At 44.7% G+C, this 72,089-nt stretch overlaps 1 protein-coding gene and 1 pseudogene across 3 annotated transcripts; both read right to left on the reverse strand.

Moving 5' to 3' along the window:
* Positions 1-9,866: 9,866 nt before the first annotated feature.
* On the reverse strand, positions 9,867-11,057 carry LOC311149138 (phosphatidylinositol 3-kinase catalytic subunit type 3-like; annotated as a pseudogene). Its single transcript has one exon. The product of its transcript is annotated as a phosphatidylinositol 3-kinase catalytic subunit type 3-like (transcript).
* Positions 11,058-22,444: 11,387 nt separating this feature from the next.
* On the reverse strand, positions 22,445-53,954 carry LOC311149285 (regulator of G-protein signaling 8-like). Of its 2 annotated transcripts, XM_084186412.1 has the most exons (6): positions 53,798-53,954; positions 34,211-34,302; positions 33,135-33,239; positions 32,832-32,893; positions 24,338-24,504; positions 22,454-23,438 (listed from the first exon to the last, which is right to left on the reverse strand). In XM_084186412.1, the coding sequence occupies exons 3-6, from the start codon at positions 33,233-33,235 to the stop codon at positions 23,244-23,246; spliced, it is 525 nt and encodes a 174-aa protein (XP_084042538.1). In that variant the 5' UTR covers positions 33,236-33,239; positions 34,211-34,302; positions 53,798-53,954; the 3' UTR covers positions 22,454-23,243. The 2 variants fall into 2 exon arrangements, with proteins under 2 accessions (XP_084042539.1, XP_084042538.1); XM_084186413.1 differs by lacking the exon at positions 34,211-34,302 and having other exon boundaries at positions 22,445-23,438; positions 53,798-53,915.
* Positions 53,955-72,089: the final 18,135 nt, after the last annotated feature.

Consider the following 72,089-nt stretch of genomic DNA (forward strand, 5'->3'; position numbering starts at 1 on the left):
CGAGCAACACTTCATCAAACCGAATTGACATTTCAGTTCAGGGCAGAATATATTAAAGGTTTCATCTGTGGTAGATTATTCTTCTCTCCTTGTGTGACACAATGAGAGGTAGCTGTTGAGGATGAACATCATACACTACCTCTCTCTACCTTCTCAACCACATTTGTACTCAGAAAGCACCTTACCTCACTTTACCTCACCTGGGTATCATCACTCTACCTTACGCAGCCTCTAGGTATCATCACTCTACCTTACGAAGCCTCTAGGTATCATCACTCTACCTTACGAAGCCTCTAGGTATCATCACTCTACCTTACGAAGCCTCTAGGTATCATCACTCTACCTTACGAAGCCTCTAGGTATCTCACTCTACCTTACGAAGCCTCTAGGTATCATCACTCTACCTTACGAAGCCTCTAGGTATCTCACTCTACCTTACGAAGCCTCTAGGTATCTCACTCTACCTTACGCAGCCTCTAGGTATCTCACTCTACCTTACGCAGCCTCTAGGTATCTCACTCTACCTTACGCAGCCTCTAGGTATCTCACTCTACCTTACGAAGCCTCTAGGTATCATCACGCTACCTTACGAAGCCTCTAGGTATCATCACTCTACCTTACGAAGCCTCTAGGTATCATCACTCTACCTTACGAAGCCTCTAGGTATCATCACTCTACCTTACGAAGCCTCTAGGTATCATCACTCTACCTTACGCAGCCTCTAGGTATCTCACTCTACCTTACGCAGCCTCTAGGTATCTCACTCTACCTTACGAAGCCTCTAGGTATCTCACTCTACCTTACGAAGCCTCTAGGTATCTCACTCTACCTTACGAAGCCTCTAGGTATCTCACTCTACCTTACGAAGCCTCTAGGTATCTCACTCTACCTTACGAAGCCTCTAGGTATCTCACTCTACCTTACGCAGCCTCTAGGTATCTCACTCTACCTTACGCAGCCTCTAGGAATCTCACTCTACCTTACGCAGCCTCTAGGTATCTCACTCTACCTTACGCAGCCCCCACGTATCATAATTCTACTTTACCTAGCCCCAATGTATTATCAGTCTACTAGCCCCTTAGTACTATGCATTCTCTCCAATGTAGCTCCTTGTATCTCATTCTATCCTAGCCTTCCCCAGATCTCTCACTAGGGTTTGGATTGCTGTTCCATTTGGATCCAGCTGGGAGGAATGCATTAGGTATTGGTATCAGAGGCTCAGAGATGATGGATTCAGCTGCTGCTTTGAAGATGCCCCGCTTTCCACTGCTCTCAGGAAACAGGAGAGCAGTCTAGGACAATGTTTTCTAAATGGGTGGCCATGACCAATTGTTGGGTCACTGCTAGTTCATTCTGGGTCACAGCTAAAGATGAGGCTGGTTCATCAATCGTGTGTTGGGTCATGATTTGGGTTAATGAAAAAAGTATAAAAGCCCCCCCCCCCCAAAAAAAAAAGGTTTTACACAAATGATGAGTGCTTTCATGAGTTATAATGTACTTGTTTTGGGGGGGGCTTTATTCAACAGAAAGTGTTTTCCTAAATTCAAAGTGGCTAGCAAAAGAGAAGAGTTTAGCTCCCTCTCCCTTGGAAAAAATATTCTCCTCTTTGAGACTTTGTACCTCCAAAGGTGCAATATCCTGTACTTCCACTACACAAACATCAATAATTGCATTAATGTAAACGAATAAGCATTGATGTAAACCAATCAGCATCGATCAGCAAGTGTACTTTCTGGTTACTTTCTATTGAGTGTCCTTTCTGTCATCGCACTGCTTTTTTCATAACTGTTATTCACCTCACCTGTCAACAGAAACAGTTCAGTGTTTCCATCTTAATTAACACAGATGTAATCAAATCCACAGGCATCATTTAATATAAGAGGCTGTCTCTATGTATCCTGAGAGGACATGGTTGCCATAGCAACTTGTGTGAAAAGCACAGTGGTGTGGTGAATGTTCAGCAGCAGCAAAGACCATAATGCCTGTGAAATCCGGTAAATTAGCAGTGTGTGTGCGTGCGTGTGTGTTTGTTTGTGTGTGTGTTCATGTGTGTGTTTGTGTGTGTGTGTCCTGGAAAACGGTTTGCTTCAGTTCAATGCCACCGGAAAGGCCCGCAATGATTCCCGGCAGCACTTTTTCAAGGCCTTCGAGAGGTGAGTCAACAGCACAGAAAAGGATGGGTTGGTTAACGTCATTGATGCAGAATGATGATAGGAAAACGTTTTCCCGGATAACTTTAATTGCAATTCTCAAAGTAATTGATGAACGCAGCCAACTGAAGGAATCCTTGAGACACTTGGGAAGTTGCACCCCTATGAATCCAGAGTTGTCGGAGTGTGTTCAGCTACATGTTGCTATAGAGATGCCGGATATGCTCTATGGCTCTGGGGTCCATATTGTTGGTTCAAAACCTCTGTTTCTGCAACGTCCATGAGTAGACAAAGATTATCTATGCAGGTTTAAAATGTGAACGTATGAAAGGCGTCATTGGAATGCGTTTGCTTCTTGTATGCGTCATGTCTCTGCGGCTCTAGTGTCAATAAAGTAACTATATTAATACAGTGCAATCACAACCCACTTTAATTCCAAACTATTTTTCAATCAAATGCCATGCGATGAGTATTGTGTGAAATTACACATTTTTTGTAATGACTAATCTTTTTGTACCAGAATATTCCCCTCCATCTGTGGTGGCAACATGGCTCAATGTGATGAGTTTGGGAGCCTCAGGTTCATCATCTGTCTGACAGTTTCCAGGGGAAAATGGGAAGAGCGGAAGGGAAGAGGTGGAGCAACAAACAGATGCTGCCTAGGCCTCGTTACACACTGTACCACTCCACAGGGACAGGAAATATAACCTCTCTATATTGGCTCACCATCAACTGAAGGCCCACTTCAATCAAACACATTTAGCTATGTACAGGAAGTGGTGTATGTAATATCACTAGGGTGACACACATGTAAGCTTACAGCATTCAGAAGAAGCTGTGTGTGCAAGGGATGAATGTCCATATGAATACAGCCTAGTAAAAACATTGCTACGGTAGGTTTTATTGCCATACAGGGCCCTGAGAACCATCCCAGACCTGCAATAAGCTGCATTCCCATCACACACACTCTGAAAAAGTAAATATTCCATATGTTGACGTCACGTGAACACTACAGACTTTAATATCGCAATCAATCAGAGATAGTGGCCACCAATGTCCCTCTTGTGTTTTGCTTGTCTCCGACAGGAATTGTTGCTATGTACTTTCCTTGTGTATGGCTGGTTCCTTTCATAGCATATTGACTGGGCTGAGACAGTAGCTCTGTGACTGCATGGTCCTGTAATGTGATGAGTGTTTTGTCTGTTTTATTGTCCTGTGATAAACTATTTCACAGCTCCTCGGCCTCAGAGGAGGGACTGAGTGTGACTAGGGTCCAGTTTATTGACCACTACCACCAGCACCAGTGTTGACCACATGCTGACCAGCGTTAGACTGGGTTTACCGACTGCCTATTGGCCATATGATCAATATAGACTGGTAACTGATTAACTCTAGCATGCAAAGATTTGGTGCTTATCTTTCACAACACAATGGGAAGCCTGGGAAATAACATGTTGATCACAGGTGTTTTACCTGACTCATACCTGTAAACATCACATGAAAATGACATCAATGTGCCATTTGAAGTGACTTAGGCAATAACAATCAATATGTAAAGAAACTATCTTTGGGATGAAAGCAGATGTTTTTCTGTTCTCTGGGACTCTTGTTTTTCTGTAAATGTGATGAGTGGGAAGCTAGCAATCATAACAGCAGCAGGCTCTGGGAAGGTGATTGTGTTTGCTATTAATTAGGAAGCTAAAGCGAGAGAGGAGAGAGAGAGAGAGCGGCACGTTTGTAAGATTTCTCATTATTGAAGTAGAACACGTTGCGGACAGTTTGCTTTGGAAAACTGTGCAACTGGAGTCTGACATTTGTTTGGCTTTACTGCAAATAAATACAGACAGTAGTTGGAATAACATTCAAAAAAGGATCACCCAAAAACATTATGTTGATAGCTTATTTTATGTAAGAAAGGAGTACCACTACTACTGCTATGTAATCATCACCATTCAGATTAAAATAATAATTTAGGTCATCATAACAATAACCATCACCATCATAATTACATAACCATCATCACCATCAATAATATCCAAGGTAGCACGGTGGGTGTGTTGTTTGTCTATTGACCTACATCAGCCCAAGTGCTGCCCGTGTGCTGCCGTGTGTCTACGGATGAGAACACTGGCCCACATTTCCCCTGGTCCTCTTCCCCGCAGTGACTCAACAACTCACAGATACTCAGCAGGCGAAAGTAAGTGGTGCAGTGGGCGAGACCACTGGGCACCTGGTCTACATATTCAAAGGGGGCAGATCCCTCGTGATTGGCTCCACAAACATATTTTTGTTACACCTGCACTTGTTTTGGGATATTACTTAACCCCCCCTTCTTCTTCTTCTTCTTCTTCTTCTTCTTCTTCTTCTTCTTCTTCTTCTTCTTCTTCTTCTTCTTCTTCTTCTCTATTTCTCTCTCGCTCTATTTCTCTCTCTATTTCTCTCATTAATTCTCTATCGCGCCCTCTCTCACCCTCTCTTGCCCTCTCACGCTCTCTCTCACTCTCTCTCTCGCTCGTCCTCTCTCCGGAGGGGTTATCTATTCATTGGTATGTTGTATATCTGTGTGCATCATGTCTGTGTCTGAGAAGATTCAGCTCGACTCCAGGTCATACATTTTTTATATTTTAAAATCTCAGAGGACATTACAATCAAGGTATGCACCACTATGAGCAAACCATTGGCAATGATTAGTTGCACAATTCACATTTCCACTTATATTTCAAATTTTACTAATGCAGGTTCGTAGGTTTTGTAAGTTCATACATTTTAATCATATCTTTTAAAATGTGTATATCATAAATAATTCAAATATACTCTATATTATATAATCTTCAGAACAATAATAATTAAAATGTTCATAATATGAAAATAAACTCACAGTATATGGGTAATTCTACAGAAGTGGTGTAAATCACTGTTTATGTCATGATACTGTATATTTAAGCAATAAGGCATGAGAACCAGGGAATAATCGTGTGATAGCTCCCGACTAAGGGCTGTTAGGCCCGAGGCGAAGCCAATAATTTCACGATAATTCCCAGGTTCAAGTGCCTTCTTGCTATTATAAAATTGTTGGCAACATATTAAAAAAAGATTAACAACACATTTTCATTAAAAAAGTTATTTTACTTAGACAATATAGACCGGGGGAAAGCCAGTTGTTAGCTTTGAGATTCTGAAGTTGCTAGCCAAACAGGCTGGTCGTTCATTATATCCATTCTATTTGCCATGGTTGCTATGCTCAGTCAGGGCAAACCCATTTTGTTGATTTCTGGTGTATCATCAAAATAAATTAATCACAGCACATTTTTGTTCCCAGTCAGCAGTTTTTACCTATTTAGGTACAATACCATTGGAAATTAATGTTGAAAGTTCAATTTATATTCCTAAATCTTAAATTGAAAATGATGCTGTCGCTGCTTCCTGTTGACAAGACATTTTGATAAATACCCCAATGTCAAAATACAGTTTTAAAGTGTCCAAATCAATAACCAATATGCAGAAACAGTTTGTGATATATTGAAAACCTAAAAATATTATGTACTATCTTGACATACATGTACAACAATAGTAATCATATTACTTTTATTTAAAACAAATACCTTATAAACTGCACACACCAGAAAGTGGCAATAATTCACTCATATTGATTTGGGGGAAAACCAGCTGGTTAAACTAAAAAAGCACATGGAAACTGGAGATATTTTTTACATCACTGGATAGAGGACAACTTGCAGAAGGTAGTAAGCTACATTTCAAAGTGATGGATTTTGATACGGGGGTCACCAAAACAGAAAAAGAAATGCAACACTGTATTCCTGCTCCTGCCAGCCCGGCCCGGCCTGTTACTGCTCCTCGCACCAAGCCAGTGGTGCGCGTCGCCAGTCCGGCACGGCCTGTTCCTGCTCCTCGCACCAAGCCAGTGGGGCGCGTCGCCAGCCCGGCCCGGCCTGTTCCTGCTCCTCGCACCAAGCCAGTGGTGCGCGTCACCAGCCCGGCCCGGCCTGTTCCTGCTCCTCGCACCAAGCCAGTGGTGCGCGTCACCAGTCCGGCCCGGCCTGTTCCTGCTCCTCGCACCAAGCCAGTGGTGCGCGTCGCCAGTCCGGCCTGTTCCTGCTCCTCGCACCAAGTCAGTGGTGCGCGTCGCCAGTCCGGCCCGGCCCGTTCCTCCCCCTCGCACCAAGCCAGTGGTGCGTGTTCCTAGTCCGGCCCGTGCCTGCTCCTCGCACCAGACCAGTGGTGCGTTTGTCCAGTCCGGCACGGCCCGTGCCCGTTCCACCGGTGCCTGGTCCGGCACCGGTCAGCTGCTCCACTCCGGAGCCAGAGCAGTCCGCTCCACTGGTGCCCAGTCCAGCTCCGGTCAGCGGCTCCAGTCCAGACCATGACGTCAGCCCCTCTCCAGGTTCGGGGTCTCCCACACCAGGGTCCAGACAGGGCCTGGCGTATCGTGGGAGGAAGGAGAGGGGAAGCAGCGCGCCGAGGTCCAGACCAGACCAGGGGCGCAACAGGGAGGCGGAGAGTGAGAGGTCGTCACGCCCCGAGCCGGATCCACCTCCGAGGCGGAATGCCCACCCGGCCCCTACCCTGTAATGTTTATGTTGTGCGGTCGGAGTCCGCACCTTTGGGGGGGGGGTACTGTCATGCCCTGACTCAGGGGACGCTTATATGTTGATTCAGGGTGTGTATATTCCTTGTTGTGCTTTTTCTATGTGTGGGATCTAGTATGTATATATCTATGTTGGCCGGTGTGGTTCCCAATCAGAGGCAGCTGTCGCTCGTTGTCTCTGATTGGGGGATCATACTTAGGCAGCCTATTGGCACTGTCTAGTTGTGGGATCTTGTTCCTGGTAAGGTTAGTTGTGTATTCTACCTTAGGACTTCACGTTTCGTTTCCTTTGTTGTTTTGTCGTGTGTTTATTAAGTTCAATAAACATGTACGCATATCACGCTGCGCCTTGGTCTGACCCGTCATTCAATGAACGTGACATATCTCTAGTTTAAGCTGACTGATTTTTATGGGGATTTTTGTATTATGCTAATTAGACTCGTCTGAAGTTGCTACAGCCGATCTGTAGCGTCCAAACAGTTTAGGCTATACGCTAATGTGAACCCTCCATTATTGGAAATATACAGAGTATATTGCAAAGTATTCAGACCCCTTGATTCTTTCCACATTTTGTGACGTTACAGCCTTATTCTAAATTGGATTCAATATTTATTTTTCTCTCAGCAATCTACACACAATACCCCATAATGACTAAGCGAAAACAGGTTTTTAGAAATGTTTGCTAATTTATTAAAAATAAAAAACTTAAATAGCTTATTTACATAAGTATTCAGACCCTTAGCTATGAGACTCGAAATTGAGCTCAGGTGCATCCTGTTTCCATTGATCATCCTTGAGATGTTTCTACATCTTGATTGGAGTCCACCTGTGGTAAATTCAATTGATTGGACATGATTTGGAAAGGCACACACCTTTCTATATAAGGTCCCACAGTTGACAGTGCATGTCAGATCAAAAACAAACCAATGAGGTCAAAGGAATTGTCTGCAGAGCTCCGAGACAGGATTGTGTCGAGGCACAGATCTGGGGAAGGGTACCAAAATATTTCCGCAGCATTGAAGGTCCACAAGAACACAGTGGCCTCCATCATTCTTAAATTGAAGAAGTTTGGAACCACAAAGACTCTTCCTAGAGCTGGCCGCCCGGCCAAACTGAGCATTTGGGGGAGAAGGGCCTTGGTCAGGGAGGTGACCAAGAACCCGATGGTAACTCTGTCAGAGCTCTAGAGTTCCTCTGTGGAGATGGGAGAACCTTCCAGAAGGACAGCCATCTGTGCAGCACTCCACCAATCAGGCCTTTATGATAGAGTGGCCAGACGGAAGCCGTTCCTCAGTAAAAGGCACATGACAGCACACTTGGAGTTTACTAAAAGGCACCTAAAGACTCTCATACCATTAGAAACAAGATTCTCTGGTCTGATGAAACCAAGATTGAACTCTTTGGTCTGAATGCCAAGCCTCATGTCTCGAGGAAATCCGGCACCATCCCTATGATGAAGCATGGTGGTGGCAGCATCATGCTGTGGGGATGTTTTTCAGTGGCAGGGACTGGGAGACTAGTCAAGATCGAGGAAAATATGAACGGAGCATAGTACAGAGAGATCCTTGATGAAAACCTGCTCCAGAGCGCTCAGGACCTCAGACTGGGGCGAAGGTTCACCTTCCAACAGGACAACGACACTAAGGAAGACGAGGATGTAATTGCTGCCAAAGCCGCTTCAACAAAGTACTTAGTAAAAGCTCTGAATACTTATGTAAATGTGATATTTCAGTTTTTTCTTTTTAATCAACCTATTTTTCCTATGTCATTATGGGGTATTGTGTGTTGATGAGGGAAAAAAACGATTTAATCAATTTTAGAATAAGGCTGTAACGTAACAAAATGTGGAAAATGTTAAGGGGTCTGAATACTTTCTGAATGCACTGTATAAGGAGATAATTTAGTGCCTAAAATAAGGGGTTGAATGCATGTATAAAATAAAATACAAAAATAGTTTCCTGATCTTTCTTACACTACATGGCCAAAATTAGATGGAACATTGCTGTGGGGACTTGCTTCCATTCAGCCACAAGAGCATTAGTGAGGTCGGCACCCATGTTGGGCGATTTGGCTTAGCTCACAGTCAGCGTTTCAATTCATCCCAAAGGTGTTCGATGGGGTTGAGGTCAAGGCCCTGTGCAGGCCAATCAAGTTGTTCCACACTGATTTCGACAAACCATTTTGGTATGGACCTGGCTTTGTGCATGGGGGCATTGTCATGTTGAAACAGGAAAGGGACTTCCCCAAACTGTTGCCACAAAGTTGGAAGCACAGAATCGTCTAGAATGTCATTGTATGCTGTAGCGTTAAGATTACCTTTCACTGGAACTAAGGGGCCTAGCCCGAACGATGAAAAACAGCCCCAGACCATTATTCCTCCACCACCAAACTTTACAATTGGCACTATGCATTGAGGCAGGTAGCGTTCTCCTGGCATCCGCCAAACCTAGATTTGTCCGTTGGACTGCCAGATGGTGAAGCGTGATTCATCACTCCAGAGAATGCGTATCCACTGCTCCAGAGTCCAATGGCGGCGAGCTTTTCACCACTCCAGCTGACGCTTGGCATTCCACATGGTGATCTTAGGCTTGTGTGCGGCTGCTCGGTCATGGAAACCCGTTTCATGAAGCTCCCGACAAACAGTTATTGTGCTGACATTGCTGCCAGAGGCAGTTTGTAAGTAGATAGTGAGTGTTGCAACCTAGAACAGACGATTTGTATGCTCTGTTATGTTTGGGACATATCCAATGCAACACATTACTGAATACCACTCTCCAGACTTTCAAGCATAAATGGTGGCTGCATCATGTTATAAAAAAAACTAAACATTTTTAGTCATTTAGCAGACACTCTTATCCAGAGCAACTTACAGTTAGTGAGTGCATATATATATATTTTTTTTCTTCATACTGCCCCCCCGTGGGAATCAAACCCACAACCCTGGCGTTGCAAGCACCATGCTCTACCAACTGAGCTACACGGGGCCCATCATGGATGGATCATCTCAATCTCTCACACTCAGAGAGGTGGGGGACCGGGTGTTACTATGGATACAACCCCTCCTGTCTGTCCATCCGTCGCGTCTCAGCCAGATGATAGTTCTGTCCTTCTCATCTGCGCCAGTACTGGGCAAACTTGTGTATCTGCTCCACCACGGCAGCAAGTTCCCACGCTCTCATCAATCAGACTCTGCATGTAATGCACCGCCTCCTCGTCTGACAAGTCCAATCAGAACTTGTCCTGCACCTTCGTAACAGTCTTGTCAGGCTCCAGGGCGATGTCGGGAATGTTGCCGTCCACCATGAGAGAGAACAGATTTAGGATGAGGTTAGAGTACCTCCTGAGGTGTAGGAAGGCAGTGTAACACTGTTTCCTGAACTCCTGGTACTGTTCACTCTGCATGCCACCCATCCCCTCCACCATCTCCTTACTCAACTTAATGGGCGGAGGCAGCGGCTTGGGGTCACGACCCAGGATGTAGCCAAAGTCTATGTGGAACAACTTTCCAGTCTTTGTGAGGAGCAGGTTGTCCAAGTGTCTGTCTCCCACACCCAGGATGTATGTGATGACACAGTAACCAGCACAGCTCTTGACGTAGGTGTCCATCACCTCAGGGCTGATGCCACGGGGCCCCTTTTCACTGGGGGCGTGTTTTCTGAAGAAACTCTGGATGTTTCTTTCAGTGGCCAGGACCTCAGCCACAGGCACTGACTGGACAAACTGCATGAACCCATGCTTGGTGCTTGTGGCCAGCACTTTGTAAGGTGTCAACTTCAGGTCCAGGTTCTCTTTCCTGAGCAACTTGTCCATGAGAGAGATGATCTGTAGGATGAGCTGGTCTTGTCTCAGGTCGTCTCCATGTTTAAAGATGACAGGGTACATCGCCCCATCCTCCGCCTTGAAGATCAGCTTGGCTGGCATCAGAGCGCTCTTGAATAGCGTGGCGGTGTCTGGTACGATGCCTCTGATTCTGACCGAGGGTTCCAGAGGTAGCGGAATGGGGTCAATCTCACAAAGCTTCACCTTCTTATTGTCCGCCAGCAGAGCCTGCAGTCACTCCGTCTTCTTCTTGCGGTTGCGCTCTCTCTCTGCACGGCCTTCATCAGCTGTACCAGTCTGTCCACAAACGTCTGCTGGGACGCCAGGAGAGACCGCATCACACTCACACTCTTATGACCCTTGAGCAGTGCTTGGCTAAACCTCCCGATGACGTTGAGGTACATCTTGTGGGTCTTCAGGTCTCTCTGCTGGGTGTCCTGGTCCTCACACTCCACTATTACATACCAGTACAGATAGTTATAAGCAAATTATACTGCGAAGTTGATGATCACATCAGTGTTACATCAGACCTTTGTTGATGGCTGCAGTTATGAAGCTTGTGAAATATGTAACTGAAATTGTTCAAGCAAAAAGTTCATGCAATACAATTGATTCTGAAGATGCTCTGTTGTTTTTTTGTTTTCTTTAATCAAATACTTTCTAATATTGTGTCTTCTTATTTTACCGTTGCATGCTTTAGGTTATTTTTAGCAATTGGTGGTGTCAGGTATTGTCTACTAATGTGGCCAGCTATTGGGCAGTAACAAGTCCTTTATAAACCTTTTAAAAGTATATATAGTGCACACTTTCGATTACGGGCTTAATAGTTTATTAATAATTAGTCAATGGTTTATCTACATTAATCATCAACTGAGGTATTAGTAAGTGCACATACTCACATTTACCAATTCACTCATTAACAATGAATAGATATTTTATTTAAACTATCATTTTTTACTGAGACCAAGGTCTCTTTTTACACATGAGCCCTGATGTCTACTCCCGCTCCCCCGCTCCCTATGAAGGGTTCATGGCTCTGTTCAGAGGAGTCTTCGATCATCCACCGGAGGGCAGAAAGGGGGGTGAGCGCCTACTCCAACTACGGCAGGATGGCCAGACCGTTGAGGAGTACGTGCTCACCTTCCGAACACTGGCAGCATCCAGCGGATGGAATGAGCTGGCGCTCCGCACTCTATTCAGAAGAGGACAGCGCGAAGAGGTCCAGACAGAATTGGCATGCCGTGATAACACCCTCTCCTTTGATGCACTCATCGTGATGGCAATCTGTCTGGACAACGCACTTTGGGAGCATCGGCACCCCCATCGCCTCACTCCCTCCTTCGTTGACCATTCTGTATCAGAGCCTGAACCCATGGAGGGAGGGGCCACACGCCTCCCTGTGGATGAGCGACGCCATCGGAGACAGCTGGGGCTCTGTCCCTATTGTGGTCAAGAGGGGCACCAGCTTCAACGGTGTCCGGTGCGTTCCAACCCAGGGTCCACGAGAGCAGAGGGACGGCCCCGTGATCATCCGTCTCCTGGGATAAGCATAGGTATTTAATTTTAGTGTCGATTTCACTAGCTGGCTGTCCCTCGTACTGTTTCTACAGCTCTAGTCGATTCCGGTGCCGCAGGGAATGTTATTGACCAGGCCCTTGCCTCTTCTCTGAACATCACCTCAAACCCGCTTTCCTCTCCGTTTCCGGTTTAAGCGCTAGATAATTGACCACTGGGATCTGGTACTATCACACACATCACAACACCACTTACCCTCACTGTGGAGTCCATACATCAAGAAAGCCTTCCTTTCTTCATCATCAGTGCACCCGTACACAAGATCATCCTCAGCCTCCCATGGCTCCAACACCATAACCCCACCATCTCATGGTCGAGGATGACAATCACGGACTGGGCACCCGAATGCCAGAGGACCTGCTTTCCCTTTCCCTGTGGTTCCACATCAGTTGAGAGTCCTGTGGTTGCCTTTCAGCCCAACATCCCGGAAGTATACCAAGACCTGCGGGAGGTTTTTCCCTCCTCATCGCCCCTCCTCATCGCCCCTGGGACTGTGCCATCGACCTGCTTGCAGGCTCTGCGCCCCCACGCAGCCGCATCTACCCTCTGTCAGTGGCTGAAACCAAGGCTATGGAGAAGTACATCCATGAGGCACTCCAATAAGGTTTCATCCACACATCCACCTCACCTGCGTCGACAGGCTTCTTCTTTGTGGCAAAGAAGGATGGAGGGTTACACCCGTGCATTGATTACAGAGGTCTGAATGCCATCACCACTAAATACCATTGCCGGCAGCAATCGAACAGCTTCGCGGGCCCGGTTCTTTACCAAATTGGACCTGCGGAGTGCCTACAATCTTATCCTCATCCGGGAGGGGGTTGAATGGAAGTCAGCTTTCAGCACGGTGTCTGGTCACTACGAGTACTTGGTGATGTCTTATGGTTTAGCCAATGCTCCATCAGTTTCCAGGCATTCGTTAACAAAGTGTTCGGGGACATGCTCGGATGGCAGGTGGTCGTGTATATCGACGACATCCTGGTCTACTCGGCTACCTTGGATGATCACGTCACTCAATGTCCGAGTAGTCCTGGAACGCCTCCTGGCTAACCACCTATATGTCAAAGCGGAGAAGTGCCAATTCCATCAGGAAGCTGTCTCCTTTCTGGGTTACCAGATCAGCCCGCAAGGAGTGATGATCGACGGTAAGAAGGTAGATGCTGTCAGGTCATGACCAGTCCCAACTACCATAAAGGGGTTACAACGGTTTTTGTGATTTGCCAACTTCTACCGCTGTTTCATCAAAACTTTAGCTCTGTCGCCTCTCTTCTCACCTCTATACTCAAGGGTGGTCCCCGTAAGTTGGGGTGGAGTCCTGCAGACGATGAAGCCTTCCGCCTACTGAAGGGACGTTTCACCTCTGCCCCGTTGCTCCCACACCCAAATCCTATGCTACCCTTCATGGTGGAGGTGGACGCTTCAGAAGTGGGCGTGGGAGCTGTCCTGTCCCAACAACAAGGTAATCCACAAAAATGTTATCCATGTGCATATTACTCAAATAACTGTCTCCTGCAGAGAGAAACTATGACGTCGGCGATCAGGAACTCCTGGCGGTGAATTAGAGGAGTGGAGACACTGGCTGGATGGTGCCAAGGACCCATTTCTCATCCTCACTGACCATCGGAACCTGGAGTACATATGGAAAGCGAGGCAGCTAAACCTGCGGAAAGTAAGGTGGGCCCTTTTTCCACTAGATTTGACTTCACTTTGACATATCGCCCAGGTTCAAAGAACACCAAAGCCGATGCCCTGTCCCATCTCTATGATTTGGGAGAGGTTCCTGCCATGAGTGTACCCATAATTCCGCCCTCTCGAGTCATAGCCCGGCCCTGGAGAGGGAACACGCACCCACTACCTGTCTTCCTGAGCGCATCTACGTTCCCACAGGTATAAGGGATCGGCTGATGACCTGGGCGCACACAGCTGTCGTCACTGGACATCCAGGTATCACCCGCACTATTCAATCTATCTCTGAAAAGTACTGGTGGCCCACATGTGCACATGACGTCACTCGCTACGTCAACTCCTATTCCATATGTGCCCAAACTAAATCTCCCTGGCACGTTCCAGCAGGGAAACTCCTTCCCCTTCCCGTGCCTCCTGGTTTCATCTGTCCATTGATTTTGTCACTGATCTCCCCTCCTCTGATGGTTTCACCACCATTTTGGCGGTTGTGGACGGATTCTCTAATTCCTGCCATTTTATCCCTCTCTCTGGTCTCCCTACCGCTCTCCAGGTCGCTGAGGCACTGTTCCAGCAGGTCAGCCGGCACTATGGCCTTCCGGAGGACATCGTCTCTGACCGTGGCCCCAAATTCACATCACGGGTATGGAAAGCCTTCATGGAGAAGATGGGGTTCACGGTCAGCCTCACTTCCAGGTACCGGCCTCAGTCTAACGGGCAGGTGGAGAGGATGAATCAGGAGCTGGGGAGGTTCCTGAGGAGTCACTGCCTGGACCGGAAGGGGGAGTGGGCCCGATTCCTTCCCTGGGCAGAGTTCGCCCAAAATTCATTGCGTCACTCCTCCACCGGGCTGACTCCCTTCCAGTGTGTTCTGGGTTATCAGCCAGCCCTGGCTCCATGGACCCCAAGCCAGACCAAAGCTCCTGAGGTGGATGAGGGGTTCAGGCGCGCCATCCGCCGCCAGAAGTAGGCGGATCGCCACCGCAGTGAGGCTCCTGTGTTCCATCCTGGTGATCGTGTCTGGCTCTCCACCAGGAACCTCCCACTCCGCCTGCCCTGTAAGAAGCTGAGCACCTGGTTTGTGGGGCCGTTCAAGATTCTCCAGAGGGTCAACGAGGTAACATATAGATTACAGCTCACCACTAACTACCGGATCTCACCCTCTTTTTATGTTTCCCTCCTCAGGCCGGTGGTTCCTGGTCCCCTGGCTGAAGACGTCCCCCACAACACCCATCCGCCTCCACTGGACGTTGAGGGAAGCCCAGCCTATGCCCTTCCAGACTCCCGACGTCATGGGGGTCGGCTCCAGTACCTGGTGGACTGGGAGGGGTAGGGTCCAGAGGAGCGGTGACATTCTATCTAGACCCCAACATCCTCCGAGATTTCCACTGGGGGGGGGGTAAGTGTCACGTCTACTCCCTCTCCGGCGCTCGACGTTGCCGGTTTACTATCCACCGGTCCTGGCAACCCATCATTACGCACACCTGCACCCCATCATGAGGCACACCTGAACTCCAACACTACCCTGATTACTCCCCCTTTATCTAACACTTCCTACCATCACTCGTCAGGCAGTATTGGTTCTGTGTTCATGTCCAGACGCTTCTCTTGTTTTGTTTCGCTCTATGTTCTTTATTATTATTAAACTCACCACCTGCACCTGCTTCCTGACTCCGAGCGTCATCGTTACACCTGAATTACAGAAATTACAGAAAATTCACACATCAAAATGAAAAATGCAAGCAGAAAGAAAAAACACAGTCATAAAAAACAAACACAATCAGTAATATGGTCTTCAATCAGCTCTCTGAATTGCGCTAGAGGCACCAAAACATCAAATTTAAGAACATTTAGAAGATTGTTCCATAAATAAGGTGCAAGAAAATTTAAAGCTGATTTACCTAACTCAGTAGAGACCAAAGGAATTTCCAGAGTTAGCCATCCCTGAGACTGGGTGTGGTAACTCATACGTCTAAAGTTTATTAATGATGTTAGGTACGTTGGGAGTTTTTGTAAAATGGCTCTATAAACAAAAACATAGCAACATACATGACATCAAAGAGGGCCAACCAACTTTTTGGTAAAGAATGCAGTGATGAATACTAAAATTGTCACCCATAATAAAGTGCAGTGCACTATGATAAACTGCATCTAACGGCTTTAACCTCTTAAGGATCGGACGCTTTTTTAAAATTTTCGCCTAAAATGACATACCCAAATCTAACTGCCTGTAGCTCAGGACCTGTGGCAAGGATATTTATATTCTTGATCCCATTTGAAAGGAAATAGTTTGAAGTTTGTGGAAATGTGAAATTAATGTAGGAGAATATAACACATGAGATCTGGTAAAAGATAATACAAAAAAAACATGCATTTTCTATTTATGTTTTTGTTCCATCATCTTTGAAATGCAAGAGAAAGGCCACAATATAATATTGCAGTTTAGGCCCAATTTAGATGTTGGCCACTAGATGGCAGCAGTGTGTGTGCAAAGTTTCAGATTGATCCAGTGAAGCATTGCAATACTGGACTATTTTGTATCAAGTCTGCCCAAATGTGCCGAATTGGTCAATTCGGATCATTGGCTTATACACTAACTTTCACACATCTAGATGGCCGGGCGGGGTGGGTGTTGAGCCAGAGACAGCAAGGGTTCAAACTGTAGAACCCAGTTCCTACATTTGAATATAAAAATTGATTTTATCAAACAAACTATGCTGCATTTTATCTCTGGGACCCTCAGGATGACAAATCAGAGCAAGATTCCTGAATGTAAGTACATTATTTACCTTCAGAGGTGAATGTATCAAACCAGTTGCGTGCTTTTTGTTGTTGTGCACTCTCCTCAAACAATAGCATGGTATTCTTTCACTGTAATAGCTACTGTAAATTGGACAGTGCAGTTAGATTATCAAGAATTTAAGCTTTCTGCCCATATGAGACATATCTATGTCCTGGACAGTCATGCTAATCACATTAGCGCACGTTAGTTCAACTGTCCCGTATACGGGACACCGATCCCGTAGAGGTTAATGAAGTGGCAGCTGCGTTCGTATAGATGTATCCCATGACATACATAAATTCATATTTAAATATGTATATAAATGGTGAGTCAAACCATTAATCAACCATTATCAAATACCTTCTAAATAATCTTGTTGACAATTAATCCTTTATAACTGGTTTATAGGTACATTAGCAGTATATTATAAATTATTTACAAATGTTGAACATACCATGATCACCAAACACCTTATAATGATCTAATAAATCATTAATATACAATTTAAAATAGTGTTTATAAATGATTACATGACTATTTAGAGATTGCTTGTTGACATTTATAAATGTAAAAATAATGATTTATAAATGGTAAGAAAACTCTTTATAAACTGTTTATAAATTGTTTATTAAGGGACCTTAATATAAAGTGTTGACCTGAGATGTACATCTGTCCAAATGAAAGCTAGCCAGCCATATGCTAGCTATGGGGGTTCATTAAAGTCCAAAATAAGTCTAAATTGTCCAAACGTAAATGGTCACAACCAAAACAATTGAAACCATATAGATAGAAAGAAGTCTCATTATTTGTATCTGTGTCTTTGACATCACGGGTAGCACTTTGAGGCTATCTCCATTTTAAAGTTGCATGCACCATGCTCTACCAACTGAGCTACAGAGGACCACCATGTGGGTAATGGACAAGTGCAGACTTTAAGAAAAAGTGATGAGTATTGAGATCCATAGCTAGCACGGAGCTCCAACCTTTCAATTGCCTAAACATTAACGTCTACAATGTGCTGTGCAGTTATGTACTGTACTATACTACACTCTACTGTGCTCTGCTGTACTCTACTCTTCTATACTGTACTGTACTCTACTCAAGTTTACTCTACTCAAGTTTCTTACAATTGAAGAGAGGGCCCATGGAGTCTTGACCTACAGTCGTGGTCAAACGTTTTGAGAATGACACAAATACTAATTTTCACAAAGTCTGCTGCCTCAGTTTTGATGATGGCAATTTTCATATACTCCAGAATGTCATGAAGAGAAATCAGATGAATTGCAATTAGTTGCAAAGTCCCTCTTTGCCATGAAAATGAACTTAATCCCCCCAAAACATTTCCACTGCATTTCAGCCCTGCCACAAAAGGACCAGCTGCCATCATGTCAGTGATTCTCTCGTTAACACAGGTGAGAGGGTTGACGAGGATAAGGCTGGAGATCACTCTGTCATGCTGATTGAGTTAGAATAACAGACTGGAAGCTTAAAAAGGAGGGTGGTGCTTGAAATCATTGTTCTTCCTCTGTTAACCATGGTTACCTGCAAGGAAACACGTGCCACCATCATTGCTTTGCACAAAAAGGGCTTCACAGGCAAGGATATTGCTGCTAGTAACATTGCACCTAACTCAACCATTTATCGGATCATCAAGAACTTCAAGGAGTGAGGTTCAATTGTTGTGAAGAAGGCATCAGGGTGCCCAAGAAAGTCCAGCAAGCGCCAGGACCATCTCCTAAAGTTGATTCAGCTGCGGGATCAGGGCACCACCAGTGCAGAGCTTGCTCAGGAATGGCAGCAGACAGGTGTGAGTGCATCTGCATGCACAGTGAGGCGAAGACTTTTGGAGGATGGCCTGGTGTCAAGAAGGGCAGCAAAGAAGCCACGTCTCTCCAGGAAAAACATCAGGGACAGACTGATATACTGCAAAAGGTACAGGGATTGGACTGCTGAGGACTGGGATAAAGTCATTCTCTCTGATGAATCCCCTTTCCGATTGTTTGGGGCATCCGGAAAACACCTTGTCCGGAGAAGACAAGGTGAGCGCTACCATCAGTCCTGTGTCATGCCAACAGTAAAGCATCCTGAGACCATTCATGTGTGGGGTTGCTTCTCAGCCAAGGGAGTGGGCTCACTCACAAGAACACAGCCATGAATAAAGAATGGTACCAGCACATCCTCCGAGAGCAACTTCTCCCGACCATCCAAGAACAGTTTGTTGACGACCAATGCCTTTTCCAGCATGATGGAGCACCTTGCCATAAGGCAAAAATGATAACTAAGTGGCTCTGGGAACAAAACATCGGCATTTTGGGTCCATGGCCAGGAAACTCCCCAGAACCTAATCCTATTGAGAACTTGTGGTCAATCCTCAAGAGGTAGGAGGACAAACAAAAACCCACACATTCTGACCCACACAACTCCAAGCATTGATTATGCAAGAATGGGCTGCCATCATTCAGGATGTGGCCCAGAAGTTAATTAACAGCATGCCAGGGCGGATTGCAGAGGTCTTGAAAAAGAAGGGTCAACAATGCAAATATTGACTCTTTGCATAAACCTAATGTAATTGTCAATAAAAGCCTTTTACACTTATGTAATGCTTGTAATTATACTTCAGTATACCATAGTAACATCTGACAAAAATATCTCATAACACTGAAGCAGCGAACTTTGTGAAGACCAATATTTGTGTCATTCTCAAAACTTTTGACCACGACTGTAGTAGCCTTGAGATCACTCAAGACCATGCAAATTCGGTCTTTAACTGATCCAGGTCTCAACTCACTTGGTCTGGATCTTGGGACCAATGTCTTGGTTTATGCTTTGTCCTTGGCTCATGATCTCGAACCATACCTTAGTTTTTGGTTTACAAACCAAGGACAAACCAATTTGAATAAGACACTGCTCTCTGATCATTGGCTGATCGCTCCCAACCCATTGGATTCCTCTACCAGTTCACTACTTTAAAATGGTGGAAGCCCTCAACAGCTATGTCCAATACTACAAATGGTTACATCCATCTAGACTAGTCTTCTATATATTGCTATTTCTTAAAATATTTTGTAATTAATTGTGATAATAATATATGGCAATAACATGCACCCCATTAGATATAGTATCAATTAAGTAAGCAATTCAGTTCTGAATGTATACAGTGGGGAAAAAAGTATTTAGTCAGCCACCAATTGTGCAAGTTCTCCCACTTAAAAAGATGAGAGAGGCCTGTAATTTTCATCATAGGTACACGTCAACTATGACAAACAAAAAGAGAAAAAAAAATCCAGAAAATCACATTGTAGGATTTTTAATGAATTTATTTGCAAATTATGGTGGAAAATAAGTATTTGGTCAATAACAAAAGTTTCTCAATACTTTGTTATATACCCTTTGTTGGCAATGACACAGGTCAAACGTTTTCTGTAAGTCTTCACAAGGTTTTCACACACTGTTGCTGGTATTTTGGCCCATTCCTCCATGCAGATCTCCTCTATAGCAGTGATGTTTTGGGGCTGTCGCTGGGCAACACGGACTTTCAACTCCCTCCAAAGATTTTCTGTGGGGTTGAGATCTGGAGACTGGCTAGGCCACTCCAGGACCTTGAAATGCTTCTTACGAAGCCACTCCTTCGTTGCCCGGGCGGTGTGTTTGGGATCATTGTCATGCTGAAAGACCCAGCCACGTTTCATCTTCAATGCCCTTGCTGATGGAAGGAGGTTTTCACTCAAAATCTCACGATACATGGCCCCATTCATTCTTTCCTTTACACGGATCAGTCGTCCTGGTCCCTTTGCAGAAAAACAGCCCCAAAGCATGATGTTTCCACCCCCATGCTTCACAGTAGGTATGGTGTTCTTTGGATGCAACTCAGCATTCTTTGTCCTCCAAACAAGACGAGTTGAGTTTTTACCAAAAAGTTATATTTTGGTTTCATCTGACCATATGACATTCTCCCAATCCTCTTCTGGATCATCCAAATGCAATCTAGCAAATTTCAGAAGGGCCTGGACATGTACTGGCTTAAGCAGGGGGACACGTCTGGCACTGCAGGATTTGAGTCCCTGGCGGCGTAGTGTGTTACTGATGGTAGGCTTTGTTACTTTGGTCCCAGCTCTCTGCAGGTCATTCACTAGGTCCCCGCGTGTGGTTCTGGGATTTTTGCTCACCGTTCTTGTGATCATTTTGACCCCACGGGCTGAGATCTTGCGTGGAGCCCCAGATTGAGGGAGATTATCAGTGGTCTTGTATGTCTTCCATTTCCTAATAATTGCTCTCACAGTTGATTTATTCAAACCAAGCTGCTTACCTATTGCAGATTCAGTCTTCCCAGCCTGGTGCAGGTCTACAATGTTGTTTCTGGTGTCCTTTGACAGCTCTTTGGTCTTGGCCATAGTGGAGTTTGGAGTGTGACTGTTTGAGGTTGTGGACAGGTGTCTTTTATACTGATAACAAGTTCAAACAGGTGCCATTAATACAGGTAACGAGTGGAGGACAGAGGAGCCTCTTAAAGAAGAAGTTACAGGTCTGTGAGAGCCAGAAATCTTGCTTGTTTGTAGGTGACCAAATACTTATTTTCCACCATAATTTGCAAATAAATTCATAAAAAATCCTACAATGTGATTTTCTGGATTTTTTTTTCTAAATTTGTCAGTCATAGTTGACGTGTACCTATGATGAAAATTACAGGCCTCTCTCATCTTTTTAAGTGGGAGAACTTGCACAATTGGTGGCTGACTAAATACTTTTCCCCCCCACTGTATGCCAGGTCACAACCGAAACAATGAAGTCACTACCGAATAGCCTGTTATTTTTCCAAATAAACATAGGAAAAGTAAAAATGTTAACATCTAACAACATAATTAATTAGATGCACAAATAATTCAATCAATCAATACGTTTCAGATTCATACAATCAACATGTACAATTGTACAGAGAACAATATAAATGATATTTCTCTAAATTAAATTCAAAGGTTTTGCAAACCAGGTTAAAAATCACGTTTTTAATATTTTGGCAATTGTGCACACAAATAAAATTAATAAAATTAATATATAATAGAAGGTTAATCAAAATGATCAATACTGTGTATGGTTCTCCCTTTATTGCAACTTTCTCTATGTTTTGGTGGTGAGATATTTAGTGGGGTGGTATGGATTTCAGGTAAACATTTCGAATGTGCAATACAAACAAAGTGTATGAGTAGGAGATATGTCTATCTGTTCTAAGACGTGTGCTGAAAGTTTAGGAAAAATATGATACTGATTAGATTTTTTTCCAACCCACAATTTGCACCACTTATGTAGAATCGCCCACATATACTGTATATATCACATGAACTGCTGCAAAAATGTAATACAAAAGCCATATCTCAGACTGGCCAATAAAAGTGTAAGATTAAGATGGGCAAAAGAACTCAGACACTGGACTTTTTCTTTGCAACTCTGCCTAGGTTAGCATCCCAGAGTCGCCTCTTCACTGTTGACATTGAGACTGGTGTTTTGCGGGTACTAGTTAATGAAGCTGCCAGTTGAGGACCTGTGAGGCGTCTGTTTCTCAAATTAGACACTCTAATGTATTTGTCCTCTTGCTCAGTTGTGCACCGGGGCCTCCCACTCCTCTTTCTATTCTGGTTAGAGCCAGTTTGCGCTGTTCTGTGAAGGGAGTAGTACACAGCGTTGTATGAGATCTTCAGTTTCTTGATAATTTCTCACATGGAATAGCCTTAATTTCTCAGAACAAGAATAGACTGACAAGATTCAGAAGAAAGTTATTTGTTTCTGGCCATTTTGATCCTGTAATTGAACCCACAATTGCTGATGCTCCAGATACTCAAGTAGTCTCAAGAAGGACAGTTTTATTGGTTCTATAATCAGCACAAAAGTTTTCAGCTGTGCTAACATAATTGCAAAATGGTTTTCTAATGATCAATTAGCCTTTTAAAATGATAAACTTGGATTAGCAAACACAACATGCCATTGGAACACAGGACTGATGGTTGCTGATAATGGGCCTCTGTAAGCCTATGTAGATATTCCATAAAAAATCTGCCGTTTCCAGCTACAATAGCCATTTACAACATTAACAATCTACATTGTATTTCTGATCAATTTGATGTTATTTTAATGGACAAAAAAATTGCTTTTCTTTAGAAAATAAGGACATTTCTAAGTGACGCCAAACTTTTGAACGGTAGTGTATCGACACCAAAATGAACTATAGTGATAGGAGAAAAACATATCATCAACAACAACACATTTTCTAATAAGAGTACTAAAAGGATACACAGTACAAAGTCTTGTGGTATTTAGTTTTCTAAGTGTAAACTATATTGACACAGTTCTAAGAAGGATGATACAATATGTCTAAATACTAAGAATCGCTCTGTGAGAGGAGAATCCTAATTTGATAATGGTATGGATAACCCAAAAACGTTCACATGATTCAATATATCAATGGGAGACTTGAGTTATTGAGATGCGCATAGAAATCTCAAGTTAGAACTTGAGGAATAATGGTTCATTGGGTTCTAGCTACTGAAGACAAACACAACTCTTTGTGTGTGTGTGTGTGCATGTGCATGTGCGTGTTTGTGTGCGTATGTGTATCTGCGACGGCGCATGTCTGTGATCTTCAGACAGAGTTCCGTTGGCAGTGTGTGTACTGCGTGTTGAGTAAGTCCTGGTAGATCTTGGAGTGGAGAAAGCGTGGGTAAGAGTCTTTCTCCATGAGGCTGTGGACCCTGGCCTGTACCTCATTCAGACTGGAGGGGGTGGGCTCCGTAAGGCTCTGCTTCATCACCTCCCGCGTACGGAAGTCTATGTTTACCTACAGGGACCAAGGAAGGGAAAATAAATGTTAGATATCCAAATCTTCTTAGTGTGAATTTCCTGTGAAATACTTGTTTGTGGACAGCATCAACATTAGTATTAATCCATATAATAAAAGTATGCATACAGTAGTCATGTGTACCTATCAGTAATATTGGGAGGTTGTGGATAAAAAATGTAATCTGACACGTAGTAACCCCAGATTAAAAACAAACCTATAGCCTTTTGCATTGAAGGCCAGGCACCACAGACTGAAATGCCATTTTTACATATACAGTGCTTATCAATTTAGAAATGTTTTGGTATTTTGGTCCATTAATATTAATATTTTCATTAGTTTATCTTACTCATCAAAAAGTAATGAATTGTAACCACTTTTACAAATAATTTCAAAGCTAATTTAATCACACATAATTTAAAAGCCCATTTCATAGAGAATGTTACAAACTGGCCTATATGTAGTAACTTACTTTGAAGATTTATTTACTAGATTACATTTTCTTCTGAAAAATGCGCCAAAAAGGCATTTTACGTACCTTTCCTTAATATTTTACAGATAGAAACATTTTTCCACAATCGTCTATGCGTAAGTCCAGTCATGGAGTGTCTTAACAAAATTAAACAAAATTATTTAGTCTGTCTTCATTCAGTGTCCAGAAAAATGTATTTGTGTGATATGCAAATATTTAATTAGAACACATAATTTGCATATTTTAATATAATATTTCAGAAAATATTTAATTTAAAAAAGTATTATATTTGTGTCCGCATTCAACTCGCAAAAGTTGATTGTGATATGATTAAGGGAAAAAAAATACCCTATTAGGGTGTGGTGTCTGGCCTTAAAAGAGACAAAGTGAATATTTTGCATCATTAGTCAGTTGATCGAACACAAACCTCTCTGGGAGCCTTGACATCGATAAACTCATTGTAGATCTTGTTAGCTTTGTTCATCAATTTAGCGGGAGTCTTGATTTTTTTATATTCCTCGCAGGCCATCCAGAACTCAATGTTCTCGTCGCTGAACTCCGTCTTGAGAAAAGCCCGGAAGGCAGCCAGGCCATCTACGACACAAAACATCCATCAGCCAGTTAGAAGAGCTAACGGACAGCAAGTGTGTGTGTGTGAGAGAGAGAGAGAGAGAGAGAGAGAGAGAGAGAGAGAGAGAGAGAGAGAGAGAGAGAGAGAGAGAGAGACAGAGAGAGAGAGAGAGAGTGTGTGTGTGTGTGTGTCATTACAAAGATCTGTATTGTATCCCAGTACCTATTTCTGAACATGGGCCAGTTTCTTTGGAACTTATGTGCTTTTTTTCTACAGAGAGCAGCTGTAGTTCACATGATACTAACAGGGTTGTTTATCATGCAATGATAATGTCTGAGATGCAGAGCGTGCTCTTGTTCTCAGCACAGGAAACAGCTTTGTGATTAGAACATAAACATATGGCCCACAAACCTTCAATGAGCTGTCTGTCTTCATCAATCAAAGATAAGTGATCAATTTGTCTGACATCAATGATAACACAGAAGGAGGTCATGTTTTGCAATCGGCCGTGTCATGTGAACATGTTTTCTCCATACTTTCTCTCCCTCCTCCCCTCTCTCTCTCTCCCTCCCTCCCTCCCTCCCTCCCTCCCTCTTTATTTGCTTAACATTTGCCCAGCAGCAGCAGTAGAGGCCCTATCACCAACATTACTCACACACTCTCACTACACACTGGTTATATGAAAATCACCAGGGACACTGTGACTGCATGCAGCCTTGTCAACAGACAGTGTTCAAAATAAAAAGCAGACCTCTAAGTCATTGAACTTTGCTTGGAGGAAGATTTTCTCGCCCTGCTTTATTCTTAAATATGTGTCCCCCAAAAATAATAATCCTAAACTTTCTTATATCTCCTAGATATAGGACAGACACTTCAAAACCTTATTCCTTATGACCGTATTCCTTATGACTGTCCTTTTTGCCATTTATTAATGTGTTTTTCAATGCGTTTCTATGGGCTATAGTAGTAAAGGCCAAATTCAATATTCTATCAAATAATGTTTAATTGTAACTTTCTTTTACCTAAAGGCATGCTAAAATTCTAAATCAAATAGCTCAATTATCCATCGTATCACCATCTTAAAACAATTCCATATCTTAGCTTAGATTTGTAGAGGTTTTAATTAGCCTCTTTAGGAATAGGCTATTAATTAGTCTCTTTAGGAATATGCTATGATTTGGTAGTGAATGTACTGCAGGTCAGTGTTAATTTCTCACTCTCATTCGATTTTCCTTACAGAATGCAGAAACACACTACACAGAGAGAGCTGACGTACATGTAAAGATTCTAAGTTAATATTGAAAAACGTAGACATGGATTTAGTTCAGCTTTAAGGTCTCTTTACTCATTTGTGTTTGCCAAAACCGGTTACAGACGTGTTTGCCTTTGTCCCCTTCTGTCTGAGGATAATATTAGTCATTTCCAGGAACAAGCAGACTGAGACCCTAGACTTTCAAGCAGCTAGGTTCATAAGAGGTTACGTGTGGATGTGACGCCAAACCATGATTGAAGTTTACACCAATTTGTCTATGTTATACAACTGCACCACCTGTTAAAGAGTTAGTAGTAGGGTCTACAGTATACTGTATACTATGCTTGATTAACTCAATAGAGACAAATGCTAATTTGAAACATGCACGCATGACATTACAAATGCCCATTAAGATAACACTACCGTATGACTTGAGTTGTGCGTGTATCTCTAGTTTGGACAACATATTATATAATGACTTTATTAAACTATTAGGTATCCTGACAAGAAAACAACACAAAAAGTAAACAGAACGTTTAAGACTTTTAGGTTGCATTTCAGGAACACTAAAGGAACAGAGCCTGAGGCAATTATGAAAGCCAGAAACAGTGAAGGCAGTACAAAAAAGAGAGAGAAAACCAGGAACAACTAGTAATATTAAAACACAGCAAGTTGTTGTTCATTGACACACTGCAAAATAAAAAATAAAAAATAACTAGAACTAAAGTCAAGGTCGGTCGTCTGTCTTCCTACTGTGCAGTCTAATTTTCCACTCCCTGTGGAGAGCCTAAAGCTTTCACAGCCTTTTCTGTCCTTTTTGTCAGGTTCTCTAGTGAGAGTGTATGTGTGAGTGAGAGAGAGAGAGAGAACACTGACAGACCCTCCAGATGGATACCTCAGACAGCCTGTGATTATGAACACACTTAACCTGTCACGTGTGTGTGTGCCTGCACGTGAACCATATGTGTGTGCTTGTGAGTGTGTGTGTGTTTGCATGTGTGTATTTGCACATCAAATAAAATGTTATTTGTCACATGCTCCGGTGGAGACCTTACAGTGAAATGCTTACTTACAAGCCCTTAACCAACAATGCGGTTTTAAGAAAAATAAGTGTTAAGTAAAAAATTGATAAGTAAAAAAAAAAAGGTCAAGAAAAAAAGTGCAGCAGTAAAATAACAGTAGCAAGGCTATATTTTACATTTACATCATTTAGCAGACGCTCTTATCCAGAGCGACTTACAGTTAATGAATACTTTTATACTGGCCCCCCGTGGGAATCGAACCCACAACCCTGGCGTTGCAAACACCATGCTCTATCAACTGAGCTACATCCCTGCCGGCCATTCCCTCCCCTACCCTGGATGACGCTGGGCCAATTGTGCGCCGCCCATGAGTCTCCCGGTCGCGGCCGGCTGTGACAGAGCCTGGATTCGAACCAGGATCTCTAGTGGCACAGTTAGCACTGCGATGCAGTGCCTTAGACCACTGCGCCACTCAGGAGACTATATACGGGGGTACTGGTACAGAGTCAATGTACCAGTACATTGACTGCTACGCAGATGACACACAACTAATCTTCTCCTTTCCCCTTTCTGATAACCAGGTGGCGAATCGCATCTCTGCATGTCTGGCAGACATATCAGTGTGGATGACGGATCACCACCTCAAGCTGAACCTCGGCAAGACGGAGCTGCTCTTCCTCCTGGGGAAGGAATGCCCGTTCCATGATCTCGCCATCACGGTTGACAACTCTGTTGTGTCCTCCTCCCAGAGTGCAAAGAGCCTTGGCGTGACCCTGGACAACACCCTGTTGTTCTCCGCTAACATCAAGGCGGTGACCCGATCCTGTAGGTTCATGCTCTACAACATTCTGAGAGTACGACCCTGCCTTACACAGGAAGCGGCACAGGTACTAATCCAGGCACTTGTCATCTCCCGTCTGGATTACTGCAACTCGCTGTTGGCTGGGCTCCCTGCCTGTGCCATTAACCCCCTACAACTCATCCAGAATGCCGCAGCCCGTCTGGTGTTCAACCTTCTGAAGTTCTCTCACGTCACCCCGCTCCTCCGCACACTCCACTGGCTTCCAGTTAAAGTTTGCATCTGCTACAAGACCATGGTGCTTGCCTTTGGAGCTGTGAGGGGAACGGCACCTCCGTACCTTCAGGCTCTGATCAGTCCCTACACCCAAACGAGGGCATTGCGTTCATCCACCTCTGGCCTGCTGGCCCCCCTACCTCTGCGGAAGCACAGTTCCCGCTCAGCCTAGTCAAAATTGTTCGCTGCTCTGGCACCCCAATGGTGGAACAAGCTCCCTCACAATGCCAGGACAGCGGAGTCACTTGAAACCCCACCTCTTTAAGGAATACCTGGAAAAGTATTAAGTAATCCTTCTACCCCCCCCCCCCCAAAAAAAAAAAAAAAAAAACATATTGTAAAGTGGTTATCCCACTGGCTATAAGGTGAATGCACCAATTTGTAAGTCGCTCTGGATAAGAGCGTCTGCTAAATGACGTACAGTGGGGAAAAAAAGTATTTAGTCAGCCACCAATTGTGCAAGTTCTCCCATTTAAAAAGATGAGAGAGGCATGTAATTTTCATCATAGGTACACGTCAACTATGACAGACAAATTGAGGAAAAAAAATCCAGAAAATCACATTGTAGGATTTTTAATGAATTTATTTGCAAATTATGGTGGAAAATAAGTATTTGGTCACCTACAAACAAGCAAGATTTCTGGCTCTCACAGACCTGTAACTTCTTCTTTAAGAGGCTCCTCTGTCCTCCACTCGTTACCTGTATTAATGGCACCTGTTTTAACTTGTTATCAGTATAAAAGACACCTGTCCACAACCTCAAACAGTCACACTCCAAACTCCACTATGGCCAAGACCAAAGAGCTGTCAAAGGACACCAAAAACAAAATTGTAGACCTGCACCAGGCTGGGAAGACTGAATCTGCAATAGGTAAGCAGCTTGGTTTGAAGAAATCAACTGTGGGAGCAATTATTAGGAAATGGAAGACATACAAGACCACTGATAATCTCCCTCGATCTGGGGCTCCACGCAAGATCTCAGCCCGTGGGGTCAAAATGATCACAAGAACGGTGAGCAAAAATCCCAGAACCACACGGGGGGGGCCTAGTGAATGACCTGCAGAGAGCTGGGACCAAAGTAACAAAGCCTACCATCAGTAACACACTACGCTGCCAGGGACTCAAATCTTGCAGTGCCAGACGTGTCTCCCTGCTTAAGCCAGTACATGTCCAGGCCCATCTGAAGTTTGCTAGAGTGCATTTGGATGATCCAGAAGAGGATTGGGAGAATGTCATATGGTCAGATGAAACCAAAATATAACCTTTTGGTAAAAACTCGTCGTGTTTGGAGGACAAAGAATGCTGATTTGCATCCAAAGAACACCATACATACTGTGAAGCATGGGGGTGGAAACATCATGCTTTGGGGCTGTTTTTCTGCAAAGGGACCAGGACGACTGATCCGTGTAAAGGAAAGAATGAATGGGGCCATGTATCGTGAGATTTTGAGTGAAAACCTCCTTCCATCAGCAAGGGCATTGAAGATGAAACGTGGCTGGGTCTTTCAGCATGACAATGATCCCAAACACACCGCCCGGGCAACGAAGGAGTGGCTTCGTAAGAAGCATTTCAAGGTCCTGGAGTGGCCTAGCCAGTCTCCAGATCTCAAACCCATAGAAAATTTTTGGAGGGAGTTGAAAGTCCGTGTTGCCCAGCGACAGCCCCAAAACATCACTGCTCTAGAGGAGATCTGCATGGAGGAATGGGCCAAAATACCAGCAACAGTGTGTGAAAACCTTGTGAAGACTTACAGAAAACGTTTGACCTGTGTCATTGCCAACAAAGGGTATATAGCAAAGTATTGAGAAACTTTTGTTATTGACCAAATACTTATTTTCCACCATAATTTGCAAATAAATTCATAAAAAATCCTACAATGTGATTTTCTGGTAATTTTTGTCTCATTTTGTCTGTCATAGTTCACGTGTACCTATGATGAAAATACATGGGTAGCCATTTGATTAGCTGTTCAGGCGTCTTATGGCTAGGGGATAGAAGCTGTTAAGAAGCCTTTTGGACCTAGACTTGGTGCTCCGGTACCGCTTGCCATGCGGTAGCAGAGAGAACAGTCTATGACTAGGGTGGCTGGAGTCTTTGACCATTTTTAGGGCCTTCCTCTGACACTGCCTGGTATAGAGGTCTTGGATGGCAGGAAGCTTTGCCCCAGTGATGTATTGGGTCGTACGTACTACCCTCTGTAGTGCCTTGCGGTCGGAGGCTGAGCAGTTGCCATACCAGGCAGTGATGCAAAAAGTCAGGATGCAGCTGTAGAAATCTTTGAGGATCTGCGGACCCATGCCAAATCTTTTCATTCTCCTGAGGGGGAATAGGCTTTGTCGTGCCCTCTTCACGACTGTCTTGGTGTGTTTGGACCATGATAGTTTGTCGGTGATGTGGACACCAAGGAACTTGAAGCTCTCAACCTGCTCCACTACAGCCCCGTCGATGAGAATGGGGGCGTGCTCGGTCCTCCTTTTCCTGTAGTCCACAATCATCACGGCCAGGTCTCTGACCTCCTCCCTATAGGCTGTCTCATCGTTGTCGGTGATCAGGCCTACCACTGTTGTTTCGTCGGCAAACTTAATGATGGTGTTGGAGTCATGCCTGGCCATGCAGTCATGGGTGAACAGGGAGTACAGGAGGGGACTGAGCTTTGTGATGAGCTTTGTGATGAGTCCCAGGGTCCTCAGCTTAGTGATGAGTTTTGAGGGCACTGTGGTATTTAACGCTGAGCTGTAGTCAATGAATAGCATTTTAATGTAGGTGTTCCTTTTGTCCAGGTGGGAAAGGGCAGTATGGTGTGCAAAAGAGATTGCACCATCTGTAGATCTGTTGGGGCGGTATGCAAATTGGAGTGGGTCTAGGGTTTCTGTGATAATGGTGTTGATGTGAGCTATGACCAGCCTTTCAAAGCACTTCATGGCTACAGACATGAGTGCTACGGTGTCTGTAGTCATTTAGGCAGGTTACCTTAGTGTTCTTGGGCACAGGGACTATGGTGGTCTGTTTGAAACATGTTGGTATTATAGACTCAGTCAGGGACAGGTTGAAAATGTCAGTGAAGTCACTTGCAAGTTGGTCAGCGCATGCTCGGAGTACACGTCCTGGTAATCCGTCTGGCCTTGTGGCCTTGTGAATGTTGACCTGTTAAATGGTCTTACTCACATCGGCTACGGAGAGCATGATCACACAGTCGTCCGGAACAGCTGATGCTCTCATGCATGCTTCAGTGTTGCTTGCCTCGAATCGAGCATAGAAGTTATTTAGCTCATCTGGTAGGCTTGTGTCACTGGGCAGCTCGTGGCTGTGCTTCCCTTTGTAGTCTGTAATAGTTTGCAAGCCCTGTCACATCCGACGAGTGTCGGAGCCGGTGTAGTACGATTCCATCTTAGTCCTGTATTGACGCTTTGCCTGTGTGACGGGCATAGCGGGATTTCTTGTAAGCGTCCGGGTTACAGTCCCACTCCTTGAAAGCGGCAGCTCTACGCTTAAGCTCAGTGCGGATGTTGCCTGTAACCCATGGCTTCTGGACGTCATCGATGCACTTATTGATTAAGTCAGTGACTGATGTGGTGTACTCCTCAATGCCATCGGAAGAATCCCGGAACATATTCCAGTCTAGCTTAGCATCTGCGTCACCACTTCTTTATTGACCGAGTCACTGGTGCTTCCTGCTTTAGTTTTTGCTTGTAAGCAGGAATCAGGAGGATATAATTATGGTCAGATTTGCCAAATGGAGGGCGAGGGAGAGCTTTGTACGCGTCTCTGTGTGTGGAGAAAAGGTGGTCAAGAGTTTTTTTTCCTCTGGTTGCACATTTAACATGCTGGTAGAAATGAGGTAAAATGGATTTAAGTTTCCCTGCATTAAAGTCCCCGGCCACTAGGAGTGCCACCTGTGGATGAGCGTTTTCCTGTTTGCTCATGGCCTTATACAGCTCATTGAGTGCGGTCTTAGTGCCAGCATCGGTTTGTGGTGGTAAATAGACAGCTACGAAAAATATAGATGAAAACTCTCTTGGTAAATAGTTTGGTCTACAGCTTATAGTGAGATACTCTACCTCAGGCGAGCAAACCTCGAGACTTCCTTAATATTAGATTTCATGCACAAGCTGTTGTTTACAAATATACACAGACCGCCACCCCTTGTCTTACCGGAGGCGACTGTTCTATCTTGCCGATGCAGCGTATACCTCGCCAGCTGTATGTTATCCATGTCGTCGTTCAGCCACGACTCGGTGAAGCATATTAATGTCTCGTTGGTAGGATATTCGTGATCGTAGCGCGTCTATTTTGTTATCCAATGATTGTATGTTATCTAATAGGACTGATGGTAGAGGCAGATTACACACTCGCCGTCGGATCCTTATAAGGCACCCCGACCTACGTCCCCGATATCTCAGTCTCTTTCTCCTGCGAATGACGGGGATTTGGGCCTTGTCGGGTGTCTGAAGTAAATCCTTCGCGTCCGACTCGTTAAAGAAAAAATAACGCGAAAAAACACACACAATAGTGCAATTGGTTGGGAACCCGTAAAACTGCAGCCATCTCCTCCGTGCGTTAATGTGTAATCCACAAAGGAGGTCACAACCAAGAGTGTGACTCATTGTGTGTTGAGGAGTCACACAATGAGTCACACATCAATAACCAGACAGACAGGGGATCTTACATAAGAAGGGTTTAGGGGGAGAGAAATGGACTGATGTGGGGAGCCATCCTCAGATAGAAAACAGAAAGACAATCATCTTGTGAAAGGAAATAGAGAGGCAATCATGTTTTCAAAGGGAACAGAAGGGATATAGAATGGGACTGAGGAAAAAATGTAATCTGTATAGTTGCCTGGTTTGCTTCTAACAGTTCCCTAACAATGGCATGGACACAGTTTTTTGGGGGGGTTGGTTGATAAAAGGTAAAATATTGTTTCCTCCATATTTTGCTTCAATTTCTCATATCTAACTCTAAAGAGAAGGATCAACTGTTACTTGTAAATAAAAAGGGACTTACACTTGTGCGACAGAAGAACATCGAAGGAATCTGCCCATGGAACGACTTCATCTTTTGACAGCCTTAAAGAAAAGACAGAGAGATACAGTGACATGTTTTCAAATGTGTATGCAACCATGCATGCAGTTCAAGGCAATTCAACACACACACATTAACAGTTTTAGAGGTTGCTCTAAAAGAGTCTACACCATCTATCGGGTAATCCTTTATATATTACATATTTCTAGCATTGTGAGTAATAATACCTACATTTTATATCAATGGAAGAGACTGGCACCATGTAATCTGATTAAAATGTCTTACTTTAGGCATCTGGTGGCCCTGTCCTGGTCAGGGGGCAGGAACTCAGTGAAGTCAGGGTAGGAGTCAGACTTATTGGACAGGCAGCCTAGTCTGGTCTTCATGGTTCTACTCACATGAATGGGATAATTGAATAGAAGCATATAAGAAAGTACCTCTCCTGATTATTGATCACATGACATCAAAATAAATTATATCAAATTTAGACTGTCCTCTGATGTAGAAATTCATCTTCACAGCTACTTTTTAGCTAACGAACATGTACACCTACAGCTCTAAACATAGTTTTCTAGGAAAGTGCTCAGATCTAAACCTCCTACCTATATTCAGTATGCTGATGGGTCAGTCATGAGCAAGGCCACGGCCTGTGGATCAATGTATTGACCCGTCCAATGACTGCAAAATGAAATTTTTGGATCCAGGTGCTCAAATGTTGGAAGTGGGAGAGCACTGTTTCAGGATGTGCGTCATGAAGTTTACTAAAACATCACTTCACATTTGTTTAATCTGCACCGACCTGATGACACATGGTTATTTGCCTTCAACATATTTCTGCTTACTCACTCACACTACATAACACACAATCAATCTGTTCAATGTTTATTTCTATGGTGTATCATGCACACCGGTTGTTGATGTAATCATCAAATGAATTAAATGGCCAGTATTGTCCTACCTTACTTATCAAACAGTAATGTTTAATATCATGACCTATTGGCCAGCTGCTGTAGGATTAGATAGATCAGACAGACAGACATACTGATGGGTCTGATTAGAGTCATTGCTCTAAAGAGATTCACCAGATAGACATAGAAAGCAGGTGTAGCTCCATGTGGAGCAGCCAACATGAATACCCATCAGCTAGTAACCAGAGAACATCCAATCTGGATTGTGAGCCACGAGCCTCTCTACCATGCACCTATTCCCCCTGATAACACACACACCAAACACACCAAGCACTGCTGTGAGTGCTCAGTATGCCAGAATGGAATGAGTGGAATGAGTTCCCCAATCTGTAGTTAGTTACATCAGTGACATGATCTCCATCCCGCTAGTGGGTAAACTGTTAGAGTACTTACTGTTACTTTGCCTCTTGGTATTGTTGGAATTGTCAGTTAAGCTTCTGTAATCCAAGGACTACTCTAAGATCACTGGTGTTTGCTGTATTTCTCTGCTGGCACATAAAGAGAGAGGGATTGTTGGAAAGAAATAGTCTGGTCTTTTTATACTGATGAACAACAGGGTAGTTAGTGTAATTATTACTTCCTTTGGTGATCATTACCCTAAAGCCAGATGCCACCTGCAGTCTCACTTCAATATCAACAAACTGCTTGGATCCCAAAAGCTTTTCATTTTTCAATAAGCTTGATCCCTACAGGCCACTATATTCCAAAACAATATACATTGTTGGTTAAGATGGTTTAGTTGGATGGAGAATGGCGCTGATAGAAACACTTGGTTTCTAACAACCACGAGGTTGTTGGTTTGATTCTTGCATGTGCTATCATACATACTGAATATATGAGTTAATTCTAGGTCACTTTGGATAAAAGTGTATGCTAAAATGGACTATTATTATAGTTTTTCAGCATCCATCTAAACTAACACTTCCTCTAGAGAGAAACATTGGTGGGTGTTGGAGGAGGCATTATGGAGGATTGTTTTGGCGTCTGCTGTAATTGGGATAATTGCATGCAAAAATCACTTTAATGGGCTTTCTCATCATGCACTCTTAAGATTCCACTCATAGATTCCATCTAGGAAGAGTGGGTTTATCAGACTGCTTGGTGTGTGTGAGTGTGTGTGTGTGTGTGTGTGTTAAATTCAGGCTGTAACACAACAAAATGTAGAAAAAGTCAAGGGGTGTGAATATTTTCTGAAGGCACTGTAGGTAGAGAACATTGAACAGAACAAGACTATGTCAATAACTCAATTTGGACAAAAATGCAGATAGAACCTTATAGTCACAAGCTCTCAAAATGTCCCTTGACTATCACCAGATCAGATCATTATGGAAATCAGCTGTGAGAATTCCCTAAGATCCCTAGACCGAAAGTCCTCAACAATTATATACCTGTTGCCCTCACGTCAATAGAGATAATTGTTTTATCATACACAGAACAGCTGTTGGACCCCTTCAATTCACCTACAAAGCAGGGCGGAGCATGGAGGACACTCTATTTATTATTCCTCCTGAACATCCTGCACCAGCAGCTAGACATACCAAAATCATATGCCTGGACTTCTCTTCAGCATTCAACACCATTCAACCACATCACCTGTTGCAGAAACTCATGGACATGAGACACTGGACTTTTTCTTTGCAACTCTGATGTTGAGACTGGTGTTTTGTGGGTACTATTTAATGAAGCTGCCAGTTGAGGACCTGTGAGGTGTCTGTTTCTCAAACTAGACACTCCGAGAAACATTGAATATTACAGTTTTTCAGAGGCCTCATTTATAAACCTTGTGTACGTACCACATACAGTTGAAGTCAGAAGTTTACATACACTTAGGTTGGAGTCATTAAAACTCATTTTTCAACCACTCCACAAATGTCTTGTTAACAAACTATAGTTTTGGCAAGTCGGTTAGGACATCTACGTTGTGCATGACACAAGTCATTTTTCCAACAATTGTTTACAGACAGATTATTTCACTTATAATTCACTGGATCACAATTCCAGTGGGTTAGACGTTTACATACACTGAGTTGACTGTGCCTTTAAACAGCTTGGAAAATTGTCATGGTTTTAGAAGCTTCTGATAGGCTAATTGACAACATTTGAGTCAATTGGAGGTGTACCTGTGGATGTATAATAAGGCCTACCTTCAAACTCAGTGCCTCTTTGCTTGACATCATGGGAAAATCAAAAGAAATCAGCCAAGACCTCAGAAAGAATATTGTAGACCTCCACAAGTCTTGTTCATCCTTGGGAGCAATTTCCAAATGCCTGACGGTATCGCGTTCATCTGTACAAACAATAGTATGCAAGTATAAAAACCATGGGACCACGCAGCCATCATGCCGCTCAGGATGGAGACGCGTTCTGTCTCCTAGAGATGAATGTACTTTGGTGCGAAAAGTGCAAATCAATCCCAGAACAACAGCAAAGGACCTTGTGAAGATGCTGGAGGAAACAGGTACAAAGGTATCTATATCCACAGTAAAACAAGTCCTATATCGACATAACCTGAAAGGCCGCTCAGCAAGGAAGAAGCCACTGCTCCAAAACCGACATAAAAAAGACAGACTATGGTTTGCAACTGCACATGTGCACAAAGATCGTACTTTTTGGAGAAATGTCCTCTGGTCTGATGAAACAAAAATAGAACTGTTTGGCCATAATGACCATCATTATGTCTGGGGAAAAAGGGGGACGCTTGCAAGCCGAAGAACACCATCCCAACCGTGAAGCACGGGGGTGGCAGCATCATGCTGTGGGGGTGCTTTGCTGCAGGAGGGACTGGTGCACTTCACAAAATAGATAGAATCATGAAGAAGGAAAATTATGTGGATATATTGAAGCAACATCTCAAGACATCAGTCAGGAAGTTAAAGCTTGGTCACAAATGGGTCTTCCAAATGGACAATGACCCCAAGCATACTTCCAAAGTTGTGTCAAAATGGCTTAAGGACAACAAAGTCAAGGTATTGGAGTGTCCATCACAAAGCCCTGACCTCAAACCTATAGAACATTTCTGGGCAGAACTGTGCGAGCAAGGAGGCCTACAAACCTGACTCAGTTACACCAGCTCTGTCAGGAGGAATGGGCCAAAATTCACTCAACTTATTGTGGGAAGCTTGTGGAAGGCTACCCGAAACGTTTGACACAAGTTAAACAATTTAAAGGCAATGCTACCAAATACTAATTGAGTGTATGAAAACTTCTCACCCACTGGGAATGTGATGAAAGAAATAAAAGCTGAAATAAATAATTCTCTCTACTATTATTCGGACATTTCACATTCTGAAAATAAAGTGGTGATCCTAACTGACCTAAGACAGGGAATTTTTACTAGGATTAAATTTCAGGAATTTTCAAAAATTGAGTTTAAATGTATTTGGCTAAGGTGTATGTAAACTTCAGACTTCAACTGTACCATAATGAGATACAAGTTTCAAATCTATTTATCATAATATATGTTTGTAAATTTACCAATAAAAAAGAACATAGTGATTGATTGTCCATATAGCTGTACCATGATATTTGATACCATGATAGTAACCTTCCAATTGTTCTCCACTATTCCCGCCGCTAAAGCCCCTCCCCATCCCAAGTTGGGTTGTCATCCCAGTGATCGTAATACCACCCCCGTCCCCACAGATCCCTAGGCCCCCCCGAGAGGCCAGGACCCATCCTTCGAAAACAGCACACAGTGCCACCCACAAAACAGAAGCAGGTCAACCGCCAAAAGCATTTCCAATGCTCTCACCTCAATATATATATAGCTATTAAAAATATATGTCTATTCAAATATCTTGCATATCTTAATTTCCATCATTATCAATTTATATGCGTAATAATGTTGCCAGTTAATGCGAAGGATTGTTACCTATGGCCCGGATTGCCATTTTTTAGCAAACAATTATTGTGGTTCATCCTATATTCTCCCTAACATCCTTACCCCCTTGCAACATATGTGGGATACACACACACACACACATGCACATACTCTAACACACTCAACCCCTTTCCTCCACAATCAACCATAAGCTCAGATGCTCAACGGTTGTTACATCCCAGAGCCCAACTCAAGAAAGGACCTGATTTACGAATGCATATACAGTTACAGCTGTTTGAGAAAGCATGCAAGATTGAGCAAAAATGTACAACAATTTGAGATTTGATTAACCAATGTCAAGTCCTAGTTGATGGAGATCAGATCCACCCTCTTCCCCTGAGACACAAACTCTCTGGTCCCCCGTTGTAACCATTTTCCCCAAGCATCTCTGTGCAGTCAGACCATTGATTATTTTGTGCCACCAGGGCCACAATAATATGCCCCCTCTCTGATTGTCAGAGAGTGACCCCCTCCCCATGGGTTACTGCAGCCAGTGTTGCCAGCACTGCCACTACCTGGGTGGGGGTACCCCACCGGAATCCCCACCGGAATCCCCACCGGCTATGTACAAGGTCATCAATGTTCTCATTAGCAGCTTTGAGAATGTCCTTGTATATTCTACTCTCCCATCAGGGGGCTCTGGCTTTGTAGGACCAACCCTGCCAGGCAGGCTCAGAATCTTGAGGGGGCGGTGCTGCTCTAGTAGGTCTCTGACCGCATTTATCTTTCTGTTTTGGATGCATATAGGCAACTTACAGCAGGGCCATAAAACATCTCTTTGAGGTATGGGTCGCTCAGGTGGGTGTCTAGGATATAGAGTTGGGGACCGTTCCATCACGATAGACAATAAAAAATAGATTAAATGTATACTTAAAAAAAAATGTATATCCTTCATCTGCACAAAATTTTAAGCTCTCTCACACAACACCTGCTCACAAACACACGTTGGTTCTGGGATATGCAACCTTTTCCTTTCTCACTCACTTAACGCCACAATTTTCCAAACACAAAAAAGCACACCACACCTTCATTCACAATACATCCACACATAATGTGCCTTCTATGTCTTCTGTTTGCTATGTTTTTATCTCCTCTATGTTGATTGAGTACTTGTGTTCTAATTAGTTATATTTTAATATGTATTATTTTGCTTGTTATCCTTCCTTGTAAAACAGTGTTATCCCTTTATAAAATACTATAAATACTATAAATGTGCTTTATTATTACAATCCCTACCATCGCTAGTATTGGGTGTTTCATTATTCGACTCCTCTATTAGAACTTTCAGAATAGCCATGGAGTAGTCTTTGCGTCGCGGAACATTTGGTTGTCAACATACAGTTTATCGACTACGAGAGCAACACGCTTCCCTTTTAATCTATTTTCCTTGAAGATTGGGTACAGAACTTTGCGCCGTTCTGCAATCTCCCTCGGGAACTGGTCATTCATGCCTATTTTCGTGCCAGCAAGTCTTTTACCTAGGCTTTTAACCATTACTTTATCCTTAAAGAAAGCAAATTTGGCAACGATTGGATGCTCATATCTCTGGATTTTATCGACAGCATCGAGTGGGAGTTGAAGCGCTGTAAGAAAGAAGTCCTTCACAATTTTTTCGGTAATCTCTCCTTCTTTTTCTTGGATACCCATAAGTACTAGATTTTCTCTCATCGATCTAGTCTGCGTGTATAGTAAGGCTTCTCTCAGAAAGTTGTTCTCCTTTTTAAGTTCCTGTTGCTTGTGTTGCATGTTGTTGTAATATTTGTCGATACATTTCTCTAGACTTATGATTTGTTTTGTGTTATTATCGAGATTGAATGTTATTACCCACGAGTATGTGAAGTGCTAATATTTAGTCTAACTTGCTGATATTGAATATTTCTTTTTTATCTTGAGGTGATTCGCACCGCTGTGTGTTCAATCCACCATCTACGCCAGAATGTGCTCTCTTAATCACAATCTTTAGACCATGGGTACGCACATCTGCTGGTGGTTGAAATGTTGTATTGCAAGCTGGCAAGTAAGTGGTTTGTGTAAATGGAGGATATGATGAAAAGCTTATTCATAAAGAATTAAAAACTGGAAAACATATTAAGAAAAATGCAACCATTTGCCATTAGTGAGAAGATGCGTAAATCTATGTGTTTTATTTTTAGAATCTAAAATAATTAGACATATGAATCTTGAAATTAGACATACACTATATATACAAAAGTATGTGGACACTCCTTCAAATTAGTGGATTTTCCATTTTCAGCCACACCTGTTGCTGACAGGTGTATAAAATCGATCACACAGCCATGCAATCTCCATAGACAAAAATTGGCAGTAGAATGGCATTACTGAAGAGCTCAGTGACTTTCAACGTGGCACCGTCATAGGATGCCACCTTTTCAACAAGTCAATTCGTCAAATTTCTGCCCTGCTAGAGCTGACCCGGTCAACTGTAAGCGCTGTTATTGTGAAGTGGAAAAGTCTAGGACCAACAACGGCTCAGACGCGAAGTGGTAGGCCACACAAGCTCACAGAATGGGACTGCCAAGCTCAGAAGCATGTAGCGTGTAAAAATCATCTGTCCTCAGTTGCAAAACCCACTACCGAGTTCCAAACTGCCTCTGGAAGCAACATCAGCACAAGAACTGTTCGTCGGGAGCTTCATGAAATGGGTTTCCATGGCCGAGCTCGCCGACATTGGACTCTGGAGCAGTGGAAATGAGTTCGCTGGTGTGATGAATCACACTTCATCATCTGGTAGTCCGACGGACAAATCTGGGTTTGGCGTATGCCAGGAGAACGCTACCTGCCCTAATGCATAGTGCTAACTGTAAAGTTTGGTGGAGGAGGATTAATGGTCTGGGGCTGTTTTTCATGGTTCGGGCTAGGCCCCTTAGTTCCAGTGAAGGGAAATCGTAAAGCTACAGCATACAATGACATTCTAGACGATTCTGGCTTCCAACTTTTTGGCAACAGTTTGGGGAAGGCCCTTTCCTGTTTCAGCATGACTGATGCCCACAAAGCGAGGTCCATACAGAAATGGTTTGTCGAGATTGGTGTGGAAGAACTTGACTGGTCTGCACAGAGCCATAAAGAGATAAGCTATATGTATTTCAAGTTTTGCAATATCATAGGCAATGCGGTTTATAATACCGGTATGCAGTCGAATTTAGCAGCTGATCTTTTACATTGAAGTAAGCCAAGTTTCAAGTTTCACGTTTTTATTGTCACGTGCACAAGTGCTTGCTCTTTCCCAACAATGCAGTAATGAATATCAGTAGTACTATAAAACAAATGATAAAAAATGTCAAGTAGAACAAAAACACAAGAAATATAACTGTAACTACTGTAAGTAGCGTAATTGCATTTTTTTTTGTAGGCTGCCCTACAATGTTTCAGAATTCGCGGGCAGTCCATCATATTTAGTTTGGTGGAAAAGTCGATGCAAAACATTGTTTTCAAACGTTCTGCTGACAGGTTCACAACAGTTTGCCATTGTTCCCTTTCAGTCAGTCATATTTGGTACAAATATTATGGGGAGTCGCACTCCGTTGGATCTACAATAATGCCTGAAGTTTGTACTTGTTCTCATAAGTTTTCTAATCACGAACAATTAGTTATTCTTCAATTTGCTGGTGCAATGAGTAAGATGGCTAAGAAGATGACTGAGACGACGATGGCTAAGCCCGGTTCGGGGTAGACATCATACCCTCAGTCAAGCGGGTATAGCATTTCTCTGAAAGATACTCATGATCTACAGTGCCTTGCAAAAGTATTCATCCCCCTTGGCGTTTTTCCTATTCTTTTGCATTACAACCTGTAATTTAAATAGATTTTTATTTGGATTTCATGTAATGGACATACACAACATAGTCCACATTGGTGAAGTGAAATGAAAAAAAATTACTTGTTTCAAAAAATTCTAAAACAATAAATAATGTAAAAGTGGTGCGTGCATATGTATGCACCCCCTTTTCTATGAAGCCCCTAAATAAGATCTGGTGCAACCAATTACCGTCAGAAGTCACATAATTAGTTAAATAAAGTCCACCTGTGTGCAATCTAAGTGTCACATGATCTCAGTATATATACACCTGTTCTGAAAGGCCTCAGAGTCTGCAACACCACTAAGCAAGGGGCACCACCAAGCAAGTGGCACCATGAAGACCAAGGAGCTCTCCAAACAGGTCAGGGACAAAGTTGTGGAGAAGTACAGATCAGGATTGGGTTATAAAAAAATATCAGAAACTTTGAACATTCCACGGAGCACCATTAAATCCATTATAAAAAAATGGAAAGAATATGGCACCACAACAAACCTGCCAAGAGAGGGCCGCCCACCAAAACTCACGGACCAGGCAAGGAGGGCATTAATCAGAGAGGCAACAAAGAGACCAAAGATAACCCTGAAGGAGCTGCAAAGCTCCACAGTGAAGATTGGAGTATCTGTCCATAGGACCACTTTAAGACTCCACAGAGCTGGGCTTTCCGGAAGAGTGGCCAGAAAAAAGCCATTGCTTAAAGAAACAAATAAGTAAACACGTTTGGTGTTCGCCAAAAGGCATGTGGGAGACTCCCCAAACATATGGAAGAAGGTACTCGGGTCAGATGAGACTAAAATTGAGCTTTTTGGCCATCAACGAAAATGCTATGTCTGGTGCAAACCCAATACCTCTCATCACCCTGAGAACACCATCCCCACAGTGAAGCATGGTGGTGGCAGCATCATGCTGTGGGGATGTTTTTCATCGGCAGGGACTGGGAAACTGGTCAGAATTGAAGGAATGATGGATGGTGCTAAATACAGGGAAATTCTTGAGGGAAACCTGTTTCAGTCTTCCAGAGATTTGAGACTGGGACGGAAGTTCACCTTCCAGCAGGACAATGACCCTAAGCATACTGCTAAAGCAACACTTGAGTGGTTTAAGGGGAAACATCTAAATGTCTTGGAATGGCCTAGTCAAAGCCCAGACCTCAATCCAATTGAGAATCTGTGGTATGACTTAAAGATTGCTGTACAACAGCGGAACCCATCCAACTTGAAGGAGCTGGAGCAGTTTTGCCTTGAGGAATGGGCAAAAATCAAGGTGGCTAGATGGGCCAAGCTTATAGAGACATACCCCAAGAGACTTGCAGCTGTAATTGCTGCAAAAGGTGGTTCTACGAAGTATTGACTTTGGCCACTTGCCCAACCCGGCTCCTGTGTGCTCTGTCGCCGTTTACAGGAGGCTACTCGAAGAGAGAGGGCGACCAGGTTCGGTGGGTACCTCCAGCCGCCTTTGTCTGCCTCGGTCAAGCACCGCTTGCCTCTGTTCCCAGACTTGTAGATGAAGGTCTGATCTCACTTCGATGATCTGGTCATACGTGGACTTTCGAGACCAGGCTAGCTAAACAAGAGCTGCATAGCATGCTAATACTAGCTATTCCTGGCACCCCATGGTGGAGTTGCTTGGGTAGCTCTCTTGGTTAGTATACAGTACGTAGCGTTAAGTCGCTTGGTTATTCTAAATGGACCATGCTGTGGTCAATGAGGCTAGCTAGCCTCCTGGTTAACGTCGGCTAACATGCTTATCTTATTAGCTTTCCCTTGGTGTTATGGCAACCCCATTCCTATTTTAAATTCCTGGAGTTGGAGGAAGCTGGGTTTGCGTGTACCTCTGATGAGGAAGCAGCCCCCCGAGCATTCGGCTGGGGTAAGCCCTGGAGCGAGGGGCCTTGGCTTGGGTCTGAGTGACCAGTGCGCCCCGCCGCAAAAACATTACTGTGACAACAGTGCCCCCACGTTTTGCAAATGGAGTACTACGTCAGCCATTGCCAGAGTCCCCTGTGCCCGTAAAAGGGCCAGGCTTAATGCAGGCTATAAAGTCTCACAGAAACATACTGTATGTTGGAAGCTTGTCCATGTTTAATGTTGCCCCCTCTGTTGCCCCATGTTCCACGGTGTTCACAGGGTTCAAGGGGTACATCAATCTCCCCAGGGTGAGAGTGATAAGTTGGGTCACTGTCCACGAGGGGTGGCCCTCCCCATAGGTGGCTCATTACAACGATTCATTGCTGATTCCTGCTAGTAGCTCACTAGTCCATATGAGGTGTCTAGTTGTACAGGTTATGGGCTGTATGCAATTAGTTGTTGGTAGCGGAGTCGAGGGAACAAGCAGGGTTCGACATGACCACGCTATTATCCCACACTCAATCTCTGTGGTTCATATGAGTCCCCAAATGAGCTGTCTGTCTCTAGCTCAAGCTCTAGCTTTTCATTCCTGGGAATTATATTCAATTATGAATCGCCCCTGTCTGTTACCACAGAAGGGGTCAGTTATTTTTTGCTGTCTGTCCCATTCCCAGCTAGGTTACAAGGCCCTTTGTCGCCAGTACCTATGACTGTTCGGTAGGGTAACCTCCATGATAAAGTTTTTTCCCTGGGTCTATTTTTAATGCGTGCGGTCCAGCGCTGGGGGCCAGCCGGTTACCGGAACGCATCTTATCACCTAAACCGAGTAGGCTCGTTGTGACAACAGTACCCACAAGTGGCACTGCCAATCGGTACGTCACTGATTGCCAGAGCCCATGTACCCAGAGTGGGCTGGGCTTTAGGCGAACCTTGGTACATTAGCATACAGTTTCATTAACACACAGTTCATGGGTGTAAAAAGTGTTGTCTCCCGCACGTGAGTTCGATGAAAAGTGTCCCTTCTCCACGTTCAGACACACGGTTGTCAAGAGAGTTGGAAATGGAAGAAGAACCAATCTCTCCCAGTCCACAGGGTGGTGTCCTGCCCGACCAATGGCGCCTGTGCGCAGTGTCACTCTGGATCATGCGAACAGTGACATCAGGATACAGGCTACAATTTGTTGTGCATACCCCTCTCTTCTGCAACGTCATCAGACTCATCACTTCGACTGTTTCTGAGGCCTCAGCGCCCGTTTTGAGTGAGGAAATATCCTCCCATCTCCAGAAGCAGGCAATCTGAGTGGTTCCTATGTCAAAGATCCAGGATGGCTGGTACAGCTGGTATTTCCTGGTTCCGATAAGGGACGGGACTTTGAGTCTCAATCTAGACCTACGTGCCCTCAGCAAGCACCTCAGAGTCTACAAACTCTATTATAGCCAATTGGCTGGTGGTGGCAGAGTTGAGGAGGCAAGCAGTGCTACACACATCCATGCTATTGTCCTGTATTCAGTCTCTAGACTTTATAAGAAACCAGAAAAAGAGCTGTCTGACTACATCTCAGCGCATTCCGTTTCTGGGTGTCGAGCTAGTCTCGAGCTAGACTTACTAGCGTATCGCGCGTTTCTATCACTGTGGAGGGTGTCTGGGTTCCGGCTACGCTTAGCCACATTTCGGCTGGGTCACAGTGCGTTTTCGTAAGTGCCTACACCTACTGGGGATGATGGCTTCTGTGATGGAAGTCGTTCCCGTGGGGCTATTGTTGATGCAGCCCTTCCTGCGCTGAGTGCTAGCCACTAACCTGGACGCATCTCGCAGCCTAAGCCGGTCGCTTCGGGGGTCCCTGTCAGGCCTACGGGCCATGGCCCAATGGTGAGACACTCTGTTATTGTCAGGGAGCTCCCATGAGCTGAGTTTAATCCCGCAAGGTGATCATGACAGACTCTTCCTCCCGAGGATGGGGTGCTCTGTACGAAAGCAACTCGATTCGGGGAGGGACGGACACTGGTGCAGAGAGTACTGCATGTCAATTACCCAGAGCGCCTAACGGTTTATCTGGTGCTCAGGCGCTTCCCCCTGCTTTTGTCGGGCCGGTTTGTGCTGGTCAGAACCGACTATGTCAGTGGTGGCGCGCATCAACAGATGGGGAGAGACTGCCTCTCTCCCTCCTAACCATGTCTTGCTCCATATTGCTGGGGAGCAGTACACAGATGCCTCCAAATCTTATTGCTACCATTCAGACAGCAAGGGCACCCTCCACAAGAGGGCTGTATGCGTATAAATGGCAAACATTTGAACTCTGGTGCCAAGATAACACACTTTTTCTTTTTCAGTGCTCTGTGAGGGACATCCTTATGTTCCTACAGGAGCTTTTCAAGCATTTTCCACTTTAAAAGTGTACATGGCTGCTATCTCAGTGTGTGAAGTGGGAATTGACAGAGCCTCACCAGGGGCTCAGCCCTGGTGGTGCGGTTCCTGAATGGTGTATGTCGTCTCAGACCGGTCTCTAAACCTATTGCTCCCACATGGGACTTGGCGTTGGAGGCACTGTGTGTGGCCCCCTTTGAGCCTCTGGAGTCAGTGGATCTGAAGATCCTCTCCTACAAAACCTCCCTGCTCATTGCTTTGGCCTCGGCTAAACGTGTTGGGGACCTCCACGCGTTATCCGTACACCCTTCCTTTACTCAGTTTGCCTCGGGCGACTCTATGGTGACATTGCGTCCAAATGCGGCCTTCGCCCCGAAAGACATGGCTATGTCCTACAAGTCCTTAGGTTTTGAGGTATTTCCCTTTTCGCCTCTTCCTTTAGCTTTTGAAGCGCAACAGAGGTTACATACCCTGTGTCCGGTGCGAGCTTTATGCACGTATATTGAATGGACCAGGGATATCCTGTTATGTGACCAACTTTTGTCTGTTTTGCTAATCCAGCTTGTGGCAGGGTGCTCTCTAAGCAGCGTCGCTCCCACTGGATTATGGATTCTATCTCCCTGGCATATAGCGGCGAGGGGCAAGAGTTACCTAGCGGTGTATGCACCCACTCCACCAGGGTTCTGGTAGCATTTTGGGCGTTGTTTAAAGGGTTGACTATAAGAGATATTTGTGCTGCAGCGAGTTGGGCCTCACCATACACTTTTGTGAGGCTTTATCACTTGGATGTCACTGCTCCCAGTATGGCACACAGTGTGCTTACTGCTGGGACAGGGGAAAGTCAATAAGCAGCGCAAGCCTCACACTTATCACCTGTGGAAGGAGGGGCTTCCAGCAAGGACACGGATTTCATTGGCCTTGTCCGGCGTGATAGTAGGTCCTTCAACGGAAGTTGCATAATGCGACTCCCCATAGTATGTTGTACCTCGTTTCCCTCCTTCAGGGAACAGTAGTTAGCATCATAACGTTACGTTTTCTCTTTCAGAAACTGACAGTCCTTTTACAGATACAGCATAAATTACTGCTGAAGATTAAAACATTCTGCCAACACAGTAAATAGACCAGTAGCTTTTGTAAAATTTTTGACAGTATGGGAAGGATACAGTATTGCTGTGCAATAGGAGTGCGATATAGTTGCCTATTTCATCTCAGAGTTTATACAAAGGCAGAACATATAAACCCTATAATCTATTGATGAGCTAAATATTGAACAACATTTAGTCTTTTGCATGCTGTGGCCTAATGCCAATTTTTCCAAATTATACAGCAAATACAGCGTTATCGTCACCATAAAGGGTGAATGGAGGCGTTTTCCAGGCAGAGTTTTAATGCTTGTTCACAGTTTTACGACAGATCTGATTTATAATGGGAAACATGCTTATGTAAGGTGTGCGGCAAGTTTGTAAATGTCAATATTTTTGTACATGCGCAGACTTTTCAGAAATCTTCATCCTAATCGAGGTTAGTGATCGCTGTTCTGATGTCCAGAAGCTGTTTTCGGTCATAGGATGGCAGAAACATTATGTACAAAAATAAGAAGAAGATCAGCGTAAAAAAACCCTCAAAATTGCAGAATTGGTCAGGAACCCATAAGACGGCATTTATGCACTGCCGCACCATAACCCCAAACTTACAGTATTCATCTACAGTGGGGAAAAAAAGTATTTAGTTAGCCACCAATTGTGCAAGTTCTCCCACTTAAAAAGATGAGAGAGGCCTGTAATTTTCATCATAGGTACATGTCAACTATGACAGACAAAATGAGAAAAAAATATCCAGAAAATCACATTCATTCATTTTTAATGAATTTATTTGCAAATTATGGTGGAAAATAAGTATTTGGTCAATAACAAAAGTTTCTCAATACTTTGTTGTATACCCTTTGTTGGCAATGACACAGGTCAAACATTTTCTGTAAGTCTTCACAAGGTTTTCACACACTGTTGCTGGTATTTTGGCCCATTCCTCCATGCAGATCTCCTCTAGAGCAGTGATGTTTTGGGGCTATCGCTGGGCAACACGGACTTTCAACTCCCTCCAAAGATTTTCTATGGGGTTGAGATCTGGAGACTGGCTAGGCCACTCCAGGACCTTGAAATGCTTCTTACGAAGCCACTCCTTCGTTGCCCGGGTGGTGTGTTTGGGATCATTGTCATGCTGAAAGACCCAGCCACGTTTCATCTTCAATGCCCTTGCTGATGGAAGGAGGTTTTCACTCAAAATCTCACGATACATGGCCCCATTCATTCTTTCCTTTACGCGGATCAGTCGTCCTGGTTCCTTTGCAGAAAAACAGCCCCAAAGCATGATGTTTCCACCCCCATGCTTCACAGTAGGTATGGTGTTCTTTGGATGCAACTCAGCATTCTTTGTCCTCCAAACACGACGAGTTGCGTTTTTACCAAAAAGTTATATTTTGGTTTCATCTGACCATATGACATTCTCCCAATCCTCTTCTGGATCATCCAAATGCACTCTAGCAAACTTCAGACGGGCCTGGACATATACTGGCTTAAGCAGGGGGACACGTCTGCACTGCATGATTTGAGTCCCTGGCGGCGAAGTGTGTTACTGATGGTAGGTTTTGTTACTTTGGTCCCAGCTCTCTGCAGGTCATTCACTAGGTCCCCCCGTGTGGTTCTGGGATTTTTGCTCACCGTTCTTGTGATCATTTTGACCCCACGGGGTGAGATCTTGCGTGGAGCCCCAGATCGAGGGAGATTATCAGTGGTCTTGTATGTCTTCCATTTCCTAATAATTGCTCCCACAGTTGATTTCTTCAAACCAAGCTGCTTACCTATTGCAGATTCAGTCTTCCCATTCTGGTGCAGGTCTACAATTTTGTTTCTGGTGTCCTTTGACAGCTCTTTGGTCTTGGCCATAGTGGAGTTTGGAGTGTGACTGTTTGAGGTTGTGGACAGGTGTCTTTTACACTGATAACAAGTTCAAACAGGTGCCATTAATACAGGTAACGAGTGGAGGACAGAGGAGCCTCTTAAAGAAGAAGTTACAGGTCTGTGAGAGCCTGAAATCTTGCTTGTTTGTAGGTGACCTAATACTTATTTTCCACCATAATTTGCAAATAAATTCATAAAAAATCCTACAATGTGATTTTCTGGATTTTATTTCTCAATTTGTCTGTCATAGTTGACGTGTACCTATGATAAAAATTACAGGCCTCTCTCATCTTTTTAAGTGGGAGAACTTGCACAATTGGTGGCTGACTAAATACTTTTTTCCCCACTGTATATGTTCGAAGTATGTCTTGTGATATGTGTTGTCTATAAGTGAAGTGTTGTATGTCTTGTGATTTTGATTTTGTGTATGTTTGCCAGGAAATGCTGTATGTTGCCAGACAAGTTTCCCATAAAGGGACAATAAAGTATTCAATCAATCAATCATTCTCTGCAGTGGAGAGCAGAGCTGTGTTTTCCAGTTTTCTCTCTGCTCTGCAGCAGGCTGAATCTCTTCACCTACATTGGGTGGGGACACGTGCCTGTCTGCCTGTAAGCCTGCCTTTCCTGCCTGCAGAGCTATTTATAAAGTTCCCTGACAAATCTGTGTAGTCAGGGGGAAACCACTTGATGTTCTATTCAGCCATGCAGTAGGCACAGACTCCTGGAGGGGCTGCTATAAAAAGGATTCAAAATTTGAACATGTCAGTTGCCTCATGAATTTTTTATATTACAACATTCGCAATTCCTTTAAAAGATGCCTGGTTGATAAAAAGGGATCCTGAAAGTACTGAGTCAAAATAAATCCTTTGATGTTGTTTTGGTGCATTGCGGTATTTTGACTGTTTCCTGTGCCAAGGTTTTCTTTTTCTTAGTGTGGAGAATGTAGTTGGAGAGCAAATTCTGTAATGTCCATCTGTCACGCAAACATCACTATCAGAAGACATTTGGCCTTTACAATGACCCTAAGCATACTGCTAAATCAACACTTGAGTGGTTTAAGGGGAAACATTGAAAGGTCTTGGAATGGCTTACTCAAAGCCCAGACCTCAATTCAATTGAGAATCTGTGGTATGATTCAAAGATTGCTGTACACCAGCGGAACCCATCCAACTCGAAGGAGCTGGGGGGGGGGGGGGGGTGAATACTTTCGCAAGCCACTGTATGTATTAATTTGTGGATGTCCATCACCTATTGTTTGATATGTTACGAATTACAATTTGTATTATATGGTATGAAAATGCTAAACGTACAATATCTTACGAATTTGCAAAACGTGTTATATGTTACGAATTTGCAAAAGTACAATAGGTTAGGGGTTAGGGTTAAGTTTAGGAGTTAGGTTACAGGGTTAAGGTTAGGGGAAGGGCTAGCTTAATGGGTTAAGGGAAGGGTTAGCTAACGTGCTAAGTAGCTGCAAAGTAGGTAAAAAGTAGTAAGTAGTTGATGAAATTCGAACTCACAACCTTTGTGTTACTGGACGTTTGCTTTATACTCCGACCCACCCACCACGACCAACCACCCTACTTTAGTTTTTGCCTGAAATAACCATCTGTCTTCTGTAACCATACCAAATGTAACATATCATACTAAATGGAGCGTTTCAGATTTACTTACAGAATAATACGAAATGCTCTGAGACCAGGTTGGAATAACCACCCCGTTGACTTGGTGCAAGCAGTTTCCCACCATGCAGAGTTTCTCTCTATAGCTAAAGTACAGTATTATCTAAATGTTGCATTAGAAATGGAGAGAAGCAGTTGCTGCAATAAATATTACACTTATTTCCCATGTGAGTTAAACATCATGGGATCACTGAATAATTCTGTGTCCTTTTTATTTATTGTGTGTGTGTGTGCCTACTTTTGTATAGGTGTATGCGCGTGCACACATTTGGATACCATCTGTGTCCCTGTCCAAAAGATGAGTGCCCCTGCTGAAGCCTTGCCGCCCAAAGTGTGGCAGGCCGTCTGATTTGCAGCATCTGGGTGGAGGGCTGTTTCTGGGCTATTTCTAGCCTTATAGACCTATGCTGCTCTGTTTAAGGCTGGGGTTGCCCTGCCTGTCCCTGCCCTGCTCTATCTGTCTGTCCGTCTATCTGTCTGATGTCCAGTGTGTCTCCTAAAGGCAAACTTGACTCCATTTGAACTGATTCCATCCTTCTCTGTACCCTCTCTCCATCCCTCCCTCATCCCTCTCTCTATCGCTCTCTCTCCATCCCTATTTATGTACGTGTAGCCACTGTCAACTACTACCCTTCATGAACATTGTTATGTGGACCCCCAGCTATCATGCTTTTATCCACAGAGGCATTGACCTTACCCTCTCAGGTAATCTAACTCTAAAATTAGCCCTGTTGTCTGTTCCACAGGCCGCAGATAGCTGTCTCACTGATGCCCTTGCCTTGTTATGCCAGCTTTGCAGTAAACAACACTGAGTGTAGGCTATCTCTATACACTCTCATAGAGTATGCCTAATCCTGATAAACACATCAGCCCTGATGCATGGCGCACCTCGACAGGCGTGGGGTTAAGCCAGGATAGAAGCCTCCAGTCTCAGTTCATCAAACTAACACTGTCTATCTATTTTTACCCTAGCTCTCTTCAGGCACGATCATATTAATGTCACTTTTTTCCCCAAAGTGGTTGATTTTCACAGGTGCTGCTGCCCCGTAGGCTACAATGGAATCTAAGGCACTCTTTACCATATCAAATAAGAATAAATAAGACACCCAGGCACGCACACCCACGCACACACGCACACCCACGCCCAGATGCACACATGCACACTGCCCCCTGGAGGTGGAAGTTGGGGACTGAGGCATATGACACAAGGGCAGTAAGGACCCTGAGCGAGGCCATACCCATCCAGCCCTGAGCGATGAGGACAGTTCTATGTAAAGTAAATATATGCACAGACTGCTCATGTTAATTGGGACATTATGATGTAATATTGGCTAAAAAGAACATTGTGCAGAGCATCACAGCATGCAATTTATAATTACATTTTAAGCTTTCGTTTTCATCTCTGTTTCAGAGTCATTGTATGGTTTACAACGAGCACAGTCATGTGCTTAGTTATTCAACCTTAGCACAACAAAAATACATATATTTGTTAAATTGCTCTGGAGTCATGCTCTATATGGTGATAATTCAGCCAGGTTGTTCAAGATTGACGTTGAAATTGGACATCTATCCATGTCCTGAGGACGTTGGGAAATGCCTTCAAAGCTTGTGTTTTACTATAGCATTGTGGACGGAGGTGGATGGAGGTGGTGGTGGACTCTGGATCAGAAGGTTGTGTGTTCGATCCCAGCCTTGGACACTGGTTTTTTATTTGTTATTTAAAAGTCTAAGCCGTTGGGGGTGGTCATACCACAGATCATTTAGCTATTTGATTAAGAATTTGAGGACCATATTGAAAAATGATTTGATAAAATATTGAATTTGGCCTTTACTAATATAGCCCATAGAAACGTATTGAATAACACATTTACTACCTCCATACTTCCATTCGTTTGTATGGGTTACCTTCAGACGAGTCTCGTGACACCATCACGTTCGTGCGAGTCTTGCCTTTCCATAGAGTGGTCATAATAATTTAGCAGGCCAAACCGTTCGGACGCTACAGACCTTTTCGTGAATAGACCCATTTTTGGGACGTCTCATGATCTGACAAACACCACTGTAGCTTGGCTGCCTTCCACCGCAGATGCAGAAGGGTGACATGGGCAGATGAGGTGGATTGAGATGCAGCCCATGCAGATATCTCTATCTTAAACTGACAGATTTTGACGAGGATTTTTTTATTATGTTACTTAGATTGATGCACATGTGCATCAATAGACTCTTAAGGATGAACCATATCCCAAACCATAACCCTTACCTTAACCATTCAGAATGAGTGCCTAAACTTAACCCTTAACTTCTAAATTTGACGTTTGGAGAAACAGAACAATACAGAGCAACAAAAACACTTCAAAAATTGACATTTGGAGCAACTTAGAAATTTGAAATTTAAAGAACTTGGATCAACGTCTAATTCTGCAGTGAGACTGTGGGAGCTTGTTGGATAATAACCACTGGGCTGGTGATCATCAAGTAGATGATTACAAGTTTGAACATTGCCCTTTTTTTGGTCTTTTTCTTTCTTTTTCTTTTTCTGCTGAGTTAGGAATTATGCTCTTAATCCTGACTTTTATTATGTAATCAATGTATTTGGGAGATTAGGTTTGCAGACCCCTCCATCCAGACTGAATAAGCTTGACAGCTCATTCTGTTGAAAGCTTTCATAGTTATTAACCCTTTTTAGGGTCAGATGGTTTAAAAAAAATACTGTAGCTGTATCTAGATTTAGGTAGCACACTGTTTGCAGTTTGGATGTAGACTTTCATATAATGTTTCTGTGTTGAGAGTGGCCACACAGAATCTCTGTCTGATTCGGGGCAGGTTTTTGGATGAAATATGCAGGAGAGGGAGGGAGGCATACTGAGATGTAAGGGACGAGTGGAGACATATAAGGGAAGAGAGGGAGGGACGAAGGGAGGGAGAGATATTGATTCTTTCTGTACACAAGGATGATGAATATTTGTTGGATTACCCTTGTGTGAGACATTAAAAAGAGGAGAGATAATGATTGAGATAAAAGAGCGAGACAGTGAGAGAGAGGGGTGAAACCTGTAGGTGGGATGTGTGGGTGCTTCAAAGCCCCTCTGTCTGTAGCTCCTCCACTGTCTGACATTTACTGACACACACACACGCACACACACACTACAATTTCTAAATGTGTAAACAATGCTCTGCTGTTGTAAATAATCAATAACCAAAACCAAACTATATTTGGAGTAGCAAACAAACTATCCACTTATGTCTCAAACAGTGTGTTTCCAGATGATGACAGATGTCTGTCCTGTAAACGAAGTCTCCATCTGTTCTATTCTGGTGATCAGACACATTGACAACAGATCTACATAACGACAGCCTGCCTCCCATCCTTTATCCATAGTGGACGTAAGTAACGTAGCGATCTACTAGCCAGATGAATATGGATGATGTTTTACCTTAGCCCTGTTGTGTATTTGATGAGCGTAGGTGGACACTTTCTCTCTTTTCCTCCCCAGTGTACGTTTGAGAGGAACAAGCCGCTATTTATCCACGTCGGTGTGTGCGTGACTGTGTGTGTGTGTGTGTCTGTCTGCGATGGCACTCCTCTTGTGTGGCGATATATCTGCTGTTACTGTTACAATTGCCGTAAGTAGGAGGCTAGAAGCCATGCAGCATGCTCATTAGTGTGAAAACGTTGTGGCGGGGGAACGGAGACGGGCAGAGGGAGAGGGGGTTAGGAAGAGGGAGAAACTGAGAGGGAGGGATAGGCAGATAACATTGTTATGCACAGAGAACCCTTACAGAAAATCCTCATAATTTCACATGTGAAATCATGTGAAAACGTATTTTTGGAACATTTTCATTTGTGTAGTTTCATGTAATCACATGTTGATTTACATTTACATTTACGTCATTTAGAAGACACTCTTATCCAGAGCGACTTAATCACATTAACTTCACATAAGATCACGTGATCACGTGTTTTTGGAACAATTCATATGTGATCACGTGAAATTAATGTGTTCTTTCCGTAAGGGAATTCTCTGAAGACAAGCCAAGCTCTAGCAGAGTGGTTGTTTAGACGATATATGGCTATAAATATACAGTGGCTGAATAGAAATATAATTTTCTAGACAAGGGCTATGTAAAAATAGTTCTAGACAGGATCTGTATAAAAATATACTGTTCTAGTTCTGTTGGGGCACTGTAGGGATAAAAGGTGGGACAGAAACATTGTTCAGCTGATAGAAGATAATAATGATGCTGGCAGATGGAATAAAGCCTTAATTCCTTTCATCCACCTCTCTCTTAGAGGAAGGAGAGAAAATGGGGGAGAGGGGAGGATGGAGAGGATAGGAGAGGAAATATATTATTTTAGCAGAGGGAGATTTAACAGCAAGGATATGACCACTATGCAGCTTCCACACAGAGAAAACCTCCCCCTGAACATCTAATAACTAAGATATGACACACAAACAAACACACACACACACACTAAATGATATCATTGGTGGGACTGGTGGAGTTATGTCGCACATGCAGGTAACAAAAACATATGGAAATGTCTGCTCTACCCAAAATTACAACCAAATAATTGCAGCATTACCGCAAAAATGGAAGAGGAAAGTGGAAGGGGGAAAATTTAAGGAACTTGTCTGTCGGCCTTGCATTAAAGAACATAATTAGTTAAAGAAAACTGTGATAAATAACAAAGTATACCAGTTTCATTTAAGGACCAAAGGATTGACAGCCGTCCCATATAGATTGCAAAATAGTTGGGAAGAGATTTTTGACGTACCGATCCCATGGCATAGTGTTTATGAACTGATACGCAAAACGACACCGGATTCAAAACTTAGAATTTTTTAATTTAAATTATTATATACAATTCTTGCTACCAATAGAATGTTATTTATAATGGGGATACAATCTTCCCAGCTCTGCAGATTTTGCTGCGAAGAGACAGAATCATTAGATCATTTTTTTTGGTACTGTCCATTTGTAGATTGTTTTTGGACACAGGTCCAGGAATGGCTAAATGATTGCAATATTTACCTGGAGCTAACCGTGCAGATAGCATTACTGGGTGATCTGAAAGTCATAGTCAATCGATCAATAATATAATAATACTTTTAGAAACAAAAAAATATTATCAATTTACAATCTGTAGAAACAATGAAAATAAGAAGGTCCAGAACTCTTGTAAAACATCACAGTACAGTTGAAAAATATATGGTAAATGGAAATCCAATACGGATGGTGTTAAGAGATAGATGGGTGGTGTTGAATGGAGTTGAAGGATGGCACTAATAACAACTAACAACAACTAATAACAACAAGATAACTAATAATGTAAGCATACTGTGTCCATAATAAGTATATAGGTTATAGGTTGAGAACTTTTGTGAAAGAGCACAGTTAGAAAGATATGGCATATAGAAGCAAACCGGATGGACATCATGATTGTCACGGTTTCGGCCGAGGCTGCCTCTCTCCCTTGTTCGGGCAGGCTTCGGCGTTCGTTGTCTCCGGAATACTAGCTGCCACCGTTGTATGTTTCATGTTCGTTTGCTTTTGTCTGAGTGTTGTCACACCTGTTTTCATTTAGTGTCATTAGTGTCCTATTTAGTTCCCGTTGTGTTTGTCAGGTGTTGTGTATTATTGATTGTGTCAGACGTGTTTTCGCTCGGTTGAGCTTCTCTCCACTGCGCTGGAGTTTACGCACCTGTTTGTGCGCTGTTTTGTTTCTTTTTCGCCTTCGTGCGTATTTCGCCTTCGGGCAAGTGTTGTCCGTTTGCCGTGTTTCGGCTTAATACAAGTCTGTTGGATTATCCGTCTGCGTCCTGCGTTTGATTCCGCCACAGCACCTACAGCACGCCTTGACAGAATAATACACCACAATGGAATCAGCAGGAGCCGCAGCAGCCCAGGCGACTCTGGAGGACAGGGTCCGGGAGCAAGGGGACCAGATCCTGCAGATGGGGACCGCACTGCAGGAGGTGATCACCACCATCCGAGGCTGGGGGACGCCTCCACCGCCACCCTCCGTGCCAGCACCATCGGCCAGTCAGCCTATTCCCGCACCAGAACTCCGAGGAGTCCGACTCTCGCTCCCGAGGGCTTACGATGGGACCGCGGCCGGGTGCCAGGGTTTCCTTCTCCAGGTGGAGCTGTACCTGGCCACCGTGCATCCGGCGCCCTCGGGACATGAGAGCGTGTCCGCCCTGATCTCCTGCCTGTCCGGGAAGGCGTTGGAATGGGCCAACGCGGAGTGGAGGAGGATCGACGCGGACACCATAACGTACAACGAGTTCTCCCGCCGCTTCAAGGCGGTGTTTGACCATCCCCCGGAGGGGAAAGCGGCGGGGGAGCGTCTGGTCTTCCTCCGGCAGGGGAGGAGGAGTGCTCAGGAGTTCGCCCTCGAATTCCGTACTCTAGCGGCAGATGCAGGGTGGAATGATCGGGCCCTCGTCGATCACTACAGGTGTAGTCTACGAGAGGACGTCCGTCGGGAGCTGGCCTGTAGGGACACCAGCCTCACGTTCGACCAGTTGGTCGACATGTCCATCAGGCTGGATAACCTGCTAGCTACCCGCGGGCGTTCCGAGGGGGGTCCGTCCATTTCACCCTCCAGCGCTTCCGAGCCGTGCCCCATGGAGCTCGGGGGCGCTGGCGCTAGAGAGAGGAGGGGTCGGCTTACTAGGGGGTCCATCCCTTGCACCAACTGTGGTCGGGGAGGACACACCGCGGCTAGGTGCTGGGGATGGCCTCCTAGGGGAGAGGACGACAGGTCCCGCACTGGGGATTCCCTCCAGGTGAGTAGGCGCCCCACTCACCCAGAGCTCTCTGTTGCACATTTTTGTATGCCTGTGCGTTTTCCACAGGTAGCACCTCATTCCCAGCATAAGGCGCTGGTAGATTCAGGCGCGGCTGGGAATTTTATTGATAAAAAGTTTTGTTTAGCGTTAGGGATTCCCCTTCTTCCTGTTGATGTTCCTTTCCCCGTTCATGCCCTAGATAGCCGTCCGTTGGGTACGGGCTTGATCAGGGAGGTCACGGCGCCACTTAGGATGTGTGCGCAGGGGGGTCATCAGGAGATGATTCAGCTATTTCTGATTGACTCTCCTGCGTATCCGGTGGTGCTGGGCATGCCCTGGTTGAGTACCCATAACCCATCCATTTCGTGGCAGGAGAGGGCTCTGATGGAGTGGTCTGCTCAGTGTGTGGGTAGATGTTTGGGCGTTTCCGTAGGGGCTACCTCGGTGGAGAGTCCAAACCAGGTGCCCGCATTGCACGTTCCCCCTGAGTATGGGGATTTGGCTATTGCGTTTAGTAAGGCGAGGGCGACGCAGTTGCCGCCCCATAGGCAGGGAGATTGTGCGATAGACCTCCAGGCAGGAGCTGCGCTCCCACGGAGCCATGTGTATCCTCTGTCTCAAGAGGAGAAGAAAGCTATGGAGACTTACATAGAAGAATCTCTGAGACAAGGATACATACGGCCTTCCACTTCCCCTGCGTCCTCGAGTTTCTTTTTTGTGAAGAAAAAGGATGGTGGTTTGCGCCCGTGCATCGATTACCGTGGTCTCAATCAGATTACGGTGAAGTACAGTTATCCACTCCCGCTGATTGCGACCATGACTGAGTCGTTGCATGGGGCGCGTTTCTTCACTAAATTAGATCTCAGGAGCGCGTACAACTTGGTGCGCATCAGGGAGGGCGATGAATGGAAGACAGCCTTTAGTACCACCTCGGGCCATTACGAGTATCTGGTCATGCCATACGGGTTGATGAACGCTCCGTCAGTTTTCCAATCATTCGTGGATGAGATCTTCAGGGACATGCAGGGGCAGGGGGTGGTTGTGTACATTGATGACATTCTCGTGTACTCGCCTACCCGTGTCGAGCATGTGCCCTGGTGCGTAGAGTGTTGCGGAGGCTGGTGGAGCACGACCTGTATGTGAAGGCAGAGAAGTGTCTGTTTTTCCAGGAGTCGGTCTCCTTTTTGGGGTATCAGTTGTCTGCGTCAGGGGTGAAGATGGAGGTAGACCGGGTGTCGGCCGTGCGTAATTGGCAAACACCAACCACTGTGAAGGAGGTGCAGCAGTTTTTGGGGTTTGCGAATTACTACCAGAGGTTTATCCGGGGTTTTGGACAGGTGGCAGCTCCCATCACGTCTCTTTTGAAGGGGGGTCCGGTGCGTCTGCAGTGGTCAGCCGAGGCGGACAGGGCGTTTGGGAGGCTGAAGGACCTGTTTACCTCGGCCCCGGTGCTGGCGCATCCGGATCCCTCTTTGCCGTTCCAGGTAGAGGTGGACGCGTCAGAGGCCGGTCTAGGAGCCGTGCTTTCACAACGGTCTGGCGCGCCACCTAAACTCCGCCCCTGTGCCTTTTATTCTAAGAAGCTCAGTCCGGCGGAGCGGAACTATGACGTAGGGGACAGGGAGCTGTTAGCCGTGGTACAGGCCCTAAAGGTGTGGAGGCACTGGCTTGAGGGGGCACCCTTTCCTCATTTTGACGGACCACCGTAACCTGGAGTACATCCGGGCAGCGAGGAGGTTGAACCCTCGCCAGGCAAGATGGAATATGTTCTTGACCAGGTTTACTTTTAAGATCACGTACATCCCTGGGTCACAGAATGGTAAGGCAGATGCGCTGTCTCGGCGGTATGACACGGAGGAGAGGTCCGTGGAGCCCACTCCCATACTGCCGGAGTCGTGTCTGGTGGCACCGGTAGTGTGGGAGGTCGATGCTGAACTCGAGCGGGCGTTACGCACCGACCCTAGTCCACCACAGTGCCCGGAGGGTCGGAAGTACGTTCCGCTCGAGGTTCGGGATCGATTGATCTATTGGGCTCACACGTCACCCTCCTCTGGACATCCGGGTATCGGCCGGACAGTGCACTGTCTTAGTGCCAAGTACTGGTGGCCCACGTTGGCAAGGGATGTGAGGGTTTATGTTTCCTCCTGCTCGGTGTGCGCCCAGTGTAAGGCGCCTAGACATCTGCCTAGGGGTAAGTTACTACCCCTGCCCGTGCCACAACGACCATGGTCCCACCTCTCGGTGGATTTCCTGACTGACCTTCCTCCTTCACAGGGGAATACCACTATACTGGTCGTTGTGGACCGGTTTTCTAAGGCCTGTCGTTTGCTCCCCATGCCGGGCCTTCCTACCGCCCTGCAAACTGCCGAAGCCCTATTCACCCATGTGTTCCGGCACTACGGGGTACCCGAGGATATTGTGTCTGATCGGGGTCCCCAATTTACCTCCAGAGTCTGGAGGGCCTTTATGGAGCGGTTGGGGGTCTCGGTGAGCCTCACCTCGGGTTACCACCCGGAGAGTAATGGGCAGGTGGAACGTGTAAACCAGGATGTGGGCAGGTTTCTTAGAACATACTGCCAGGACCGGCCGGAGGAGTGGGCAAGGTACGTTCCCTGGGCCGAAATGGCCCAGAATTCCCTACGCCATTCCTCCACTAACCTAACCCCTTTCCAATGTGTGTTAGGTTACCAGCCGGTTCTGGCACCCTGGCAGCAGAGCCAGATCGAGGCTCCTGCGGTGGATGAGTGAGCGAGGCGCTCGGAGGAGACATGGAACGCTGCACACGTCCACCTGCAGCGGGCCCTCCGACGTCATAAGGCGAGCGCTGATCTCCACCGCAGTGAGGGACCGGTGTACGCACCTGGTGATCGAGTCTGGCTCTCTACCAGGAACCTGCCCCTCCGCCTGCCCTGTCGGAAACTGGGTCGGCGGTTTGTAGGGCCATTTAAAGTCCTGGGAAGGTTGAACGAGGTGTGTTATAAATTACAGCTACCTGTTGAATATAAAAGTATTAACCCCTCGTTCCATGTGTCCCTTCTCAGGCCGGTGGTAGCTGGCCCACTCCGTGTCTGGTGGCACCGGTAGTGTGGGAGGTCGATGCTGAACTCGAGCGGGCGTTACGCACCGACCCTAGCAGCAGGTAGCTTAGTGGTTAAGAGCGTTGTACCAGTAACCGAAAGGTCGCTGGTTCTAATCCCCAAGCCGACTAGGTGAAAAATCTGTCGATGTGCCCTTGAGCAAGGCACTTAACCCTAATTGCTCCTGTAAGTCGCTCTGGATAAGAGCGTCTGCTAAATGACCAATTTATTTTTTATTATTTATTTATTAAGACAGTGAGATCAGGGAGACTCCTCCGCCCCCATTGGACATCGAGGGGGCACCGGCGTACTCCGTGAGGTCCATCTTGGATTCGAGACGTCGGATGGGGGGTCTCCAGTATCTAGTGGAGTGGGAGGGGTACGGTCCGGAGGAGCGGTGCTGGGTGCCGAGGAGAGACATTTTGGACCCGTCTCTCCTGACGGAATTCCATCGTGGGCACCCGACGCGCCCGGCTCCGCGTCCTCCGGGTCGTCCCCGAGGCCGGAGTCAGCGCACGTCTGGAGCCGCGCGTCAAGGGGGGGGTACTGTCACGGTTTCGGCCTTGGCTGCCTCTCTCCCTTGTTCGGGCAGGCTTCGGCGTTCGTTGTCTCCGGAATACTAGCTGCCACCGTTGTATGTTTCATGTTCGTTTGCTTTTGTCTGAGTGTTGTCACACCTGTTTTCATTTAGTGTCATTAGTGTCCTATTTAGTTCCCGTTGTGTTTGTCAGGTGTTGTGTATTATTGATTGTGTCAGACGTGTTTTCGCTCGGTTGAGCTTCTCTCCACTGCGCTGGAGTTTACGCACCTGTTTGTGCGCTGTTTTGTTTCTTTTTCGCCTTCGTGCGTATTTCGCCTTCGGGCAAGTGTTGTCCGTTTGCCGTGTTTCGGCTTAATACAAGTCTGTTGGATTATCCGTCTGCGTCCTGCGTTTGATTCCGCCACAGCACCTACAGCACGCCTTGACAATGATAATGATCGGAGAGTTTCAGGGTAGAGGAAGTTCAGGGGTAAAAACAAACAAAATATAATTATTGTAAAATTGACTGTGTCCATAAAATGTATATAGTATGTATAAGCTGGAAGTAGAGGCCTAAGCATTGTTGTTCACTAGTTTACTCCAATTAGGGAAGGGGTGGTGGGGTTGGAATGTAATAAAGGGAAATATATATATTTTTAAAGGATGTGTATGTATGTATGTATGTATGTGTGTATATATATATTTGCAAAAAAAAAAACATATGGGGGATTGGAAGTGATGCAGACAATTACATTGATGGAAGTTACAATCTATCTGCAATATTAAAGCTGATCTACCCCCTAAAAAAAACAAAAAAACAAACACACACACACACTGTCCCTAGCAAGCACACTCAGGAGGTAAACACAGCAGCAGCTCAGATACATGTTAGCTACCCATTGTTCTTCTTAGACAGTAGAGAAGGAATAAATACATTTCCAAGTACTGCCAATGTTTTATTTTACGTGGTGGAGCAGCTACACTTCCCGAGAGAGCCAGGGTTGTCTATTTTTCTATCACTTTATTTCTTTCTCCGTTTGTCCATCTGTCTTTTTGTCATCTCACTCTATTTCATTGTCCCTTCTCTCTGTCTCTCTTCCTTTCTCTCTATCTCTCTCTCTCTGTATGTCTCTCTCGTTCAGTAGTGGGGTGGATATGCTGATAAATGGTTCACTTTCTGATAAAGCCTTAAATTGTGCAGAGGATCCCTGTTTCAAGCCCAGGTTGGGGCTAGGAGAGGGACGGAGGCCACACTGTTACATAGGCATGTTACAAAAAATGTTGGGAGATGTACACAAAAGTCTCGAAACTATAACAGCCAGTATAACATCTACCCTAATTGGGGTCAAATGCATTTTGTAAGATTGCTGGCAACGCCGCCAGGGGCCAAATCTGTGGTGGCCCCATATCTAAATATTTTCAGGCTGCATAAATCTACCTCTATGCCAAATTTGGTTTGTTTATTTCGAAACAGTCCTTCTGAATTGTAAAATAGTGTTACAGTCGGCAGCCATTTTGAAAAATGGCCACCACGGACCCCAGGGGACAAATCTGTGGTTGCTCCATACTTAAATATATTTGAATAGTACAGTGGGGAAAAAAGTATTTAGTCAGCCACCAATTGTGCAAGTTCTCCCACTTAAAAAGATGAGAGAGGCCTGTAATTTTCATCATAGGTACACGTCAACTATAACAGACAAATTGAGAAGAAAAAAATCCAGAAAATCACATTGTAGGATTTTTAATAAATGTATTTGCAAATTATGGTGGAAAATAAGTATTTGGTAACCTACAAACAAGCAAGATTTCTGGCTCTCACAGACCTGTAACTTCTTCTTTAAGAGGCTCCTCTGTCCTCCACTCGTTACCTGTATTAATGGCACCTGTTTGATCTTGTTATCAGTATAAAAGACACCTGTCCACAACCTCAAACAGTCACACTCCAAACTCCACTATGGCCAAGACCAAAGAGCTGTCAAAGGACACCAGAAACAAAATTGTAGACCTGCACCAGGCTGGGAAGACTGAATCTGCAATAGGTAAGCAGCTTGGTTTGAAGAAATCAACTGTGGGAGCAATTATTAGGAAATGGAAGACATACAAGACCACTGATAATCTCCCTCGATCTGGGGCTCCACGCAAGATCTCACCCCGTGGGGTCAAAATGATCACAAGAACGGTGAGCAAAAATGCCAGAACCACACGGGGGGACCTAGTGAATGACCTGCAGAGAGCTGGGACCAAAGTAACAAAGCCTACCATCAGTAACACACTACGCCGCCAGGGACTCAAATCCTGCAGTGCCAGACGTGTCCCCCTGCTTAAGCCAGTACATGTCCAGGCCCGTCTGAAGTTTGCTAGAGTGCATTTGGATGAACTTTTTGGTAAAAACTCAACTCGTCGTGTTTGGAGGACAAAGAATGCTGAGTTGCATCCAAAGAACACCATACCTACTGTGAAGCATGGGGGTGGAAACATCATGCTTTGGGGCTGTTTTTCTGCAAAGGGACCAGGACGACTGATCCGTGTGAAGGAAAGAATGAATGGGGCCATGTATCGTGAGATCTTGAGTGAAAACCTCCTTCCATCAGCAAGGGCATTGAAGATGAAACGTGGCTGGGTCTTTCAGCATGACAATGATCCCAAACACACCGCCCAGGCAACGAAGGAGAAGCATTTCAAGGTCCTGGAGTGGCCTAGCCAGTCTCCAGATCTCAACCCCATAGAAAATCTTTGGAGGGAGTTGAAAGTCCGTGTTGCCCAGCGACAGCCCCAAAACATCACTGCTCTAGAGGAGATCTGCATGGAGGAATGGGCCAAAATACCAGCAACAGTGTGTGAAAACCTTGTGAAGACTTACAGAAAACGTTTGACCTGTGTCATTGCCAACAAAGGGTATATAACAAAGTATTGAGAAACTTTTGTTATTGACCAAATACTTATTTTCCACCATAATTTGCAAATAAATTCATTAAAAATCCTACAATGTGATTTTCTGGATTTGTTTTCCTCATTTTGTCTGTCATAGTTGACGTGTACCTATGATGAAAATTACAGGCCTCTCTCATATTTTTAAGTGGAAGAACTTGCACAATTGGTGGCTGACTAAATACTTTTTTTCCCCACTGTAGCTAACATAGAATAGTAGAGATTATTAACTAGCTAGATAATTGATTTGTCATCGTGCTACGCTATATCTCTGACACGATTCTCCATATCCTTGCTTTCACTGAGCTAGTTCGCTAACTTAGCTAGCTCGCTAGCTGTTAGTCAAATCTATAACTCAAAAGAGAAGACATTTTACAATCAGATTTCTATGCATCTCTTTTGGTGCAAGAAAGATCGAAATCAGATTGTAAAACGTCTTCTCTTCTGAGTCATAAACCAGGTTTCCATCTAACCTTTTTATGTGAGTAAAGTACATGTCGGAGAAAAAACTTCACGACGGGCCTGATGGAAACAGCTAATTTGTCTGTAAACTTTCCAAATATTGACAAAACATAAATACGCTAGACAAAGTGGGATCTGTTTGGGTAAAATTAAGTAATGTGAGAAATGGCGGTGGAAACACTTATGCGCAAAAATTGACATAATAACCATCATATCAAAGTAAACTTGGAGTCACGCGATGATATGGTGTGTAGTCCTCCCACTACGACTCGGGAAAGCATGCAGTTTATTAGGAAATAAGTTATGATGAACTTCACAGGGTGATGAAATTGCACGGTGATGACCTTGATGCTCCTTTCCAATAAATATCGAGGGTCTTATTCTGGTGACATGATGATGATGGCTGCCATTTCACAAATAAAAATAATTTCGCTCTTTTGTCCAAAATAATCTCATAATGTAGTAGGCAATACCCACACTGTATCTGCGAGCTGTTGGCTAGACCGCAAGTGCCAAGACCAGAGTCGGCACATCCACATAAAAGACAGTAATAACACCAGAAAAACAGCTCTAAGTGATTTTAATTTTGGAAATCTGTTCCCAAGTATTCCCACGCATAATAGAGAGAAACTGATCGTATACAGATGTAAGCAAGGTTTGAGAAATGATTACATTTTAGTCAAACATTATATCTGTTTGGGCGTCTTGCGGTCAATTTGCAGTCTACAAATTATTTGTAATTATGTTCCGGCCCCCCGACCATCCCCTCAAGAACAAATCCCATCATAACTCAAAACAGTAAAGGAAAGGAAATTAAATTCAGTACCCTTAATCTACCATTTTTCTTTTCACAAACATTACAGGCAACATACAGTTGAAGTCGGAAGTTTAAATACACTTAGGTTGGAGTCATTAAAACTTGTTTTTCAACCCCTCCACAAATAAACTTGTTAACAAACTATAGTTTTGGCAAGTTGGTTAGGACATCTACTTTGTGCATGACACAAGTCATTTTCCCAACAATTGTTTACAGACAGATTATTTCACTTATAATTCACTGTATCACACATCCAGTGGGTCAGAAGTTTACATACACTAAGTTGACTGTGCCTTTAAACAGCTTGGGGAATTCCTGAAAATGATGTCATGGCTTTAGAAGCTTCTAATAGGCTAATTGACATCATTTGAGTCAATTGAAGGTGTACCTGTGGATGTATTTCAATGCCTACCTTCAAACTCAGTGCCTCTTTGCTTGACATCATGGAAAAATCAAAAGAAATCAGCCAAGACCTCAGAAAAAAATATTGTAGACCTCAACAAGTCTGGTTCATCCTTGGGAGCAATTTCCAAACGCCTGAAGGTAACACTTTCATCGGTACAAACAATAGTACGCAAGTATAAACACCATGGGACCATGCAGCCATCATACCACTCAGGAAGGAGACGTGTTCTGTCTCCTAGAGATGAACGTACATTGGTGCGAAAAGTGCAAATCAATCCCAGAACAACACCAAAGGATCTTGTGAAGATGCTGGAGCAAACAGGTACAAAAGTATCTAAATCCACAGTAAAATGAGTCCTTTATCGACATAGCCTGAAAGGCCGCTCAGCAAGGAAGAAGCCACTGTTCCAAAACCGCCATAAAAAAGCCAGACTACGGTTTGCAACTGCACATGGGGACAAAGATCGTACTTTTTGGAGAAATCCTCTGGTCTGATGAAACAAAAATATAACTGTTTGGCCATAATGACCATTGTTATGTTTGGAGGAAAAAGGGGGTTGCTTGCAAGCCGAAGAACACCATCCCAACCGTGAAGCACGGGGGTGGCAGCATCATGCTGTGGGAGTGCTTTGCTGCAGGAGGGACTGGTGCACTTCACAAAACAAATGGCTTCATGATTAAGGAAAATTATGTGGATATATTGAAGCAACATCTCAAGACATCAGTCAGGAAGTTAAAGCTTGGTCACAAATTGGTCTTCCAAATGGACAATGACCCCAAGCATACTTCCAAAGTTGTGGCAAAATGGCTTAAGGACAACAAAGTCAAGGTATTGGAGTGGCCATCACAAAGCCCTGACCTCAAACCTATAGAAGATTTGTGGGCAGAACTGAAAAAGCATGTGCGAAAGGAGGCCTACAAACCTGACTCAGTTACACCAGCTGTTTCAGGAGGAATGGGCCAAAATTCACCCAACTTATTGTGGAAAGCTTGTGGGAGGCTACCCAAAACGTTTTACCCAAGTTAAACAATTTAAAGGCAATGCTACCAAATACTAATTGAGTGTATGTAAACTTCTGACCCACTGGGAATGTGATGAAAGAAATAAAAGCTGAAATAAATCATTCTCTCTACTATTATTCTGACATTTCACATTCTTAAAATAAAGTGGTAATCCTAACTGACCTAAAACAGGGAATTTTTACTAGGATTAAATGTCAGGAATTGTGAAAAACTGAGTTTAAATGTATTTGGCTAAGGTGTATGTAAACTTCCGACTTCAACTGTAGACAGGCTGCTGGATCTCCTCTTCAATGAGGTCACCCCTGATCCAGCACCGTATGTGGAGAAGGTGTGTGAGCTCTCCATCCCAGAACCCCTGTGTGCCCAGTATGAGAAACCTGACAAGGAAGCCATCGCTGGCTTTATGTCCCGCTTCAGAGATGCAGGGGGAAAGTGAAGACTCTGGGCTCTATGGGCTCTTCCACCATAGGCACCGGAAGAGATGGCGCATGTTAGTTTTCAATGCACTGACTAATCGTTCCATGTTTAAACATCTGTTGATGACAAAGATGATTAATTAAGAAGTGGAACACACATGCACACACACACCTCCCCGTCACCATTATGGTGATCACCTATTTCTTCACCATCAGCGCCTTGCAGACTGATGCTGCCATCTGCCTGGAACAGCTGGTGCCCCGGCCTGAGTAGAGTGCCACCCTGATCCTGGGCTTGTTCCCCCAGACCTCAAAGAGAAGCTCTTCCTCTCCTGTTCGCTAAGCCCCGACACAGGAGGGGTAGGAGGAGGGGTCGGTGGGGCCGGGTGGAACTGTGGTACGGGCGTCGCACCATGCAGTCACTCAGCAATGAGCAGAAGGCCTCCAAGGTCCTGGGTGTGGTCTTCTTCCTGTTCGTGGTCATGTAAAGTCCCTTCTTTATCACCAATATACTGGTGGTGGTGTGCCACCCTGTGAACTGTGACCCGGGGGTGATGGGGGGGCTTCTGAACGTGCTTGTGTGGGTGGATACCTCTCCTCAGCCAACCCTCTGGTATACACTCTGTTTAACAAACTCTGTTCAGTTCATACTGGTCAACACCATCCCTCCACGGGCCTACATGGTCAGTTCCGGTCTACGTAAGGGGGTAACTCTCCTATAGACACCATTGCCATAGCAGCTGGGTCTGGTCTACTTCCATTGAAACCCAAAAAATTTGGAAGTGGCCCACAAGTGTGATGTCTCTCCTGCTTTTACGTCTCTGCTAGTAACACCAGAAGAGAACAACTGAGCTAATGCTAAATTATCAGCAACAACCAGGGGGCACGAGGTGATACGTTTTCCCAGAAATGTTCATACACCTATTCTGGGACCCAGTCTGTTTAGCAAACATTCCACTACTTGTACTCCGTGTCATGTGCCAAAGATGTTTTGCAATGACAGAGTACAATGAGAGGAATGTACACCATATACAAAGCTGCTGTATATTTGTATATACATTGTGCACATACATAAATAAATATGTATATGCTCTGTTTTTGTTGTCAATAACGGAAGAGACAGAGCTATCTTTTGATTTTGTGTTTCTCTTGATGCAGTATAAAAATACAAAAATGTGTATTGATGGGATGTAGGCAAGAAATAAATAATCCGTAAGTAGTCACAACTGAATTGAAGTCAAAGCTTGTTTATGTCTGCTGTTTGATATCCAACGGTCCTATGATCAGCTCCATGAAGGCATTTTACAGAGAAAATGACTTGAGGCATTTTTGCTAAACAAATATTAATCAAGTAGTTGGGGACGTCAGGGAACTTGTTGAACCTTCTGGTAACCTGTGGAAAAAAATACAACATTTAATAGGCCACTAAGTTTTATAATGACACCTATTTCACATGGCCTACAAATGGGACTTCCATACAAAAAAAAGTTTTCTGCAGTAGTGCCATAGTGCTAGTTTGGCAGAGCCAGTGAACACAGGAACATTCAGCATGGAGGAGAAGTTCAAACAGTGTCACGGTCGTTGAAGAACGGGTCAGACCAAGGCGCAGCTATTGAACTGAATAAACATACAAAACAACAAAAGGCAACGAAACGTGACGTCGGAAGGCTATACACTAACAAGCCCAAACTCACCGAACACAAACAAGATCCCACAACACAGGCAGGAAAATAGGCTGCCTAAGTATGATCCCCAATCAGAGACAACGAGCGACAGCTGCCTCTGATTGGGAATCACACCCGGCCAAACATAGAAATGCAAACATAGAATGTCACCATAGAAAACACACACACATGATATACACACACTGACCAAACTAACTAGAGTTCCATAGGTCAGGGGTGACAGTCCCCCCCCCCCCCCCCCCCTAAAGGTGTGGACTCCGGCCGCACAGACCTGACTTAACAGGGGAGGGTCCGGGTGGGCTTCCAACCTCGGTGGTGGCTCCGGCTCCGGCCGTGACGTCTCCTCCCTTACTAACTCCGCGTTGCACCCCTGGACCGGTCTGGACCTCAACGCAGAGCTTCCCCTCTCAGTCCTCCCACGATGCACCGATCCCTGTTTGGACCCTGGTGTGGGAGTCTCCGAACCTAGAGAGGGGCTGACATCTGGACCCGGAGAGGAGTCGCTGACCGGAGCTGGACTGGACCCCGGTGGAGCGGAATGCTCTGGCTCCGGAGTGGAGCCGCTGACTGGAGCTGGACTGGGCACCGGTGGAGCGGACTGCTATGGCTCCGGAGTAGATCTGCTGACCGGAGCTGGACTAGGCAACGGTGGAGCGGACTGCTCTGGTTCCGGAGTGGAGCAGCTGACCGGTGCCGGACTGGGCAGCAGTGGAACGAGCACGGGCCGTGCCGGACTGGAAACACGCACCACTGGTCTGGTGCGAGGAGCAGGCACGGGCCGGACTGGACTGGGAACACGCACCATTGGTCTGGTGCGAGGAGCAGGAACGGGCCGGGCTGGACTGGGAACACGCACCACTGGCTTGGTGCCAGGAGCAGGAAAGGGCCGGTCCGGACTGGGAACACGCACCACTGGCTTGGTGCGAGGAGCAGGAACGGGCCGGGCCGGACTGCGGACACGCACCACTGGCTTGGTGCGGGGAGCAGGAACGGGCCGGGCCGGACTGGGAACACGCACCACTGGCTTGGTGCGAGGAGCAGGAACGGGCCGGGCTGGACTGGGAACACGCACCACTGGCTTGGTGCGAGGAGCAGGAACGGGCCGGCCGGACTGGGAACACGCACCACTGGCTTGGTGCGGGAAGCAGGTCCGGGGCGTACCGGGCTGGCGACATGCACCACTGGTTTGGTGCGAGACGCAGGCACGAGGTGTACCGGACTGGGAACTGACGTTAGAGATCTCCGACTGTACCAGTCTTTCACTCTCCGCGCCCAGTCCTCCTCCTGTGAGGACTCCTCCCCGAGCCCCCACGAGTGCAGTGGTCGGGGCTCTTCTCTGTTGATACCCGACCACCCTTTTAGCCCCCCCCAAAAAAGTTATTGGGGCTGTCTCTCGGGCTTCCTCCTCGGCCGGCGCCTTCTGTGTTGCCGTTGCTCCTCTCCGGCCTGGGCTTCCTCCTTCGCCCAGGGTCCTCCACCAGCCAATATCTCCTCCCAAGTCCAAAATTACTTCCCCACCTGTGTCCAGGGTGTCTGCTCCTGGGCACGCTGCTTGGTCAATTTTTGGTGGGATCTTCTGTCACGGTCGTTGAAGAACGAGTCAGACCAAGGTGCAGCGTGAAATGCATACATGTTTATTGAACTGAATAAACATACAAAACAACAAAAGGCAACGAAACGTGACGTCAGAAGGCTATACACTAACAAGCCCAAACTCACCGAACACAAACAAGATCCCACAACACAGTTAGGAAAACTGGCTGCCTAAGTATGATCCCCAATCAGAGACAACGAGCGACAGCTGCCTCTTAGAATGTCACCATAGAAAACACACACATGATATACACACCCTGACCAAACTAACTAGAGTTCCATAGGTCAGGGCGTGACAAACAGTCAATTTATCTTGGCAAGTAGTTAGATACTATTGACATTGCAGACATAATGTGTAAGTAGTTGGGGGAATACTATTGACATTACTTGAAACAATACCTGAGAAAGCTGACAATAGCAAACCTATTCAGATGAATTTGAACAGATGCACCTTATCCTCGTAAACGGCTTCTAACACTGGTTAATACTGCATTTATCCCAAGTATCAACAGCTAAATCAGAGATTATCTTTAGCTATACAGAGAGGTACAGTAGCCTATCAGTTACTACATGGGCTGTTTACAGAACAAACCACATATATTAGTTATACAGTGGCTTGCGAAAGTATTAATCCCCCTTGGCATTTTTCCTATTCTGGTGCCTTACAACCTGGAATTAAAATGGATTTTTTGGGGGTTTGTATCATCTGATTTACACAACATGCCTACCACTTTGAAGATGTTATTTTTTTTTGGGGGGGGGGGGGTGAAAAAAACAAGAAATACATTTGACAGTGCATAAATATTCACCACCCCAAAGTCAATACTTTGTCGAGACACCTTTTGCAGTAATTACAGCTGCAAGTCTCTTGGGGTATGTCTCTATAAGCTTGCCACATCTAGCCACTGGGATTTTTGCCCATTCTTCAAGGCAAAACTGCTCTAGCTCCTTCAAGTTGGATGGGTTCCGCTGGTGTACAGCAATCTTTAAGTCATACCACAGATTCTCAATTGGATTGAGGTCTAGGCTTTGACAGACATTTAAATGTTTCCCCTTAAACCACTCAAGTGTTGCTTTAGCAGTATGCTTAGGGTCATTGTCCTGCTGGAAGGTGAACCTCCGTCCCAGTCTCAAATCTCTGGAAGACTGAAACAGGTTTCCCTCAAGAATTTCCCTGTATTTAGCACCATCCATCATTCCTTCAATTCTGAGCAATGGCTTTTTTCTGGCCACTCTTCTGTAAAGCCCAGCTCTGTGGAGTGTATGGCTTAAAGTGGTCCTATGGACAGATACTCCAATCTACGCTGTGGAGCTTTGCAGCTCCTTCAAGGTTATCTTTGGTCTCTTTGTTGCCTCTCTGATTAATGCCCTCCTTGCCTTGTCCGTGAGTTTTGGTGGGCGGCCCTCTCTTGGCAGGTTTGTTGTGGTGCCATATTCTTTCAATTTTTTTTATAATGGATTTAATGGTGCTCCGTGGGATGTTCAAAGTTTCGGATTTTTTTTATAACCCAACCCTGATCTATACTTCTCCACAACGTTGTCGCTGTTTGGAGAGCTCCTTGGTCTACATGGTGCCGCTTGCTTGGTGGTGCCCCTTGCTTAGTGGTGTTGCAGACTCTGAGGCCTTTCAGAACAGGTGTATATATACTGAGATCATGTGACAGATCATGTGACACTTAGATTGCACACATGTGGACTTTATTTAACTAATTATGTGACTTCTGAAGGTAATTGGTTGCACCAGATCTTATTTATGGGCTTCATAGCAAAGGGGGTGAATACATATGCACACACCACTTTTCCGTTATTTTTAAACAAGTTTATTTTTTTAATTTCACTTCACCAATTTAGACTTTTTTGTGTATGTCCATTACATGAAATCCAAATAAAAATCCATTTAAATTACAGGTTGTAATTCAACAAAATAGGAAAAACGCCAAGGGGGATGAATACTTTTGCAAGGCACTGTACGTTTTTCTATTCTATAAATGATTGATCTGCTT

This window comes from Coregonus lavaretus, assembly GCF_964263955.1.
Source record: "Coregonus lavaretus genome assembly, chromosome: 21".
Lineage (NCBI taxonomy): Eukaryota > Metazoa > Chordata > Actinopteri > Salmoniformes > Salmonidae > Coregonus > Coregonus lavaretus.

Coding starts and splice junctions, on each gene's coding strand:
- LOC311149285 (XM_084186413.1), bottom strand. CDS start 33,235: ATGAAGACCAGACTAGGCTGCCTGTCCAATAAGTCTGACTCCTACCCT. Junction 32,894..33,134: donor AGGGCCACCAGATGCCTAAA/GTAAGACATTTT, acceptor CTTTTCTTTAAG/GCTGTCAAAAGATGAAGTCG. Junction 24,505..32,831: donor TGTTCTTCTGTCGCACAAGT/GTAAGTCCCTTT, acceptor TTTGTGTCGTAG/ATGGCCTGGCTGCCTTCCGG.